Below are 72,089 nucleotides of genomic sequence, written 5' to 3'. Positions count from 1 at the left end.
TGAAGGTAAACAAACACGGACTGCTTCAGGATTTGGGGAGTCATGAATGGTACTGAACATTATGGAATCATTGGCAAACATTTCCATTTCTGACCTTATGATGGAGAGCTGTCATTCATGAAACAGCTGAAGATGACTGGGCCAGAGGACCTCCTACCATGAAATATTGGGTCTGAGATCCATGGTAGGGGGATTAAGGGTTATGTGGGTCATGCAGGTAGGAAGAGCTGAGACTAAAGATAGATCCGCCATGATCTTAATGAATAGTGGAGCAGGTTCGATGGGCCAAATGGCCCACTCCTGCTTCTATTACAATGAATTTAAAAAACACTACGATTGACCTCTAACAACCTTTGTACTTGGTATGACTTCAACCACTACAGAGTTTTCCTTTCCATTCACATTAACTCTAATCTTGTTGGGCTCTTTCGTTGGTGAATACTGTGTACATTTCTGGTCGCCCTTCTATAGGACGGAATTTGTTAAACTCGAAAGGGTGTAGAAACGAATTACACTGATGTCACCGGGTCTGGAGAGTTTGAGTTTTAGGGAGAGGCTGATGGGCTAGGACTTTTGTCCCTGGAGACTGGAAGGCTGAAGGGTGACCTTATAGAGGTTTATAAAATATGAAGAGCATGAATCGGGTGAATAGCCTAGATCTTTTTCCTCAAGTGGGAGAGTCCAAAACTAGATGGCATAGGTTCAAGGTGAGAGAGGAAAGATTTAAAAAGGACCTGAGGGGTAACTTTTGTATGCAGAAGGCAGTACGTGGATGGAACAAGTTGCTTGAGGAGGTGGTGGAGCCTGGTATAATTACAACATTTAATAGGCATCTCAATGGATATATGAATAGGAAGGGATATGGGCCAAATGCTGGCAAATAGGACTAGTCCAGATTGGGATGTCCGGTCAAGTTGGGCTGACAGGTCTGTTTCTGTGCTGGTGACTCAATGAGAGACTTGGTTGAGTGTGAAAATAATTGCCACCTCACTTCTGGAATTCAGCAGACTTTTCCAACAAGTGACAATGATTGCATGGTCACCATTAATTAATAAGACAAGCTTTGATTCCAGCTTCACACCATAGCCTCCAGACCAGAGTTCTCATCCAGTGACATCAATGCGGTCACTACCTCCTCTCATAAATCCCTTTAGTTACCCATTTCTCCTTCTGAACCCAATGAAAATGAAGTTTTCCTTCTATTTTGATAGAAATAATAATTTTTGTGGTGTTTACCAAACGTTTGTTCACACAGCAATCACAATTCAGCGTGGACCACATCCTCAGCCCGAAGGACACTGATGTATGTTCTAGCTGTCATCTGTTCTTTGTCTATCTTTGTCCAAGAAATTGTTGAACCCTCTTTACAATTCATTCAGGAAGATGGAGTGTTGCTGCGATGTGTAAAGAAGTGATTAATCAAAGGAATTTCTAACTGTGATTACTGGGATCCCTATTGTACAGAGGCACAGAAAACCAAAGCACCTTCGATTTCCTCATTATATTCGGAAACTAAGACTGTGCAAATTGCTTCACTCGCCGCCAAACAGCAAATGAATTCATTAGCTTGTTTGACTCGCATTAGGCTATGCACAGACCTCAGTTGGTGCACCTGCTCTCTTTGAGAGATAATAAGGTATTTATAATGCCCTGGTGAGCCACCTGCTCACCTACTCTATTTATGAAACATCTCATCCTTGGATTGAAGAGGTTGTTAAGAAAATTACGACACAGATCAACAACAGGTAGATCACTTCAACAGTCCACTTGGTCACGATGGGCAAAATAAGTTATGTTGATAAATTTTCACAATAAGAAATAAGATTGATCTCAATAATTATTGAGTTCTTAACAAGATTGACATCATCAATGTAAACACGCGTTATATATTGACTCACTCCCCGTGCTGCTCCCTCAGCCTCCCTCACTCCTCGTTGCTCCCTCAATTTGTCATGTTGTATAAGGTAATACTTCTGATAGGGTTAAAATTGGAAACTGAACTTACTTCCACTCAAAGTGATGATATCAAATAGTTATGGATAGAGAATTTGGAAAAAGAAAACACAAGGTCTCAATGAGGATAAACGTGTCACCTTTGTCTCCTGACAAGCTTGATATTAATCTCCAAATAACGTGACTTATAGCTCATTGCTATCATAGTAAAAAAGCTACATCTCTTTAAAGCAAGCGGTTCTTCTTGTTAGGGATCCATAATACCACAAGAAATAGGAACAGGAGAAGGCCATTCAATAGGATCATGGCCGATCCAACATTCCTGCTGTTTCCCCGTAATCCTTCATTCTCTGACTGATCAAGAATCTATCTGTCTCAACCTTAATAATATTCTAGGACTCTCCCCCCACACCTCTCTGTAGCAAGGTGTTCCAAAGACTCACAACCCTCTAAGAGAATTTTTTTTTTCCTCATCTCAGCCTTCAATTGACCTATCTTGACTCTGAGACTATGCTCTCTGGTCCTAGACTCTCCCACAAGGGGAAACATTGAACCTTTAAGAATCCTACATGTTTCAATAAGATCACCTCTCATTCTTCTAAACTCCAGTGAATGGAGACCCAGACTATTTAGTCTTTGCTCATTAGACAATCCCTCTGTCATGGGGATTATACTAGTGAAACTGCTTTGAACTGCTTCCAATGAAATGATCTTCTTCCTTAAATAAGGGGACCAAATCTGCTCACAGTACTCCAAATGCAGAAGGGGTTAGAAACTGGCAGCCCCATATTAATAAGGGATCAAGCATAGAAGTGAAATCATTTTTCTACATATGTCACAAAAATCTTATTGGATAGAGCTCTTCTGAAATTGCTATTGTACATTCCACTGTGTTTAATGTGTGATATAAATACAAGTTGTTGGTGTGGGATGCAAGCTGGTTTCCATAGGAACACTTCATGTCTGATGGAACTAAGCAGTGTCAAAGGAAATGTCATTCATGATAAGAGCAATTAGGGAAGCTAGGGGTATGGGTGAGTGTTGGATAGAGGCTGTGTGGGAACTCTGAGAAAACAGAGACCCTGCTGGTTGCCCTTTGGGGATAACAGCACCGTGCATTAAAGTGGCAGGGGACAGAGTCGATGCCAGGAACTTCAAGTCTTCAAACTGAGCACCGGGAAGCTCACAAACATTGATGGGGAGATGTAGACAAAGAAAACAAATGAAAGGCTTACATCGATACAGCAACTTTCATGAATTTCAGGACATCCTGAAGTGCTTTACAGCAAATGAAACATATTTGGAAGTTGAGTCACCTTTGTAATGTAGGAACTGCAACAGCGATCTATGCACAAATTATAATGACTAGATAATCTGTACTTTTCACTAAGCCACTTGGGAGAACTCTCTTACCCTTCTTTGAAACCGTGTGAATATTTACATCTATCTGTTCCAAAATAAGGCACATACAACAGCTCCACACTAATTAAGCAGCAGTTAAGCCCACAACCTGCTGACTCAAGGCTTCTACAAGCTGGGCCACAATGGACATTATAAACTTAGGAAAGCAATGAAAGAGTTTTCTGGCTCTGAAACAGCTTGGGAATGCTCCATTTACTATCTGTTCGAGTTGAGCAGGGAATGGACTGTGAGGAACTGAGACCACAACAGCTTGTGGTCTTATTTGATCCTTCAAAAATCTAATTTTTTTTTCCTCAAAGCGTAGAAGGCATCCGCACATCTGTATTCGCACATTGGTACTGCAGGAGCTGTAATTCTGGGATCAATATTTCTCCCCCCACCCAGCTTGGGCAATCTGAGGCACTGTTAGCACAGTGTTGGCTCCAATTGGCTAACACAGCAGAGGTAGGTGTTTCCTGGTGTGTGCGATTGCCATACCACAAGGAGCATTTGACCACCGACCGAGTCCGATTGTGCTCAAATTGCTGTGAAGAATGTGCACTAATGGCAATGGCTTACATTGTAAGTGATGGTATTACCCCCTCACAATGGCTTGTATAATCCAAATCATGAGACAGACACAGTGATGCAGCAAAGCACAGACAGAGCTGACCGTCATATTTAACTTCCCTGCCTAAAAGCTCCTTTTTAAAAAAATTTTGCTTTTGAATCAAAGTCTCCTGGGCTGCACTTTCTGTGGTGAGTCAGCTGTCAGCACTTTGCCTTGAAAGGCAATTTCACAATGAAGAGAAGCTGTTTCTTAAACAGCAATGAATCCTCAGTCTAAAATTAGCTCCCCATCTGTCTCTTCCACACCGATGACACAAAGTGAAGCATCATAAACCAACAATGACAATAATTGGTGAATGATGATGTTGTGCCACTGCTGCAGTTTCTTGCTTTCGGGCCCCTTAGGTGATTGATTCACATGGCAAAATAAAACCACAGACGGTACACCCAGTAAATCTTGTCACAAAAACACAAGGGCAAAGGTAATTGCTCGCTTTACAATAGCCAGCAGCTTCAACAGGTCAGGTCCTCAAATCTTCTAGCCATCAGGAGGCCATTCAGCTCTCTGCTAACTCTTTGCAAGCGTCCTCATAATTCCCCGTCCCTCTCAGCTCTTACTCTCTTGGTCTCACCCGCCTCTCATGATGCATTGCGCTGTGGTAAAGCGCCAAACAGATTCATCATCTTAAGATGCAGAACGTACTGACAGAGAGAGAGCTGGCAATTTTGGACACCAGTGCCTCTTTATACAAAATATGAGCGCTTCCTATTTAGTGAGTTGATGAATTGCCCAAACCATTGCCTCTGCACCTGGAAAACAATAAGTACTGATCTGATGTGCAAAGAGGAAGCAATTACCACTCAGATGAATGGAAAAACAGGAGGGTTTTGTCAAAATGATTAGTGCTGCACAAAACTGGTCAGATGGAAGACCTCTCTCCCCTCCCATTCAACACACTCTAATTTCACTGTGCAAGGAATATACAGAGAGTAGAAATGAAAATGCATCATTTACAATTCTGTCATTATGATTAATGCCACAGTGCGTTCCTTGTTGCAGGTTTCTTCAGACTTGATTCCCCCTCCTTCAGCCTGCAAAACAACATGACCACTGGAAATTGAAAGTGCACACTGCCAATGGTGGAGCAGTTGAAACCTCACAACCTGACATTGATGCCTGGCTGCATGGAAATGGGAGATTAGTCACAAGAACTGTGTGACCTTCCTGCAGATTCAGTCAGAAGGAACAGCCAGTTGAGGACAGTCAGTGTATCAATGGCCTGCTCCTCACCTCTTGGACAAGCTTGGAACCTGTTACTAGGCCATCCATTCATACCCAAAGGATGCCTAGTTATTGAGCTGTGAGGGACATCACAACCAGGCTCGCAATAATCAGCTCGATGCTTGATAAGTTAAGGAGTCATAATCAGAAGCAGCACATTTTATGCATTCCTCCCTCTGTAACTCAGGGTTGCTGAGACTAATCATCAGGTATGAAAACCGAGCTGACAGCAACAAATCCATTCTTAGAGCACCTTGAGCAGCAGAAAAATATTCCAAAGTCTTTCCAAATGAACCAATGATTGAGACACCGGGAGGGGTGTGGAAAGCTTGGCCAGGGAACTGGATATACAGGAAGGCTTTAGAGGAGAAGAGGGTGGAAAGGCAATGTGTTGAAACGGGGAATAGCAGACTGTGGTGTGGAAATACTAGAGGCATGGTCATCAATGGAAGTCTGAAGAGTAAGTGTGGAAAGGCAATTTATGGCAGGTAAGATTCTGATGATAGCTATTTGAAATGTTTGCCCATAATGGCAATGCTCATCTTGTATTCCCATTTTCATCCAGCTTCCATTATGGTTTTGCCGCGTGTAGAGATGAGGAATGTTAGTGTGGTGAAGAAAACACAGCTTTCCAGACAGCATCAAAGACTCCCAAGTTTAAAGGAGATTTGAAGCCATTAGCCTAAGCTGGATGTGAAAACAAGTCCCGGGTTGAAAGATGTTAGCCCCATGTCCCAAATTGTGCCGTCCACTATCCCAATGCCTTCCACACTAAACCTACATCAGACTTGAAGACAAGTAGCTGCACCTCATTAAGCAACCAGCTTACAATTGAACCACAATTCCCAAATGTCTATAAGAGCCTAGCTGTCTGCCGCTGATGCTTTTACCCAAAACTGTCCCCAGAGACATGCTGATCAGTGGAACACTCTCCCAGAGACTGTAACAGGAAATTTTAATGCATTAAAAGCCATTACTCAGATGACAGATCTTTCTGCCTAAATGTTGTTTTAATATCCTATCTAGTAACGAGCTGGCATCCTACCAGAACTCCAGCGCATTCAGATTACATTTGACAGTGAGAACTGTAATACAATGAAGCACTGTACAAATCTACAAAAAGGCGGCAGTAATATGTTCTGGTCTATTGGTGTTCAATAGCGAAATTATAAAATGTATATACAGTCTGTCATATAAAGCATATTACTGACTCCCATTTGCATTTTCCTATTTACATAACCTATGAGAAAGTGTTGTTTTTTATCACCACTGGCAAATGTGAAACACTTTGTTGTGTGCAACAGAGCCCTAGGAGTACAAAGGAGTATTTTTGAAATATGCACCATTAATCTACAGATATGCTATTGATAGCAATGGACCTTGGTAGTCTTACTTTGGATGCACTCACTGAAGGCCCACAGGCTGAGACACTTTACGGAGGATGTGTCAGTGAATGAGAAGAGACCAAAGAGAGAGCTGAGGTGCACCAGGCTGTTTAGGGCTGCTGGGTGACTTGTGGACCTACTCATCATGGATTTTGGACAGACCTGAGAGAGAAAAAGAGTGGGTGTGTGTTGATACATTTCTTCCGAATTAATCATACACATTTGAAAAGATTGGTGCTGAAAGTAAGGAGAGAAAATCCTAGCAAAATTTGGGCACTGCTTTGAATAAGAGCTGTTACTGTGGCAAATGGCTTCATGCTCACTGCGTTGATTACTGAGCGGATGCATTAAGAAGTTGATACGCCCAATATTTGCAAATGCCATTGGTTAACAGGAATCCACACCACACTACATACACACTTTGAGATACTTGATCAGACAGTGTGAAATATCAGTTAGCATGCCATCATTTAAAGCAGAATTCAAGTTATACAGCGAGTTGTACATTACCTCCTAGCCAAGGGCACTTTGTCATGGTCGAGTATGTAACAGAGATGTGGAGGGGCAATGGATACATTTGGAAACAAGGATTCAAATGTCAGAGACAAGACAATGCTGGACAAAGATGTAACATCAGTCGGTGTGGGACATGGATGAATAGATAGGGCAAATTCAGATCTGGGAGGCAAAATGGTGCTTGAGTTCCAAGTTTGGGGGCAAACATGGATGATGGCTCAGCAGCCAAGAGAGGATTGGAATAGTCAAGCCTACAGGCAATAAGGGTATGGATGATTCAAATCGCGGTTAGCTTACATTTCAAACACTGAGCCATGCAGTTTCTGCTACCAATGAGCTGCTTCACTTAACTGCATCACTGATGTACAGCAACACTATAATTAGCTTCCCTGTCATAACCAACATAATAAACCACAATTTCCAAGATTAAGGTGGTACAGCTCCTATCTGTGAACAGCTTAACACAGCATGACAAAATCAGACTCCTGCTGTTTAAAGTATTAAATTACAAGCATGCAACTAGCAATATAAATTTTGCAAATTTAAAAGTATAACAGCAAAATGTACCACCTGTAATCCTACATATGTTGGCGATCTGTTCGGTCGGAGCAGTGATGGCCAATTGTTCTCTCCCTAAGTTTAGCATTGACTCTAAAGCTTTTTCTTTCTCTCCCTTAATACATTAATTGCATGAGGAACATTTTTAAGCCAATATTAAACTCAAGGGCTGAATGACCGCCTGTCATTACTTGAATGGAGCAAAGCACCAAAACATATCAGATTTCAATGATTTTCCCTCTGTAAACCTGAGCTCGTCCAGCTGCCTATATCCCAACTTGCATCAAGTTCCATTCCTCTATCATCTCCATGCTCATTGACTTGAGTTGACTCCATCTTAAAGAATCCACAAGTTCTCATTCTTGTTTTCAAATCCTCCCTGGTCCTTCCTTTTCTTACCTCTGATATCTCCTCCAGCTGCACAGCCCTCAGAAATGCCTGGTCTTCTCTGATTCTGACCTCCCGATTTTAAGCTTTCTACCATTGGTGGCTGTATTCTCAGCAGCCTCAGGCTGAAACCATGAAACCCCCTTCTTAATTCTCACAAAATCTCTATCACTTTCTCTTTTCTTTTTGAGATGCTCCTTAAGACCCAACACTGCGACCAAGCATTTGGTCAGGTGACCTAACATCCATCTTCTGTCTCAGAGATGGCTTCATATAATGTTCCTGTGAATCATTGGGGGATTTTATTATGTTAAAGATATCATATAAATTCAAGGTGTGGTTGCTGATCATTCGAATCCAGATTTAATCCCAAAGACCACTCCTCTTGGCTAGGCCCAGATCAAATGTCATCTGCTTCTGCTAATTTTTTTATTAAATGGGTTGGTCCTCTACATTGCACTTCAAAGGTTACCTTGGTGTGTTATCCTTCAGGAAGTGACTGCAGAGCGTGTCATTTCTTTTCCATGGTAACAGAACTGCCAAACATACTCATTTGAATGAACATTTTCTATTGGTGTGCAGTGAAATACATTTTCATTTGTTTGCATTGACAGCCAATGACACCAGTTATGACAAAAAGCATCATGAGCAAAGACAGGCCAGTTGCTCTGTCAAATCCTCCAAGCACTCACAATGGCCAAAGCATCATGGCAGAACATGTTCTCCCACCCGATTTCTCCAGCAGCTTCCACATGTAACCAGGGGACCGTAAAGTACAATCGTGCAATACAAGCAAAGTAAATCAGACTCTTTGTTTCACAGTCTACTTGCGGTAATTTCACATTCTCAATTTCACTATGCAAGTCTCTTAACCATTAGTTTACTAGATATGTACAGTTGAGGACATCCATTAGATTAGTGAACCTATCTAAAAGATATGAGTCTCCTCCACCTTCTTTCTTATCATGTGGGCGGCACGGTGGCACAGTGGTTAGCACTGCTGCCTCACAGCGCCGGAGACCCGGGTTCAATTCCCGCCTCAGGCGACTGACTGTGTGGAGTCTGCGTGGGTTTCCTCCGGGTGCTCCGGTTTCCTCCCACAATCCAAAGATGTGCAGGTCAGGTGAATTGGTCATGCTAAATTGCCCGTAGTGTTAGGTAAGGGGTAAATGTAGGGGTATGGGTGGGTTGCGCTTCGGCGGGTCGGTGTGGACTTGTTGGGCCGAAGGGCCTGTTTCCACACTGTAATCTAATCTAATCTAAAACCACAACATCTAAGCAGTTAAATGTTACCAGTGTTTTGCCACTACCAAGAATTCCATTCCATCGGGCAGTTGTTATGCACCTAATAACGACGTGTGAAAATCAATAGAGGACAGTCCGTACTAGAGTGAAATGAAATGACGATCAGTTGGTGCTTCTTCGACTCTAATCCAAAGTGTCACCACGGGTTGCCCCATCAGTCCAGGGAGCAAGGTCCTCACAGTCTGGGGATTGGATCATAGTCAGTCCTTGAGTCCTATGCAATAAGTCCAGAGTTTTCAGGTAACGCATTCGCGGTGCTGTGGAGACATCAGTCTGGGGGTGTTAGGCCATGCTTAGTCAGGGTTTCCTGCCAAATCAGTCTGGGGATAGAGTTCACAGTCAGTACGGGGCAGGGTTGGTAAGGGAACTAATCAGAGGGCTGTCTGTGGAATTCTGGAGAAAACAGGAAGCTCACGTCTGGCCATGGAATTCATTGGACTAGGTCACTGAGGGAATGATTACAGCTAAAGGGGTCAATACAAGATAGAAGGGTAGGATTTCATAGACCATAGGAGGGGAAGGGGAACTGAGGGAGGGGGAAAGGAGTTTAACAAGTCACAATCACTATGGCGTCTATAGAAAAGAGAGGTGACCAATAAGGGTTAAGAATTCACAAATAATAGAAAAGATGAACAAAAATGAAGAAAGACTGAAAGATCGTTGGGGACACATGGATAGCAACACAAAAGAGAACATGAGGACAGAGGATGATCAATGTTAACCTCAGGAGGGGACCTGCTTCACTATCAAAAAAAAAACGCAGTGTAGACGGAGAGTAAGGATGTCCCAGAGCATCAGCACTGAATTGTGTTGTCTGGTGTAATAGGACACACACTCAAGACTAAGTGGTCATCCCATTCTTGTGTTCATCGAGAATACAGTAGCCTGAAAGTTTATGCAGCACCTCACTTCAAGAAGCAAGTTGTGCAGCATCTTCCCCAAAACAGAGTGATATCGGAAGGAAATACAACATAGGCACATAGTATCAGGAATAGTTCATTCAGCCCCTCAAGCCTGTTCCACCATTCAATGAGATCATGGCTGATCTGTGGGGTAACTCTATATATCTGCCTTTTGCCCATATCCCTTAATACCTTCGCTTAACAAAAGTTTATTTATTTCAGATCTAAAATTAACAACTGATCCAACATCCACTGCCACTTGTGGAAGAGAGATCCAAACATCTATCCCTTATTGAATGTAGAAATGTTTCCTAACATCTTCCCTCAGCGGTCAGGCCCTCATCCTCAGACTATCCCCCCTCAGTCTAGAATTCCCAAACAATGGAAATAGCTTATCCTTATCTGCCTTGTCTTTTCCTGATAATATTTTGAAGATTTTGATCAGATCACCCTTTAACTTTCTAAATGCTAGAGAAATAAAACATAATTTGTGCAGTCTTTCCTTCCAACCAAATCCCTGAAGTCCAGGTGGGTCACTCTTGTAAAATCACGTTATACTCCCTCCAAGGCCAACACATCCTTTTGTAAGGTGTGGTGCCCAGATCGGCTGCCCATGTTTCCAGCAGCGCTTTATAGCATGGTAGAGCAATGCTTCATCAAGTATAAGAAGGATAGAGAGAACCTAATTGAAGCCCATTTCCAGGAAGAATGAGTTCGGGTTGGACATCCTTTGATTGGGTGATGTTCTATTGGTTATATGGCACACAGCTCCTGATGAATACAAATGAGTACAAATAGAATGGATCATTTTTGCACTCCTTGATAGACGAATATTTCCTTACTCATATGATTGTATGCCTGGCAACTCTGAGCAATCCCATTTTCAAGCATTTATATCTGACAGGTCTTACACACCACTCGGGAATAGGCAGCAGTCAGCAAGACAGGATGCAAATATCATATGGTTCTAAAGTTAGGTGGTGTTAGAACTACAGACAGCTGCATGATACCCGGGTATTGTGCAGCAAAGTCTTTCATGATAGACAACAGTTGACAGCAAGCCTGAGGCCCTTACCTTTGAACTTTCCATCATTGGTTTTGTTCAATGTTTCAGTGTTTACTGAATTGCCCTGAGATATTTTAGTATCCTGTAGATTAGTATTTAACCTGACGTTGTGCTGTTTCTATCAGCAGGTCAATGTGCTATGAAGGAGTGGACATGAATACACTTCCCAGTATTGAACGGCAGTGCACACCTAATACTGACTGATAGATAGAATGAAGCTTTACCTGCAAAGATGTGTGGAATCATCATCGATCTTCACACTTACAGTGTGGGCAGGTGAGGTCCTAGCACAAGCCTTGCATGTTGCTTTTAGCCCGTGTTATCAACATTGAAATGCAACATTGCCACTGTAATCATCAAGCTCACAGTTCAAGGATCCGTAACACCTAAAGTTTTCTGTTGTCAAGGAGTCAGTCACCTGAGAGAGATTAATGATGTTGGGCATTTATAACTTCTTTCATCCTTGGGATGTCGGGAGAGGCTGCTTGTCTCTCACATAGGTTGTGACTTCACCAGGGGTCTGACAGCGACAAAGACATCGGAGCAGACACTTTCAGACTATAAGTAAAGATACGCTGACAAAAGTACCAGGTTTCTTACAATGATGTTTCTGTAACCTGTGGCACTTTTGTGCCATTAATAAGCTGTTTCTTTCAGCCCCACTGCATCTAAGTACAGTTATTTAGTGTGCTCATGGTGGTGAATAGCCTGCCCATGGAAGCAGCCAGACATATGCATGCCAAAGCCAGCATGGTACTGACAGGAGTTGGTGGACTCCTCCATTCTTCAACACAGTTTACTAGTTGTCTCGAGTGAACCTGTCTGCATTGCTCTGCCTGTCTGTGCCTTTCTCCCAAAGTCATTAATGGCTGAAAACATGGAGTCATCTCTCCCTTGGGGCTGACCAGGCACCCGGTTGATGACAGCCCTCTGATTGGCTATTATTTCCATGACCGGCTGTGGAGACATCTCGGTGATATGGTCATCGGGCTGTGCTCCTGAGGATAATCAAATTCCGAACCGAGTGTGGTGAGAGTCTCTGACCAGTTGGGAGGGAGCAGGTGAGAGCCTTGCTAGTGAGGGTTCAGTGATTGCTTCCTCAAAGCTGGAGGTGGAGTTGAGGACTCTGGGGATGACCTCCTTCCTGCACCCGAGATCCCATGAGTGTCAGCAAAACAGAAAAGAGAGAATTGGCTTTTTAAGAGGATCAAGGCAGGCTCAGAATGGGTTAGTGCTTATGGGAATGGGAGAGCAGAACAGCACAATGGCACTCATTGGGTTTGTTGTCCATGGAGGTGTCTGCATCCCCACATGAGCAGTCACAGTCTTCTCCAGCCAAACCCAACATCTATTCCTCACATGCCATGACAGGTCTTATGTTTGGTACCCTACCACTGGTCTTCACAATTTCAGACAATATTTTCCTGAAATGTGACGAAAGGATGGATTAAAAATGTTGGAACTGGAGAGGGGATGCATTAGTGGTGATGCAGAGGAGGTGCCCCCAGTGAGTGAGTAAAATATCCAGAGGGCAGGTTGTGTTAGTAGTTTGTGAGGATGAGGCCAGCGACAGCCATTGATTCAGGGATTCATGAAGTTGTTACCCATAAGTCTGTATAAGTGGCATGCGCCATGACACCTGTGGGTGTGATGAAGCAGAAAGGAAGATGGTGGCCCTTGTCCTTGAGGAGTACAGAGCATCGCTAAGCTCCTTCCTGCAGCGTGTTGGGCATATATCTTGCTCCAGGACAGCTAAGTCTGGTGATGTGACAGACCCTCTTCCCTATCACCTATCCACCAGCACCTGCAGCTGGTTGCCGGTGACACCGATGTGTTAATTTGTCTTTCTGGCCTAGTTCCTTGGCGATAACGGTGCAGGGCCACGGTGTGAAGGCCGGTGCCTGGCTTACAGCATCTGAAGTAGAACAGTAGGATTTTATAAATGGCGCATTGTCGTGAATGGTACACATTCTTGGCAGTGGCTAGCACCTCCACCTCCGCGTGTGGCAGGATTTCATGAGGCAGGTGCCAAAGAGTCCAAGTGCGTGATGAAGGAGGTGAAGACTGTGGGAGAAAAATTGACATGCGCCAGTGTGGATCGGACAAAACACTTGCCAAGAGGTGGCAAAGCTCAGCCGTTGTCTGTATACCTGCGTGTTGTGTCAGGGCGAGACAGAAGTTTCCTGTATAACAAATATCCCCCCCTTTTTGGGACGAACATATATTCACACCTCAATTGGAACTGCCATCAACAGGAATGTCCTTCAGTTTGAATCACAGCAATCAAAGACAAACATTAAAGACTGCAAGTATAGCATCTGTTTAAGAAGACAAACAGCCTTCATATATTCACCCTGAGGCTGCCTATGAGCCAACAATCTGATTGAAATGCAAAGAACATAGATACTTTGGAACAAAGCCATTTTAAAGTCTTGGAAAGAAAGCAGCAACCTGAAGGTAAGAAATTCTACTGCAGGTAAGCCCATCATTTACTAAAAAATCCCTTTCAACGCAGAAAGTGATAGGACTGACTAATGTCCAATTGGGCGGGAAACACACAGTTTGGTGATCCAGTGCCTCTTATTAGGCTGATGTTTGCAGCTAATGATGTGGAGGTTTTCTGAGAGGTGTGAGATTACCTTTTTTACGTGCAATTAGGTCTGTGAAGCCTCCCGTGTGATGTTAAAGCCTTGGAAACTCTGATTAAGGAGCTGAAGCAATGGTTGGTGCCCTTTCTATAACAAAATTAAAAATCACACAACAACAGGTTACAGTCCAACAGGTTGGTTTGGAAGCACTAGCTTTTGGAGCACTGCTCCTTCATCAGGTGGTTGTGGAGCAGAGTTATAAGATACCTGCTGCACAATCACCTGATGAAGGACCAGCGCTCTGAAAGCTAGTGCTTCCAAATAAACCTGTTGGACTATAACCTGGTGTTATGTGATTTTTAACTTTGTCCACCCCAGTCACCTTTCTACAACAAGACAGGGTAGAGACAAAGATAAAATCAAAATACCGCAGGTGCTAGAAATCAAAATGAAATCAAAAAGCGCTGGAGAAACTCAGCAGGTTTGCTTGGAAAGAAAAGCAGAGCGATAATTTCAAATCCGGTACGAATCTTCCTGGGAATGTTGGAATGGATAGAGACATGACTTCTCGTGAGGCACCAGTCTGGAATAACTGGGTACAATCTTAAAAATTATCACAACGCAGGAGAGAAATGGGAAATTGCATTTTCACATCATCACATTTTGAGGATCTAACTCTGAAAACGGACAAGGGAGATCCAGTGGATGTAGTGTACCTGGACTTTCAGAAAGCCTTTGATAAAGTCCCATATAGGAGGTTAGTGAGCAAAATTAGGGCACATGATATTAGGGGCAAAATACTGACATGGATTGAAAATTGGTTGGCTGACAGGAAACAAAGAATAGTGATAAACGGCTCCCTTTTGGAATGGCAGGCGGTGACCAGTGGTGTGCCGCAGGGATCGGTGCTCGGACCGCAGCTTTTTACAATGTACATTAATGATATAGATGAAGGTATTAAATATTAGCAAATTTGCTGATGACACAAAGCTGGGTGGCAGGGTGAAATGTGAGGAGGTTGATAGGAGAATACAGGGTGACCTGGACAGGCTAGGTGTGTGGACGGATGTATGGCAGGTGCAGTTTAATATGGATAAATGTGTGGTTATCCACTTTGGTGGCAAGAACAGGAAGGCAGATTACTACCTAAATGGAGTCAAGTTAGGTAAAGGGGCAGTACAACGAGATCTAAGTGTTCTTGTACATCAGTCAATGGAAACAAGCATGCAGGTACAGCAGGTAGTGAAGAAAGCTAATAGCATGCTGGCCTTCATAACAAGAGGGATTGAGTATAGAAGCAAAGAGGTCCTTCTGCAGCTGTAGAGGGCCCTGGTGAGACCACACCTGGAATATTGTGCACAGTTTTGGTCTCCAAATTTGAGGAAAGACATTCTGGCTATTGAGGGAGCGCAGCGTAGGTTCACGAGGTCAATTCCCGAATGGCAGGACTATCTTACGCTGAAAGATTGGAGCGACTGGGCTTGTATACGCTTGAGTTTAGAAGACTGAGAGGGGATCTGATTGAGACGTATAAGATTATTAAAGGATTGGACACTCTGGAGGCAGGGAACATGTTTCCGCTGATGGGTGGGTCCCGAACCAGAGGACACAGTCTAAAAATAAAGGGTAGGCCATTTAGAACAGAGTTGAGGAGAAACTTCTTCACCCAGAGAGTGGTGGGTGTATGGAATGCTCTGCCCCAGAAGGCCAAGACACTGGATATTTTCAAGAAAGAGTTGGATAGAGCTCTTAAGGATAGTGGAATCAAGGGTTATGGGGATAAGGCAGGAACAGGATACTGATTGAGGATGGTCAGCCATGATCATATTGAATGGTGGTGCTGGCTCGAAGGGCAGAATGGCCTACTCCTGCCCCTATTGTCTATTGTCTATAGAATCTGGAATTCGTTTCTTCCAGAAGGAATTTTCCAAGCTCAATTGGAGCTTTGTCACATGATTGAATTGAATTGAATTTATTGTCATGTGTACCGAGGCGCAGTGAAGAGCTTTGTCTTGCGAGCAATGGTGGTTCAGTGGTTAGCACTGCTGCCTCATAGCGCCAGGGTCCCAGGTTCAATTCCAGCCTTGGGCGATTGTCTGTGTGGAGTTTGCACATTCTCCTCGTGTCTGCGTGGGTTTCCTCCGGGTACTCCGGTTTCCTCCCACAATCCAAAGATGTGCAGGTCAGGTGAATTGGCCATACTAAATTGTCCATAGTTGCTTGGTGCGATAGTCGGAGAGGGAGGTTACTCTTTGGAGGGTCGGTGTGGACTTGTTGGGCCGAAGGGCCTATTTCCACACTGTAGGGAATCTAATCAATACAGGCAGATCACAGAGTTAATTGCATAGATAAGTAAATAATAGGTAAACAGCGGCAAAAACAAAAACACAGGTACAGGCGAAGGTTAAGAGTTTGTGAGTCCATTCAGTATTCTAACAACAGTAGAGTAGAAACTGTTTCGAAACAGGCTGGTGCATGTGTTCAGGCTTCTGTACCTTCTCCCTGATGGTAGAGGTTGTAGAAAAATATTGCCAGAGTGGGATTGATCATTGAGAATGCTGGCGGCCTTTCCTTGACAGTGGGCTTGGAAGACAGATTCTATAGATGGGAGGTTGGTCTATAGATAGTCATATGAACACCCCCACCACCACCTCCCCACCCCCTACCCCCTAGGGACACACAGTCATGCCCTCACAATAAAACCATGTTCCCCTCCCTTGGGATATCACATCTTTATTCCCTTGTCACCACAAACAGTGTCCGTCATGATGTAAGCACAGAAACGGGGCCTGACTGCCTGGGCAGTAGCCAGCTTGTTGCAGTTTGGAGACAGGCCTTTCTGGGTGTTCAGCCCCCAAGGAGTGCTGACTGCTAGCACCACAAACAGTAGCAGCCTTCTACCAACCCTGCTGAAACCACCAGGTGAGCACTCCAGCAGTTTTACATCATATTTACAACACACTAACAGGTCAGTCAATTCCATTGACCAATATCATTGTTTACAGTTTGCACTCACTCGCCACAGGAGAAAGTGAGGACTGCAGATGCTGGCGATCAGAGTCGAGAGTGTGGCACTGGAAAAGCACAGCAGGTCAGACAGCTTCCGAGGAGCAGGAGAACCGATATTTTAGGCATAAGCTCTTCATCACACAATTACTATAACGTTCTGTTCCTTTAAGACCATAAGACATAAGAGTGGAAGTAAGGCCATTCGGCCCAATGAATCCACTCCGCCATTCAATCATGGCTGATGGGCATTTCAATGCCACTTCCCGCGCTCTCCCCATGGCCCTTAATTCCTTGCGAAATCAAGAATTTATCAGTTTCTGCCTTGAAGGCATTTAACATCCCGGCCTCCACTACGCACTGTGGCAATGAATTCCACAGGCCCACCACTCTCTGGCTGAAGAACTGTCTCCACATTTCTGTTCTAAATTGATCCCCTCTAATTCTAAGGCTAGGCCCACGTGTCCTAGTGTCCATGCCTAACAGAAACAAATTCCCAGTGTCCACTCTTTGTAAGCCATGCATTATCTTGTAAGTTTCTATTAAATCTCCCCTCAACCTTCGAAACTCTAATGAGTACAATCCCAGGATCTTCAGCCGTTCATCATATGTTAGGCCTACTATGTATTTAAACTTTCCTGAGAATGTATTTACGCTATCCATCCTATTCATCGCAAAATGACATTATAATGCATTGTGGAGTAAAACGGTACAACTTTCCCATTCCCAGAGTCCAGGCGAGGAGATGGGTTGTGTTCAGGGTAAAGGCAAGTAACAACATTGGAATATCAGCTTTTCCAGCTTTCGTTGGTGTACAATGCCTTTTTTTTAAATCCACTAATAGATGCATGGAAAGGGAAGTACTTCCTTTTCAGAAATGAGGAGTCCCCCTACCAGGGTGTTTCAGGTGGGACCAGGCCGGTGGAAGTCAAGATGGGTAGGTGAGGAGGGGAGGGTGTTTGAGAGGACACGGCAAGTGTCTCAATATTGAAACCAGCAGTGTGGATCAAAAAGATCTCACCAGTTTTAATTTTAGTTTTTAAAAAACTGATGCTGTTGAAAGATTTCCACACTACTGAAATCACAAAGTTGAAAAATAGGCTGCCAGGATATTTTAATAGAACTTTCACACTCGTCATATAGTATTACATAGTCTGTGTGAAGGTGTGAGTCCTTGTACGCAGTAAATTTGGTAAAATTCCAAGTCAAAATTAATCATCTCTGAATGGATAATTGCTTACATGGACGCCTCATTAGGCCATTTCCATAACCTGTGTTTCCTGAAAGTTCTTAATATGCATAATTTATTCTATCTTTACCCAAGCCCATCTACCAACAAAACAGGGTATATGAGCTGTCACAGTGAGAGCTGGGAAAGAAGCCGCAGGGATGTAAAATACGAAACCAGTTTGATGTGGATTCATTATGTCCCTTTTCCAACACTTCCCCTTGGGCCATCCTTTGGTCAATCCACTCTTCACAACCACTTGAATCAATGCAATGGTACCCATTCAAATCTGAAACAAGGAGCGGAATTAATCATTGAATGCAGTGCTTCTGTGTCAGGAGCTGATGGATGCTAAAGGATGGCAGGGGAAAGATAAAAACAGTTGGATTAAAAAGCGATAACTGTTTGATGCTGGCAGATGAACAGCGGTCTGCCAATCACTTTCCCATTTCCTTCATTGCAACTCAAGCGGCATCCCATTGGAGCTCAGATTAGCCTCCAGGCAGTCTCAGCAGGAACTCCTTCTCTTTGAAAAGATTTGATGAAGAAGATCCATTTCATCTTGTCTGACAGTGAAAGAATGTGTGCCTTTGTGCAAACAGACGACTAAATAAAAACCACGGGATGTCTGTTCTATTAATAATGAGGCCTATGCAAATAAAGGAAACCAGTGGATGCGCCAGTGCCTATCCCAGGGTAACATGACATTGACATTTGAGACTTGGTTTCATACATTGGTCCCACTACTGATTATAACCTAGTGACTCCTAATGGACTTCAAATATAATGGACTCTTGTGGCACAATGGTAGTGTTCATCCATCTGAACCAAGAGGTGAGAGCCAAGTCTACATGTTTCAGAAGTGTGTATTGGTATCTCTTAACAGGTTGATTAAAAATATCTGAATAGGAACAGGATTCAGCTGCTTGGTGGGTCCTTCGACAAAGATAAAAATTACCTGATGACAAACTAAAGATTAAGAATGAAGCTCTTTTGCAACTGTGCTTTATTTAAACATTTAATCACTTTCAAGAAAGCGAGAATGTTTGCAATCGTGTAGCATCTTTCAAGATTTCAGACTATCTTGAAGAATCTCATCGACAATTAGGCACTTCTGACTGTTGAACCATAGAGAAATGGCAGATAATACAACTTCACAAACAGCAAACTGATAGATGATTGGATAATCTGTTTTAAATGCCATTAGTTGGGGGTTAGATCTGGGCTTTTGAACTCATCTACTCTCCTCTCCCCGGGTACCATGGTCTCTTTTATATTTATCTGAGAAAGCTTAAATTTAATGCAACATCCGATAGGCAGCCATCTGACTGTGCCGCACTCTTTCGGTAATACACTGACGAGGCTGCTTACGTTTTGTGCTGGAGTGGAACCTGTGCTCACAATCTTTTTAAAGGCCTGAAAAATATCAATGAGCAACAGCTAATACCATACACATGTGGACCATATACCTATAATGTGAGTCCAGCAGTTCCAATTAATACTTTGGTACCTGTTATGCATAACTATAATCATTGCGCAGGTATAGCAATATCTGTTTAATTTATACTTACATAGAGCAGTGTGTGGTTGTACACAATGAACTCCCTGTGAGTACAGAAAGTAAATGGGTTTTGTTTGTCCCTGTGACTACTGCTGCATGATCATTGGCAGCTGAATGAAAATAGCAATTCAGTGCATATTTCTATAATACTCAGCAACACATCACTTTGCACAAAGTTTAGCCCTGATGTACAAGGAGAAATGGAGCTCATAGAATCTGCTGCACTCTGCACACATCCTGCTGACAATGAAGGAGATTGAACCTTAAAAGCACAAAGACAGCTTCCAAATCAAAACAAATTCATGTGGCAACGCAGCTCAATTTATCAAGCACACACACAGCAACCTAAGCTCATCTCCCATCTCACTGTCATTGATCTAGATTCTATCCTGAAAAGCATAACACAGTATTGTGGATGAGGTCAGTGAGCCATACCTTGAATAAGACAAGTGCTTGGAGCATGGGCCATTGTATCAACTATTTAATCTCCCCCATTTATTCCACAAACTCTGACAGCTGATGTGTCCATTTCTTTAACCGATTCTTTTAAATATGGCATTAAATTGCATCCAAACCATTGGACAATTGGCTTGACAAATGCAGACAACAGCATTATATTTCTCTTTGATAGCTTTCACAAATCAAAGAAAATGAATCGAATGGTTGAGTTATCCCAAGTTCCACATTATGGTGATGTAACAGTACTGAGACAGACAGATAAGGTTATCTGTGAGCAGATACTGATTCACAACCAGCCATATCCTCAATCTGATGAGAAGATTATACGGTAGATAGCAAGAATTGCATTTCATTGAAGCAGGAGTAATAGAGGTCAATGAGCAAATCAAAATAGAATTTACAGTATTTACAACTGAATAGAATTGACAGTGTCTATAAATATCAGAAGTGACATTGTCTACAATTGTCGACAACTTGCATTAAGAACAGCCCTGGAGAATTCACATTGTATACAGTTCACTGCAATGTTATGGATAGGTATGATTCTGTTCTGCTCGACCAGGTGCAAATGCTGAACATCCATTAGTTCTCATTAAATGGACATCCTCATATACTTAAGTAACAGTCAACTTCATTCAGAGATGACCCTCGACCTTTGGCTCCCAAATTTCTCATATGTCCACTGTAGAAATCAATATGTTGGTTCCCCAAGTCCTTCATTTTTCATTTACTGCATCCTAGTTTCGGGAAGGGGGTAGGTGGGAACAAAGTAACGAGAATTTTGTCACCGTTGCTTTTTTCTCGTTTAAACATCAAAAATGCCAATCAATGGTTAGCACCGTTATCTCACAGTGCCAGGGACCCGGGTTCAATTCCAGCCCGGGGCAACTGTCTGTGTGGGGTTTGCATTCTCCCCATGTCTGCGGATTTCCTTCAGGTTTCCTGGTTTCCCCCCACAGTTCACAGATGTGCAGGTTAGGTGGATTTGGCCATGCTACATTGTCCATATTGTCTAGAGATGTGTAGGTTAAGTGGATTAGCCATGGGAAATGCAAGGTTAAAAATGTAGGATAGTGGGACGGGTCTGGGTGGGATGCTGTTTGGAGGGGCAGTGCAGACTCAGTGGACTAAATGGCCAGTTTCCACACCATAGGGATTCCATGATTCTATGACAGTTTGGTTCTGTGCTAAATTTAGGACCGTGGCCAGTATTGATTTCATCACTGACAGTTTACCAATACTTTAGGTTGTCCCTTCCCAGATCTGTCACTTAATCCTTATAACGTGTATAAAATGAGCGGCCAGAGGAAGTGGTGGAGGCTGGTACAATTGCAACATTTAAAAGACATCTGAATGGGTATATGAATAGGAAGAGTTTGGAGGGATATGAGCCACGTGCTGGCAATGGGACTAGATTTGGTTGGGATATCTGGTCAGCATGGACGGGTTGGACCAAAGGGTCTGTTTCCATGCTGTACATCTCTATGACTCTATGACTCTACTTGGAGATCCACAGTCTGGATATCAATGACTCAATATATACTTGGCTGTGTCCCAAAACAACTTTTTTAATGAACTTAAATCCTGTAGCATATAACTGCATTTCATTGTAAAGATACTAATGCAAATATCTGATAATGTATACTCACAGTCCAGGTTTCTCATTTCTTGAGCAAAAGACAGGATTACGGTCATCCTCTTTTGTAGCTCCTGTTGATAGCTGACCAGGCCACAGGTCTCCTGCACTTTGTATTTTGTACCCTTTTGTCAGACCAATGCACTATCTTCACAGAAGTATGGTGTTTTTAGCATCAAGTTATTCTGGTCTCCTCCAATTCCTGAGATGATGAGTCCTTGAGATCATTGCAAAAGCGAACATCCTAAGTACAGCATTCAAACCATCATGGGTTGGTTCCTTTGTTCCAGAGTTATGGGTGAGTAGGTGCAGTGGGATTCATTTTAGCAGACATCTTTGGGTGAGTTCGCTCTCTCCTGATCATCACCTATCCACAGATCTAACCTCTTCCCACCAGCCCTCATTCTACCTCGCAACCATTTTGTGTTTGACTAAAAGTACATCGTTGGATCTCGAATACTACAAGCAGCGTGACTTCAACAGAGGAAGCAAGTACAATAAATCATTTCAAGATTGTGAATCAACGAGATAAGCTCAAAAATATCAATTTCAAAATATCAACATCTGTCAAAACAAATGTCAGGCAAGTTCCATTGTGACAATTCCATTGCAATCTTGCTTAACTCTATCTTGCAAAAGTCAATGGATAAGTTACAGATGTTACCACGTACACTGGTGCAAAAGTCGCATTTTTTAGGCTATTTTTAAAAGTTCAATTTATAGGGTCGACTATTACATGGGCACTAGTTATGAGGGGCTGAAATTCATGCAGCAGTTTGAAATACCATATTATTAGCAGAGGTCGATTTGATCACAAAGAAGAAAAACACAATGAATTACGGTAAAAGTAATTACCAGATAAAAGCAAGAAAAAGAAGAATGAATTACTGGTAGTAAATATTATTTATACATACTGGTACAAAAATTTAACATGTCAAAGAATCCTTGAAATCCTGCAAAATCACACTGTTCAACATTGTCAAGGCCTGGTATAATGGCACACTTAAAATGAAACATTTATTAAATTCTGAATGTGTAAGCATCTTGAACTTTCCGCCAAATTCTTCCATTTCCCTCCCATTTGCTCTCATATGTAATGAACCTCAGCAACATTAACAAATTTGTCAAAGAATTAAAGATATATCTCATATAGCTAATATATCTCATTTTTATTCAGATATAATGGCACAATTAAAGTGATTAACTTTTTAATGATATTAACCTTTAGATATATAGTGAACAAAGTGCGATACGTACTGATAGACCTAGTACCAGTCTGAATGAATGAAGGAATCAAAACGCGCTGTAGTAAACCCATTGGGCTAAGTAGAGTTATGAGTGAATGAACAGAGATGCAGTACAGTAAACAAACAGTGATAAGTAGAGATACCGGTTATGAATGAATGAATGTGATTCCTTTTTAGAGGGTTAATGTGAGCATGAAGTTTCCTTTGTAAGAGGTTTACAATGTGATATAGTAGGGTCAACTTTTACATGAGATATATGGAAAATACAAGAGCTTTTGGCCAAAAATAAGGGGTCAACTTTTACATGAGTTTTACACCAGTTTATATGGTATTTTCTTCATTTACACTCTCTGTTGTGCATCAACCATGTTTAGCAGGATTGTTAACACTCCTATGCCCACAGTTCCAAAGATCTGAAATAGATTTCAACCCCTTGAAAGTATTATTCATGTCAAAGTTGACCCTCTACTTTTTATTTTAAAATGTGCCCTCAAAACACAACTTTTATATGCTCACTGTGTGTTAGCACCTCCTAGAGCAGAACAAGATTGACTGGTGTTAACACAGAGACCTATTGTCAATGTTTTTTTAGCCTGTTGAGCACCAGAATGAAGGCATGCATCCAGAACCATGTTACCTTAATGATAACTACCTCAAAGAGAGAGGACAGAGGCAGTGGGGCGGGCCAGGGGAATGCTATCAGTAGTCAAGATTAAAATGGTGCTGGAAAAGCACAGCAGGTCAGGCAGCATCCGAGGAGCAGGAAAATCGATGTTTTGGGCAAAAGCCCTTCATCAGGAATCAGAATGCTATAGGTACCTCAGCTATTTCAATCTGCTCAGTACTTAGTTGTGTTGGGAGGTGGTAGCCTAGTGCTATTATCATTGAACTGTTAATCCAGAGGCCCAGATAATGTCTGGGGACCCAGGGGGTTTGAATCCTGCTATAGCAGATGGTGGAATTTGAATTCAATCAAAAGAAATTTGGAATTAAGTCTCTAATGGTGACTATGAATCCACCATCAATTGTCAGCAAAAACACATCTGGTTCACTAATGCCTTTTGGGGAAGGAAACTTCCATTCTTACCTAGTCTGGCCTACATGTGACTCCAGACCCACAGCAATATGGGTGACTCTTAACTGCCCTCTGGGCAATTAGGGATGGGCAATAAACGCTGGCTGAGCCAGTGATTCCCTCATCCCATGAATCGATAAAAAAAGCGCTTAGTCATATTGGAGGGAGAGGACAAAGGTATGTGGGTGAAAAGAGCCAGAAACTGAGGCCACAGCAGCAACCGCTATATTCATATTTACATATAGCATTGCAAAGGACTTCATAAGTACATAAACTGACATAAACAGACTCTAAAGCAAATAAGAAAACATTAGGACAGTTGACCATATAGGTTTAAAGCAGCCTATTAGAGAAAGAGAGTGATGTCATTGGAGTCAAGGGAGGCTTGCACAAGATAACGAGTCACAATGTGTGAGACAGTAAGTGCGGAAGGTGGAGACTGAAAGTGGAAACATTATTTCAGGGAGGTCAATCTGAGGAACAAGTGCCCTAGGAACATGGAGCACATAGATAGCACTGATTTACCAAATGCAATTTAAATAGTTTTATTTCAGATAATAATATTTTGAGAAACAGCACAGGAATAATTTAAACCGTGATCTAGAGTAAGGCAGGAAGTTTGGGAGGATCAATTAACCTTGGAGCTATGGTTCCTAAAGTTGTTCACCACTGGTGTTTTCCTGGATCTCATGCAAACTAGATGAGATGAAAAAAAATGCTGTAATTAATGACAAACTTTACTATTATGGTATCATGCAATTGCTAAGATGTTTGCAAGCAAACTGAATGGACTGAATTCTTTATTTAATGGCAATTCCTATTTTCCGATTGCACGTGGCCAGCAGGAACTCCACCAACATGGAGGCTGGTGCAGTACCATTTCATTTCTTTGTTCCGGACCTATCTTTGTGTTTGATTAGCCTTCAACAATCAATCATTCCTCTGCCCTGTTTTATTTTTGTAAGAAAGCCATTAGTTTCCAAAGTGAGACAATTTAACCTGATGTGTTAACATCCTTTACTGAATGGGACAGAGAGGATGTGATGTGAGAGTTTAAATCAGAGGTTACATTGTGTGTACACCTTCTATCACCTGCAGGCCTGGCTTCTCCAATACTCTCTGGGCCAAACTCCCACCTATGGTTTTCTAAGTTTGAAGTCATTAAAAAACTCTGCCTACTGTATAATAACTTACATTGGTAGCCTTCTGTTGAGTGAAGTCTTTGTGTTGGCTGTTGTAGTTCGAGTAAACAACATTTGCACCCATCTACGTGATCTCTCAATCCCCACAATGTGAATAAACCACCCTTCATCACATTCAACTATAATTAATGGAGAATTCAGGAGTCCGTTGCTTCATAAGTATTCACTGTGAATTACTCATTTTGTGACCCCACAATGCATCCTATACAAATCAGCTTCGTGAGATTGAAGCAAGTAATTGAGAAAAGTGGAAATGAAAATGATAATGAGGATTGCATAACACAATTTTATTCAGAGATAACACTTTCAATTATAGCGTGAGAGTGTGAAACAGAGATTGAAAAGTTTGAAACAATGGAAGTCCACAGAAACCTGAGGGTCCAGATGCATAGATCATTAAAATGTCATGAATAGGAAGTTAACCAGAAAGGCTAATGGAATGCGGGCATTTACATATGTGGGAGACAATAGTCAAGGGATTGAAATCATGTTTCAGCTAAACAAGCCGTACTTGGACCAGACCTAGATTATTGTCAGCAATTCACTTTAGGAGGGATGGAGAGACCTTGAAGGGATTGCAGCATAGATCTGTCATTATAACACCGAGATTGTAAGGGAAGGAACCTTATAGGGGCCTAACGGCATGGGCTCTGGTGAAACAATTGTCTCAGAGTTGTTATCTAAGGTTATTTAAGAAGATTATCTAAGATTACAAAGAGATCTTGATCAATTGAGTCAATGGGCTGAAAAGTAGAAAATGAAGTTGAATTTGGATAAATGTATTTTGGTAAAACATACAAAGGTAAAATTTATACAATTAAAAGCAGGGCCTTGGACAGAGGACGACAGATACCTAAGGATTCAGGTGCATAATTCTTTGACATTTGTATCACATATAGATAAGGTGATTAAGGATGCATTTAGCATGTTTGCCTTCGTTGCTCAGACCTTTGAATATAGAAGTTGGGAGGTCATGTTGAGGTTGTGCATAACATTGGTGAGGCCTCTTCTGAAGAATTGTGTGTAATTCTTGTCGCCCTGTTATAGGAAGAACGTTTTTAAGCTGGAGAGGGTTCAGAGATATTTGCCAGGATGAGGCTGGGAATGGAAGGCTTGAGTTATAAAGAAAGGCTGGATGGACTGGCACCTTTTTTCACTGGAGCATAGGAGGAGGAGAAGTGACCTTATTGAAGTTTATTAAATTATGACGGGTATAGATAAGATGAATGGCAGGTGTCTTTTTCCTAGGGTGGGGGATTTCAAGACAAGGGTCATATTTTTAAGGTGAGAGGAGACGGATTTAAATAAGTCATGGGGACAATTTTTTTACACAGAGCGTGGTTTGTGTGTGGAATGATCTTCAAGAGGGAGTGGTGGATGTCAGTACAGTTACAACATTTAGAAGATGTTTAGATAAGTAGATTAATAAGAAATATTTGGAGGGATATGGGCCAAGCTCAGGCAGGTAGGACTAGTTTACTTTGGGTTTATGATCGGCATGGACAGGTTGGACCGAACGGTCTGTTTCGTGCGGTATAACACTATGAGAAGCCCAGTGAAGCCTAACTCAACATCAGCAGTACCTAGCTGTATTTTCCAAATAATTTCCTGGCATTGAAATGAGATTGTCATTAGGCAGCATCAAGATGCCTAGTAGTGTGGATTGTTGCTTGTGAACGGACTCATGGACACAGAATCTAGCCTCATTAATATGCAGTGTTATATCCTACCATCTGCCATGAGGAAACTAGTTGTCAACAATTTCCAACATGAAAGGAACAGCAGGTTCCTGGTGATTCACCTGGGTACTAGTTTTGGATACCAATCAGTCCTCTAGTGAGTCAAGTGGACGGACAGTCAAGGGGGCTAGGTACCATCTGTTGGGGGATGGGGAGAGTTTGTGCACAGTTCAGAGATTTGGTCATGGCTAGTCTTTCATTTGTATTGGTCACAGTTAGGTGATACATCCCACTACAATCAGTCTAGTAGGGCTCTGGGGAGTGTTGTCGAGCAGAGAGACCTAGAGGTCAGGTACACAGTACTTTGAAACTGTAATAGGAAGACAGGGTGGTTAAGAAGGCATTTAGCACACTTGTCTTCATTGCTTAGACCATTGAGCATAGGAGTTGAGATTGTACAAAATGTTGGTGAGGCCATTTTTGGAGTACTGTGTGCAGTTCTGGTCAAGTGACTCTGTCAGATCTTGTTCTAATGTTTGTTTTGGTTATTCCCATTTGCAAAGCCTTCTCATTTGATGCCTAAACTTTAGCTGCAGCTCTACTACAAGGGACGGGCAATAAATGCTGACCCAGCCAGTGGTTCCTTCATTTCACGAAAGAATAAAGACAATGCCCAGAGGCAGTGTCATTCTGATGGGCAAAAGTGCAGGATCCACTTCTGTTAAACAGGAGAACTTTAAAGCAGCAAAGGCACGAATCATACACTTGCGAAATGCAACTAAACCTATTTTGCATTCGTATCACTGTGCATATAAAATGCAAATGTGAACATGTTTTGGGGTATAAATGCTGTCATATGTGGTTGCAATGACTACCCGCAAGCATCCTCTACGAGTGACTGCGAAAGCAATAGCCACTGTGAACCTCAACGCTATTGGCTGCCACAATTGCATCAAGGCACGGATTGTGCCATCAGTTCAAGATCACACCAACTCATTTTATTCCCCTGATAGTCCGGTCAGTGCTGCAGCCTGGGCAGTAGGACTCCTCAACATTTGAGGACCCCCCCCCCTCCAAAAGGTGCATGGTACCATTGACTGCCCCCATGTGGCACTGAGAGGGCTGTATCACAACGCTACAGAATTAATAATAGGAAGGGCTTCAATTCCATTAATGTCCAGGTAATCTGTAATCACAGTAACAGTGTAACTGGTGCACCTTATAAAGCTGGTTACTGGGATAGGGGCAAGGGCTACCCTTGTATCATTCATAGAATCCCTACAGTGTGGAAACAGGCCCTTCAGCCCATTAAGTCTACACCCACCCTCTGAAGAGTAACTTATCCAGACCCATTCCCTTATCCTGTTGTCCTAGATTTACCCCTAACTAATGCACCTAAACTCCACATCCCTGAAAACTATGGGACTTAACCTGCACATCTTCAGACTGTGGGAGGAAACTGGAGCATCTAGAGGAAACCTACGCAGACACTGGGAGAATATGTAAACTCCACACAGACTGTCACCCGAGGCTGGAATCGAACCCCGGTCCCTGGCGCTGTGAGGTAGCAGAGCTAACCACTGAAATACTGTGCCACTTACTGCAACCATGGCTAATGACATCATCAGGCAATAGGTGAGGAGCATAGATACAATACTCGCCATGGTTTGATCATGATCTTGGTGGAACAGGCGATGGAGCTGCTGAAGAAATGGTTGTGCTGCTCAGAGCAGCCCTGGGACGGGGGAGGGGATTCTCCTCAGTGTTGTCCAGACAGAGTGTGCTGCATCATTCTGGCATTATGTGCTCTGCATAACTAGAGCAGGCAACAAGGCTGTGTGCTGGACACTGAGGAGACAGGAGCAGGATGAGAAGGAGGACAAGTGCAATGAGCTGGGTCTGATTGACCCCCCCCCCTCCCATTTTAATAGACGTGAAATGGGTGCTGCAGACCATCATGGACTGTAAAATAACCCTTGTTCACTACCAGGATTGCAGTGGTGAAAGGCAGCCTGTTTACATTTTGTTTGTGTTGGTCTTTTTGCTGGTTGGAAGTAAAAGCTCAGGTCTGGACTTGCCAGTCCACCACCGGACGACGATAAGGCGCTGGTCTGCAGTGACCACAGGGGACAGGGTGGTAGTAGAAAGTGAGGACTGCAGGTGCTGGAGATCAGAGTTGAAGAGTGTGGTGCTGGAAAAGCACAGATGGTCAGGCAGTATCCGAGGAGCAGGAAAGTCAGCGTTTTGGGCATAGGCATTTCATCAGGGTAGTAGTGACTTACACAAGGTAGTGGGATGGGCTGTGGCTAATGACAGTGAGGTCTGCATCCTGGTGGTTAGACATGCACTAGGCCAAGACTGTGGCACTGTATGTGCCAGGACATGTCAGCCAAGTGTACCAAGATCAGTGCAGGATTGCCGGGCAGTTACGGTGCTGGTGAAAATCAATTCCTGAGTGCCAACATTTGTCCAGTGTTTAAAGAGAGCACAGGCACCAGAGATGCCAGTGTATTTCAGGACATCCAATTAGTGGCAACTTCTTCCAGATGCAACGAGTGTACTCGGAAGGCCAAAGGGCCTGTTCCTGTGCTGTATTGTTAGCATTGGACAAGTCAGTCAGACTAAGGTCAGGGTTGGGAGAGAATGAGGCAGATTTAGGATGAATCAGAGAGAAATTTCCTTGGGCCTCAAGGTGAGAAAACCTCTGTTAAACTCAACAAAATTGACTCTTAGCCAAAATATTGTACAATTCAACAGCTCGCAGTTAATTTCAAATTTGGATTATGCAAAACTCGTATTGTCTTTCCAAGCATTTACAAGATCAAGAAGTGAATTGATTAAAGATTTAAAGATATTGAGGGAAATATATAGAACAGAAAGAAGCAGCTTATTCAAATTGAATGGACAGTCTCTGAATAGGGAAATAGTCTAAAACTTGAACCACATTTTTAGGAATGAGATTCGGAAAAATGTTTTGGCAAAACGTGTGGCAGACATTTGGGATTCTCAAAATCACAGGTGAAAGTTTGTCATTTGTTAATTTGAAATCTGAGGTTTGAATGGATTTTTGATAACCAAATGTATTAAAGGTGTGGGGAACTGTAAGTCTTTGGAATTGTGGAATTCATTGCCTTAGAGCGCAGTGGAGGCCGGGACGTTGGGTGTCTTCAAGGCAGAGATTGATAAATTCTTGACCTTGAAGGAATTAAGGGATACGGGGAGAGTGTGGGTAAATGGAATTGAAATGCCCATCAGCCGTGATTAAATGGCGGAGTGGACTCAATGGGCCGAATAGTCTTGCTTCCACTCCTATGTCTTATGGTCTTATGGTCTTATGGATGTTAGTGGCAAAGGTGATAAATAGCCTAATCTAATGCTTCCATTTTTCTCTGTTGCTTTATTGTGGCATGAAATGATTATTTCATAGTAATCATCTGCCGAGTTACTCATCTGCCAAGTGAGCCCAGGTCTAGTTGTATTTAAGGCTCTCTTCCACATGATAACCTTGCATTTTATGAAAACCAGACACAAAACTGAACCTGGTTTCATAGTGTCACTGGTCTCAGTACTACCAGAATCAAATAGGATAAAGATGGTTAGGGGAGGGATATAACCTCCTGCCCTGTCATGCATGACCTGTGCCAATTGGAATGTTGGCATGATGTGATATTGTGGTGCACAGTGGAAGGAGATAGAGTGGGTAGAGGGTGATATCAGTTGGCATCAAATATTGATTTGTTCTCCCACCATGCCATCGGACCGTGTAGGTCCTGATGATGCCCTCTGTTTCCCTTTCAGCGCGACATGTGTCACCCACTCATAAAAGCGAGTTGCTTTTCATCTTGTTAATGCTGCCCCAGGCAAGTGTTGGTTGTCTGTGACATATTTGGTAAACGAGCTCTACACAACAGTTGCCTCAGTCAGAAAAGAAGCTCTGATGGATTCTGAAGTCCTTGCTGCCAGAAAGCTTTCTTCCAATCGTGAGAGGATCGCAGGATTGTTACGTGCAGAAGTAGGCCATTCAGCCCATTACGCCTGCATCGTCTCATTAACTCAGTACCATTACCTTGTGCTAGTTTCAATGGATGTGGTCTTCTTGGGCTGCAGCAGGTAATAGAGATGGAGCAGAGGGAGTAGAGGCAGCTGAGTGGAGAAGGTGGAGGCCTAACAACAGCCAGAAGCCCTATACCTACCTACTGTCTAGAGAGAAGCCTTCACATTATTCCATCTTAAGTAGGAACAAATTAGCCTCTGAAGAAGCAGTTACAGAGTTGTGTCACCTTCTTCCAGCAGACAGCAGCAGACAGTGTTGTGAATGGACATGTCATTGCTCTCAGTTTCCAGCCTCAGGATGCTTTCCAACTGGGAACTGGTCATTCTTCTCTGTCCACTGAATAGGACCGCATCTGAGATGTCACCAAAGCCCCTGAGTACTGGGAGAGGAACTGCATTGTCCTCTCTTGAAGCACAGGGAAACAAGACAAACAATAATGTGGCTTTACCAGGGTGACAGCTATCCCAAGGCTACAAAGAGCTAATAGTGAGCTCACAGTAAACAGCTGTATGGACATTAGAGATTTCAATCCTTTAACATGCAGTTGGCTGTAACCATGCCCAGGTTGTGATGCTGGTGAGTTCCTGCTGACCTGTAAGTCGCATAATACTCTCATCCTGCCATGCCATCTCCGAGTCACCATTATAAACCAAAGGCAGCAAGGACTACCCCAGAGGGGAGACAACGGTATAATCAATGAACTATTAATCCAGAAACTCAGCTAATGTCCTGGGGACCTGGTATCAAATCCTGCCATGGCAGATGGTGGAATTTCAATTCAATAATAAAATCTTGAATTAAGAGTCTAATGATGACCATGAATTCATTGTCAAATGTCGGGAAAATCCACCGGGTTCACTAATGTCCTGTAGGAGAGGAAACTGCAATCCTAATCTGGACTGGTCTACATGTGACTCCAGACTCACAGCAATGTGTTTGACTCTTAACATCCCTCTGGGCAATTAGGGATGAGCAATAAATGCTGGTCTAGCCAGTGATGCCCTCATCCTGTGAATGAATATATAACACAGGCACAGGACAAAGACACTCCCTCATTGAGAGCCTTAGCGTGACAGAATCCATCATGATACATACCATGATCATCCTCAAGCTGGTGCAGTTTCCTGAAGCACACAGGGAGGAACCTTCTGATGCATTGACATATTTTGTGGAGGTCTGCTGTGTCTGGCAATGACAGGGTTGTCAGCCTTGCCACCAGGCCTTTGAGAAAAAGGACCTGGAGGAGAAGTAGCAAGGAGAGGATTTGGTTTTGTACCACAAGGAAGTGGTATAGCAATAATCACTCCATACTTGCAACGTTTAGTTGCATCAATAAATAAGCAAATGTAGCATGTCTTAAGTCCATAGGCGACAGGAACAGAAGTAGGCTATTTGGCCCTTTGTGCTTGCTCCATCATTCATTAGGATCATGGCTGATCGATCTGACATTCCTCATGTACACTTTCAGGTGTTTTCCCTGTAACCCATAGTTCCCCTACAAATCAATAGTCTACCCCACACATTCAAGGCAATCCAAGGTACTCTTCCTTGTTAAATAATGCAAAATACTCCAAGCGCAAACATTTAAGCCAGGCTTCTGTGACTGATTAATGTCACTTAGACATGGCTCTTTAGCCTGAAAATGATGTCAGTATTCGTTTCATATCCACAACTCAGGTTCTCACATTACTCTCCTTTCATCTAATCATTTCATCTTTCCACTTCAGGGATTCTTTATCATACTTTGTTTTGTTTAGTCAAACTGCACAATCCACTTTCAGTTGTTTATGATTACTCTGACACCCTGTTCCTATAATAAATATATAACCGGAGAGCCCTGAATGAAACTTTTTACTAAGTCATAAAGCAGACCACACAATCTCTGCACCAAGCATTAAAAAAACAAGATATAATGCTCCAAAACAAAAGTTAGCAGCTAATACATAGTACCCGATGTCCATAGAGAAAAGATATATTCTTGAATGTTGACAACCAACAATATACTTTTATGCGGTTAGTGGGGAAAGTTCTCCACAGTGGCCTAGTCATTGCCTATGGGGTTTAACCAAGTTATGATTACTGCTTATTGAAAACAGCCTCAACAATTCTTTACACAAAAATAATCCTTTTTCCTGTGATAAAATAACTTCACAAAGTAAAAATAAAAGAATGTATCTTCCAACTCTGAGCCTTTTTTTGTGCTAATTTATTAAATATGGGAGCAGGACTTAATGATTTTGTTTCTCAGTGATGGTTGTCTATTTCATCCATGTTATGTAGCACTTCACCTAACGAAGGGGCCACACTCTGAAAGATTGTGACTCCAAATAAACCTGTTGGACTATAATCTGGTGTCATCTGACTTCTGACCTTTTCCACCCTAGTCTAATACCGGCACTTCCACATCATGTTGACGGAATCGCTTTCACTCCCAATCTTTCCTCAATCCCTTCCTTTTCTCAAACAGCAGAGGGACATTGGGCCTGTTGTTCTGTGTTCCCTCTTTGAAAGGTCTGTCCAGTTTCGTCCTGCATCCTAAGTTTTCTGTTGTGTAACTCTACACATTAAAACTCTTGTCTATGGAGTCTGCTTTCACCACTGTTTTAGGTTTTAATACCACTGTGGTGAGTATGCTTAGAGTTTTCTCGACTGAACATATTAATATGACTCCTGAACAGTTATTTGACATATGTCCCAGTTTCTAGTATATTTTCAGGCACATGTCACTGGACTGTTAATCCAGAGATGTCCAGAGGTAATGTCTGGGGACCTGGGTTTGAATCCCATCATAGTAGATAGTGACACTTGAATTCAATAAAAGAAATTATCTGGATTTAAGGGACTAATGATGACCGTGAATCTATTGTTGATTGTACAATCCATTGTACAATTACAACAAGTTCCACTTCATCTGAATGTCTAAGATGGACCATGTCTTCAGGGACACCGTGTACAAAGCTCTGGGTAAGGGTGGGGAGTAGGAGGTGAGTCCCCCAATATGGTCCTCATCCTGATAGCTACCTCTCCCCAGTGTTACAAAGGATGTGACTGGCCTTGTTTCATGGAACACTCCAAGTAGTTGCACCCTTCTGTATCACCTGTCCTTCATGAAGAGCCACAAAGAGATCAGTTTGGGGTCCAGTTACTTATCAGTCAGGGCTATCTATTACAATCTATCCAGGGGGTGAGCCACTGTCAGTAATGGAAGTCCATCCTCTAAAAGCCAATTGCGGATGATCATGGGCTATTGCTGCAGTATAGAAGCTGAGGACCTCAGTTGTAGGGATTGGAGGTAGCATGTTGCTATGTCGAGAGGATACAAAATGCGGGGCATCTCAAAACAGGGGTCCCCAGTTTAGGAACATCTGACTTACAACAGCTCGTACTTACGACCACAGTCCCCTAGAGGGGTGCAATTTAAAAGACTCGACATTCAGCCATTTTCTATATAAACAAAATGTGCTTTGTATTGTCCCGCATTATGTTCCAAATTGACTTGCTACTGAACTCCAGTACGAACACAATCGCAACCTGGAGTACATTAGACGATACAGCATGGAAGAAAAGGTGCAATACCAATTGTGGAGGAAGTCATTGACACTCAGAAACATCCTGGCTTTGAGGAGGACACAGTGCTCTGTTATATCTAGCACGTTGACGATTGCCTGGAGCTGAGCGTGTAAAGTGGCAAGACAAACAGTTGTTCAATGGCTTGGATAGAAATGTTGGAAAGTCCAAAACCCTCAATGGGATTACCGAGAAGGCCTGGAAGAAGGGATTGCTGCTGAGTATGCCCCAAGGATGAGAGGCTGAGCCTGAGACTGGTAGCATAAAGCATGTCCACAATGTCCTTCCATTGACGCCAACAGTTGCCCAATGGAGTAGAGAATTGTTGCCACAATGACTGGAATGGGTGAGGTATGAGATCTTGTCTCCAAGAGAGGGGGCTGCACTTCAAAAAGGCGTGGACTCTTCAGAAGGCAGTAGCATTGCTCAGAAATCCATGATGACACCAATGCGGCATGAAGCAGGGGGATTAACCCACTGTGTGAAATTCAAATCCTTGCCCCATGGACTCCCATTACGCAACATCAGGAATCAATACCAGTAATAACTGTCATGCATAAGTAATGTATTACTGCCTGCAAAAATTGACTCTCATTGTCAAAGGTGCAATCACCTTTTGCCACTGTGAGGAAGAGGAAATCTAACCTTTTTTTTCTGGCCTGTCATCTTCAGTTGGGCAAAGCCATTCAAACATGACTCAGTCTCCCACTCCAGAACGATTGTCCTTTGGTTCAGACTGTCCATTAGAGAAAAATTACAATCTGTATTAGTTACATTGGGTGTTTCCACATGAATCAAAGTAAAATCAATTGCTGTCACTTGTTAACCATTCATCTTAGTACACGTCCAGTTATTAATGTGAACAAGGGCATAGATCAGAGTGTGATCGAAGCCTATAAGTTATCTCTCTTCTATTCCCCATACATTCACAAAGCTTTCCACATCTGAGTAACTTGTCAAATGTGTTTCTCTATGGATTTTACTGATCGTATATTTTGATCTAACCCATGGTCAAGCAGCATTATGCAGCAATAGTGCTGCCAGATTTTTTCACTATTGAGTCACCAACATTGATCATTTGGAATGTAATAACACAGGAATCCCAAGAGGAAAGGAACATTGTTTATTGTTGAACACCAAAACAGAGCCATTACTCGCTGTGTAGTCTCAGCTGAGGACAGACAATTCTGCAGATGCAATGCTGGACATGCTCTATTTGGAAAGCAGCAACATTAGCCAGTTTGAGGATTAAACCAATGCACATTATAAGCAATGGTATCCTAACCATCTGAGCTAAATGCCCAGGTCTGCTTTCTTTTATGGATATACCTGGAAGTGTTGCTGCACACAACCATTTTGATGGACCCATTTTGAATTAGTCCCTGGGTCTGCTTTATTTTCGTTTCTTTGTTTTGAGCTTGATTTTTTTTTTAAATTAACATATTTTTATAACTGACCTGTTCAGAGATGTTATTGTAAGTGAGACTTGAACCTAGGCCTCCCAAGCTAGGGGCAAGGACTCTATCTCTGCACCACAAGAGGGCCCCTTCTAGGTCTGCTTTTTTTTCAAAAGTATTATTTTTAACAGCGCCCACTGAATTATTTTTCTTTCTTTTTTCTATATTTTGCCATAGTTTAAGAGGGCCCAGCAGGTACTGTTTATACTTTCCCCGAATCTCCAGTGCATGTGTGCAATTTATTTTTCAATGTACCATGACACAATACATATATACTTTATTATTCATTATTTTCACCACCAGGAAAACACTCATGTGGCTAATGAAACAGTAACAAGCAAAGCCTGAGCTGTCATCTAAAAAGTGAGGGGAAGAGTAGGGAGAGAAGAGGGGACTAAATCAAAATGGAGTTGAAGGGGGAAAAATAAAGCACTCCATCCCCCCTGGTGCTCCCCTCTCCCTAAAGGTGTCGAGAGCATCGGTGGACACTGCATGCTCCCTCTCCAAGGACACATGAGCCCTAACATAACCCCGGAGGAGAGGCAGGCAGTCGGCAGGGATGACCACCTCCAAGGCCTGCTGACTGGGCCTATGTATCACCACGGGCCTGGCCCAGGAGCAGACCCATGATAAGGTCCTCCAATCTACCCACACCCCTCAACACCAGCTCCTGAAGATGGTTTGAACTACAACCAAAGGCGCAGCAGCAAATTTTTCAAATAACTGAAAAAGAAGTGCAAATGCCCACAATCAACACATACATGGTCCATGGGCTTCACAGCGCTGCAAAATAAACAATTGGGCTGGGAGTCCATGAGCTCCCATAATCTGTGGTTACAGGGGATCTTTGGGTGCCATATACCCAACACTAGGTCCCTGAGGGAAAGAGGAAGGGCTCAATATAAAGAGCCCTCACTGGGATCCCTCTCACTGGGTCTGCTTTATAAAGGATTCAGGTGACGAGTTCCAACTGAGCAGGTCACTACCCTGTTACTGAGGGAACACATACTCAACAAGCTCCACAAGGTGATGCTCCATGAGCCTTTGAAGAAATTATCACAGGAGAAATATACACTGACCATTTGGAGAAACTAAACAGACCTGTTCGCACATTCACTATGGGATTATTCACAGAGTAGGCAACAAGCTGCACAAAAGCAAGCAGCTGCAGATGCTGAAAATCTGAAATAAAAACAGAGAAAGCTAAAAATACTCAGCATGTTTGCCAGTGAGAAGGAGCAGCAAGGAACAGTGAGAGAATTGGAAAACAACTTTAGAACAGACCTACTGAATATGGAAGGCCTCATAATTTATTTGAGCTGAAAACAAGCAAACTTAAATACACATAATGTAAAACGGTAGCCGACAAAAGTCAGGAAAAATTAAAAATTCAAAAGAACCAGGAATCAATAACCAATGTTTCCAGGAAACGTTATAAATAGCACAGCCAGAAAAAAAATATTAAAAATTTGTGTTGTGCTTGGTGTTCAACACTGTGGAAGGAAACCATTCATTTTCCCTTTGTTATACTGTGAATCTGTATTGCTGTGGGATTTGGTAAAGTAGTGTTACTTCTGCAATCATAATTACTTATGCAAGGTAAATGAACTCACACCAGTGTATAATTGTTTCAGCCAAGGGCTGAGTCAACAAGAATGAAAACTATGTGAAGGAAATACATAATTGTTTTTGTATTAGCTAAAATGTGCATGCAAGAATGAAATGTGCCTGCGAACAATGGTAGATGCTACAGACAAATAGAGAAGGTGCTGTGAGGGGAGGGGGTTAAGCTAGATATGCCTGTACAAACAGTAGTTATAAGCATCTATTTCCCGCTTCTGCAAAAACAAGAACAAATCACAATCAAGAAGTCATGAGGTCATAAGGTCATAACAAGTAAGGGAAACGGATGGTAGTGAAGGAGGATATACCTAACAATGGACCACAGAGGGAGGTGGTCAAATTGCCTTGTGAGGCCAGAAATAAGCATTTTGTCACAGACAGGGCCGTATAAGGCAAGTGATAAACAAGAGTAATGGGCGCCGGTCTTAGAGAAGTGGGAGATGTAAACAGGGGAGGAGCAATGGGATGAGGGAAGGGAAACAAATTACATAAATATTGTGTACGAGTTTAATACAGTGTGTGTGTGTGTGTGTGACTGCCTTTGTACACAGTAGACATCACGCCCCTCTTGCAAGAGCAAAATAAATGACACTACTGATTCAGATCTTGTCTCGGACTGAAGTTATTGAAGTGAGCTTCGTTTCTCACATTGCCTACTGAGATTTATTGAAAAAGGCAGGAAACCTCAGCAGGCAATACAGACTCACAGTATTACAAAGAAACAAATTTCAAAACGTTTGATAATAGTAAATTACTACAAATCAGCCAATGATACAATGTCAGACTCACTGTAGAATCTAATACATTAACATAAATGCTAAAAAGTCTGGCAAATATTTGAAATGCCGCAATGTTTCTGTAGTATAATCTAGTAAGCTCTAATGTCATTCAATTTAAAACAATATTTGTGAATACAAGAAGACACACTTGAAGTACATCAGATTTAAAACAAGGTTGAAATGATACAGATTTAAAATACCATTGTAGTAGTACAATTAATGAGTTCATTGAGAATAAATATAAAAATAGATTTACTATTTACTTCCAAATAGATTTAAGGTCAGAGATGAACTATACAGAATACAAGATCGAACTTCAAGGAGTAAGATACAACATTGCTTTAAATGCAAACACTAAGGCTGAAGCTGACCAAGTGAATAGAATATTATATTCAATGGGTCTGATCAGAGATAGTGTTATTAACAAGCAAAACATCAAAAACAGTAAAGACACTTTTGAAGATATCATAAAACCTTTGATAGTTAATTCAATTTAAGAGTGAATAACCATATGAAAAGAGCTTAACCGAAGAGCTTAAATTCAGTGACAATCTGTAGACAACCTAATTAATTACTTCTAAAGAGGAAAATATAAAGCTTCGAAATCATATTTTATGAGAGACAAACTGTTGTAATTCTTGAACTTGGGCAGTTTTTTTTTAATAGTCCAAGTAAGTTTTATCATTGTAGAAAGCTATTCAAATCATACGGAAGCAGAAACCAAAAAAACTCATGGAAAAATTGTGGTCAAGAAGATCAACACTATTTCAAGAAAACAACAGAGTCTATGCACATTCGAAGGTGTGGACTAGTTCAAACTGCAAACAAGCCAAACATTTGATGCAAAAACCAGTTTCTAAGCCGTGGGTCAATAAGACCTCACAGATACAGGCAGTGACCAGCCTATCACGAAAGGAATGCTACAATTGAAAAACTATAGGTCACTTCCAAAGGATATGCAGAAGTAACACCCAGTTTCAGAACAGTGGGAGTACTTGAGATCACATGTTAAAAAGATCACATGTTAGAATACTAACCACCATTTTAAAATTTGCCTGCATTTGCTGGGTAACCTCAATTAGAGAAGATACCCAAGGCATCCTAGGAAAACTAACTAATCCTGATAAGCTAGGAGAGACAAAATTTGTTCATATCAATGCGCATCTCTTTGCTTTTATACTTGACCGTCTTCTCAGACCAGTTAAAATGGTTGAAATAGCATCCTATAGTGGTAAGACTATTTGGTGCAAGCATAATCATTCTCAGAAGCACAGGAATGCTACAAGTTACACGATAAAGAAAACACATAAAAAGGTTGACAATTTCTGTTGGATTTGCAATCAGCCAATTTCACTTTTGAGGCGGTATGCATGCCTTGGCCTCAACTTCATTGGAAGAGCTTGAGGAGATAGGCAACCTCCGAATGACTTGTCCAGAAGCAAACAACTGTTCAAACACTGGACCATGAACAAACTGTTATTGACCACCCAGTCAAGAGACAACTCCAATAGAAGAATCCCAGAGTTCCCCAGACTCATGGCAGAACTCAAACAGACAACATAATCTAATGAGATCACTTGTGTTGGTATTAGAGAGTTGTTTAATATTGTCAACATAAAAGATCAACTTCACGAGATTGGTGGTAAAATTCAATCTCTGCCTTCTAAAATAGACCAGTAACTTCCAGTGACAGAAATAGTGCTGGATGAGCAGTGACTTTTCAGGAACATGACTGGGAGTCTGAAAAAGTCTACTTCAACCAACAAATAGGGCAGCACAGTGGCTTATTGATTAGCACTGTTGCCTCATAGCACCAGGAACCCGGCTTCGAATCCAGCCTCGGTTGACTGTATGTGTGGAGTTTGCACATTCTCCCCGTGTCTGTGTGGGTTTCCTCCAGATGTTCCAGTTTCCTCCCACAATCCAAAGATGTGCAGGCTCGGTGGATTGGCCATGCTAAATTGCCCATAGTGTTAGGTGCATTAGTCAGAGGGAAATGGGTCTGGGTAGGTTACTCTTCAGAGGGTCAGTGTCAACTTGATGGGCCAAATGGCCTGTTTCCACATTATAAATAATCTAAACAATCATAAAAGGCAACTAAAGATGTGCAATCTGATGCAAAACTCAAGGGTGACATGCTGCATATGATTTCATGGGAGCCAAACCAATATCCACAGGCCCAGACATGATTAGGAAGAAGACATTGCCTGATCTAATCATCTTGGTAAAGTATAAAAGAGACTATCTCTTCCAATTGGAAAACAATTGTCTGATCGAGCAATTTGTGATAATGTAAGAAAAAAAGAACTGAGATCAACAATACAGCTATTTACTACAAAGGAAATTTTGAAGTTTAAGGCTTTTCTAATCAAGATCATAAAATAAAAATAATGTCTACAAAGAACCACAACAATATGCAAAAGATACTGGAGGAGATAAAAGACTTTGCAGTGGAGAAATGATCCACAGATCAGTCCTCAAACAAGAGATCTTCCATTCTTTCAACTCCGAAGAGTGTACATTCTGAAAAAGACATTAAATGTTCATTTCACCGTCATTTGTGACATTAGAAATTTAGAGCAAAATGTAATGTAGTTATATACATGATTTTATAATGTGTTAACTATGGAGTCAAATGCTTGGGAGAAGATGTCATAAAAGGCAATAGCTCTGAAGGAGTTAATTTTCATATTACTTTAGCTCCGCCCATTCTATCAATGTCACATGCAGCCTGTGAGTAAAGGCTGGGTGTTCTATTCTAACTTTCAGAGGGAGCAGAGTATTTCTACCAGGTCTATAAGTTTGTAGTAATTATGCCTGACCAAATGTCATGGCATTAATTGCGATTATGCAATAAAACTTCTTGGGTAAAAACCATGCCTCTTGTAGTTTTACTTGTGGACTGTAGTAAGAAAATAATTGTTCTAAAGCCAAGGATTTGTTGCATGTTTCAGGGAAGTAAGTTATATGACACTCATTGTGAACTTATGATTTGGAGATGCCGGTGTTGGACTGGGGTGTACAAAGTTAAAAAATCACACAACACCAGGTTATAGTCCAACAGGTGAAATTGGAAGCACTAGCTTTTGGAGTTCTGCTGCTTCATCGGGTGGTTGACAATGCTCCGAAAGCTAGTGCTTCCAATTAAACCTGTTGGACAAAACCTGGTGTTGTGTGATTTTTAACTTTATGAACTTAGTTTGCATAGCTGTTGATTCCAGTGTAGTTGATGTGTAGTTTGCAGATGAGCAGGAGCTAAGGGGTTGTGTACAGATGGTGCCTTGCTTGGTAATTGCTCATAATTGTTTACCTGCCATTAGAGTCTAATTACTTTTATTCAATTGTAATTTTCGTTAAGCACAGAAATCTGGTCTGTATTTATGTCAACACGGGTCTCAATTCTGAAATTCTGTGTACTTTCTACAATCTTTAACTTTTGTGGCATTTCTGAGAATAGCAGGTCTTGATTTCCAACTCACGAGCCCAGTGAAGTGTGACAGTTTTCTGACAACAGTACCTCTTCTGTAGAGACTCTTCAGGAACACTGTATATCCTCCAGAATGTGACCAGTACCACAAGCATCCATCAGCTATCCTGTAGATGGCCTGTCCACCAACAGCAGGATGCTCCACAGATATCCTACGTTGCATCTTTGGAGTGTGCCAATTTACATCTACAGGCATTTGTACTTCGGATAACTGACACTAGTGCCTGAGAGTTCAAGCACAACATGCAGATAAACTGCTGAAAATGGGATTAAATAGCTAACTCACTCCATCACAGTATAAAATAAGTGGATACACATTGTTAAGTCCTGGGTTAATTTAGATAAATGCGAAGTGCTGCATTTTGAGAAAGCAAATCCTAGCAGGACTTATACACTTTATGGTAATGTCCGAGTGAGTGTTGCTGAACAAAGAGACCTTGGAGTGCAGGTTCATAGCTTCTTGAAAGTGGAGTCGCAGGTGGAGGGGATAGTGAAGAAGGCGTTTTGTATGCTTTCCTTTATTGGTCAGAGTACTGAGTACAGGAGTTGGGAGGTCATGCTGCAGTTGTACAGGACATCAGTTTGGCCACTGTTGGAATATTGCGTGCAATTCTCGGCTCCTGCCTGCTGGAAAGATGTTGTGAAACTTGAAAGGGTTCAGAAAATATTTACAAGGATGTTGGCAGGGTTGGAGGATTTGAGCTATAAGGAGATGGAAGTGGTGGAGGCTGGTACAATTGCAACATTTAAAAGTCATTTGAATGGGTATATGAAAGGAAGGGTTTGGAGGGATATGGGCCGGGTGCTGGCAGGTAGGACTAGATTGGGTTGGGGTATCTGGTCGGCATGGACTGAAGGGTCTGTTTCCATGCTGTACATCTCTATGACTCTATGACTGTGCTAGTGTGAGAAAACTGTCCAAGATTGTGCAAGAGTAAAGAATTCTTTGGGATTCAGGAGTCCGATTAATCACAGACCAGCGTTCCTTTCTGTTTCATCACAGTTCTGTTATAGAGTCATAGACTCATATGGCTGGGAAACAGACTCTTCGTTACAACCAGTCCACGCCAAACATAATCCCAAACTAAACTAGCCCCACCTGCCTGCTCCTGGCCCATATAGCTCCAAACATTCCCTATTTATGTACTTTCCTAAGTGTCTTTTAAATATTGTAACTGTGTCCACATCCACCACTTCCTCAGGAAGTTCACACCACACATGAACTACCTTGTGTATAGTGAAATATGGGCTGGATTTTTACTTAGCAAACCAGTGTGGGACAGAGGTTTGGAAAAGCAGTGTAGACCCCCTCCCCCCACGCAGTGAAACTTTCACCAACCAGAAACCAGTCACAAATGAATGGATAGACCGTGGGTGATAGGATCAATTCAATCCAAACTGGACAACGGGGTCAGCACTGAAGGAAGGAAAGATCCATCAGATAAGAATATGATCCATCAGGTGTGAGAAATAAATAGGCCCTTGGTAGAGGGGTTGAGGGGGAACCAGTCCCAAGGGAAGGAAGAAAGGGCGGCACGGTGACTCAGTGGTTAACACTGCTGCCTCACAACACCATGGTCCCAGGTTCGATTCCAGTCTTGGTGGAGTTTGCACATTCTCCCCGTGTCTGTGTGGGTTTCCTCCGGGTGCTCTGGTTTCCTCCCACAGTCCAAATATGTGCAGGTCAGGTGAATTGGCCATGCTAAATTGTCCGTAGTGTTAGGTGAATTAGTCAGAGGGAAATGAGTCTGGGTAGGCTACTCTTTGGAGGGCCGGTGTGGACTTGTTGGGCCAAAGGGTCTGTTTCCACACTGTAGGGAATCTAATCTAATCTAATCTAAGAAGGTGGAGGAAGGATAGGATAAGATTGGGAGGGATGGTTGACATTGCGCCATCCTCAAGCAGTTAGAAATCGCAAGGTCCTTCCGGGTTGAGGTTTGTGGGGAGTGAGGTGGGATTATAAGATACTTCAGTTGGGGGTGGCAGGAACAGGGATGAGAAGAGATATGCTGGCAGAGAAAGGAGGGAGTGGTTGAGATCTGGGTTTTGCTCAGAGTCCTTGTGTGTAGGGAATGGGATGGGGGAGAGGGGAAACCTGGCGCAGAGATCAGAGGGCCACTATGGAGGTGGGATAGGAAAAGAGAGCAGAGGTTGGAGGGGTTTCAGAAATTCAGAGATAGGTGGAATTGAAAACCTGTGGAGCTGATCGAAAACCTGACGCAGAAATTTGTTCTGAGGTCTCAGAATGGGATCAGCCGCATTGCCATGAGGATTGGTATTCTAATGCCCTTGCCCCATGAGTACCTATTGGAGGCCAGGTAATAAAGGGGTTCCTGATATTGGGGATTGCACTGGTAGCCATGCTGGATCCAACAAGTCAGTTAAAGGCACTTAGACCCGGATCCCAGCAAACCTCACTTGACTGGGACAATGGGTTTTCAGAAGCTCAGGAAAGAGATGTCCATAAATAAAGTGAAAAAGGCTGAATGGCAATGAGATTTGCATCTTTCTGGTTAATATCACAATCCGTCATGATGGAGTGGGTTCATTTGCCTTCTTACATTCCCAACCCAATTAAAGCTGGAGCTTGGAAGATCTAACTTTTAAGAGATTGAATCCTCGCATGAACGAAGGCTGCCTTTTCCTTTGGTTATGACTCACCCCATAATGTCAGAAACTCCGACATTGGAACAAAATATTCACAACAAAGGACAATCATTTTTGAACTAGTGTTGGTTGGAATGCACAAGATACTTGCCATTTTTACTTAAGTCATTACAGTCACTACAATTCAGAATAAAATTCATTGTGAGTGAAGTGTTAGAGGTATTGTCTGAATAATTTCTTGCAACATTACATTGCATCTTTAAGCCCTGAATAGAGTACACAGAAATTGGGTCAAGATTTTGACTTTCTTTATTCTGTTGGGATAACATTGTGAATTCATTACATATTGGCCCTAGTGGGGATGAAGCTTGAATATTTGAGTGGGATCCCACAATCCGCGTACAATTCAACAACTCAAAATGGAAACATGCTGTTCGCACAAACTGAATTTTCCTGTACTTCTATCTGATTGCTTTATCTCTGGTTTATTCTAAGATGGTAATTTATTTTTTAACAATGCATCTATTGTGAAGTTATCTCCTCAGTTCCCTTCCCAAATTTGTTTGTTACCAACACACATTGTCAAAATGTGAACAATCTCAACTGAGAGACTTCTCCTTGCCCAGTCAATGCTACATGTATCAGCTTACTAAATGTTGGCTTGAATTACTTTTAAGCATTCTCACCTCTGTCGTAATGAATTCAAACCAACTAAGGTCTGAGCACGTAATCTAGGCTGACCTAATGTACTGTGGGCGGAGTGCACAATTGTCAAAGCTGCTCCCTTTTAGCTGAAACATTGAACAAAGATGCCTACTTTGGTGAATATATATTTGAAAAAGTGCAGACTGTTCTAAAAGATTGTATAGCCTTGACCTCTTTCCTTTGGAGCAGAGAAGGTTGAGGGGTGACCTAATGAGGTCTTTCAAAATTATAAACAATTCGATAGGTAGATGCTGAAAAAATATCTCTGCTGGAGCAGTTTGGAAACCAACGAGTAACAAGACGAAAATGATGACTAATAAATCCAATACAGGAGAAAATTCCTTTCCCCAGAAAGTGACACAAATGTGGAACTTGCCACCATAGGAAGTGTTCAGGAAAATAGCATAGATGCATTGAAGGAAAACTGGTCAAATACATCCAAGAGTCAGGTTTGCAATATTAGGCTGATGGGTTTGAATGCAGTAGAGTGTGAAGAAACTGTCATCATGATTAGAACAGCACTGGAAAAGCACAGCAGGTCATGCAGCATCTGAGGAGCAGGAAAATCAACATTTTGGGCAGGAGTCCTTCCTGATGCATGACCTGGTGTGCTTTTCCGATACCACTCTAATCTCCAACATCTGCAGTCCTCACTTTCACCCTATCTTAACATAGAAGAACCTATGTTAGTTATAAACCTTGGCAGTGTCCTGATGGACTCAATGGCGTGGTTGAGAGTCATATATCCAATATAATGTCTATGCAATTTCCTTGGTTTGCTAGCTAACATTTATCAGTTAAGCAAGATGTAAGGCATTTATCCTTTTCCAAGTAACAATCCATGTATTGAATACTTCTGGTAAGATCTTTTGGAGTGTAAGCCATAGATATTTCGGAACAGAAGTTTTGGAAGAACTAAGCAGTTCTGGCAGCATCTGTGGAGATAAAGCAGAGCTAACGTTTTGACTCCAGTTTTGAAGAACCCAAAATGTTAATTCTGCTTTCATTCCACAGATGCTGCCAGACCTCTTGAGTTTCTCCAGCAATGTCGGTTTTTATTTCTGATTTCCAACATCTGCATTTCATTGGTTATTTGATAAATATTTGGATATTGTTGGTATCAATGACATGCCAGATATTTATTGCCCATTCTTAATTCCCTAAGGCATTAAGAGTCAAGTACATACAGTGGAGCATGTGTCATATGCAAACTGAAGAAGAAATTATGGTAGGTTCCCCTTCACAAGGGACATTAGCAAACCTATTAACAATTGAATACTGCTTTAGAATATTCTATTGTTCTTTTCTAGCTGGTTCCAGGTCTCAAATAATCAGACATTACTGAATTTAACATATCACAGGGAGATTTGAACTCACAAGCTCCATGTTGTCCAGTACTGTAATCATTAGACTTCCATTGAAATAACAGCAGGGGCAGAATTAGGGAGGATTTGGTTACATGAGTTGATTTCCTATATTGTCCTAGCAATGATTCTTAGGTTTTGAAGTTGGGTGCATATTTCAACCATCTATAGATGGTCTGGAATGTTATAGTTTTCTTTAAATGAGTGCAATCTATTATGTGTCATATTTAACATATTTGTGTCCTTGGGAATGTGGGGCAGCAGGGTTGCCTTAAAGTATTGAAGGTCCATTGAATTATGCAAACTAGTCATTGATAAAATGGACTCAATTCTGAACCATAAATGCTTTGGAGTCAGCGCAATTATACAGTAATTATACAATGCTGTGAATGTCCCTCCATCCCCTCCAGTGTTCTGTGAATTGTTCGGTCCACGGGCTTTTTTCTGGTTGGGATTAAAGTTTTCCGAGATGACATTTCAGCTCAACCATGAGTCCCACCAGTTCCTACATATTTCCTGCAAATGCCCATGACCTGAATGCCGGAGGTGGGGGTGGGGGAGGGGGGGTTCATTTCCAGTTGTTTCACCCCATCAAGGGAAAAGGACCTGCACCTCCCCACCCTAAACCAAGACTCCTGCGAAACTAGATGAGGGGAGTATCGAAGTCTCCCTGGTGATTCCTGTAAAGGTCAATGTCCTGGAAGAGCTCACTGAGCAGCACAGTGAGCTCCCCAAGGAATAGTCAGGCACTTTCAGGCGAAAACAGACCCACCCAACCCAGCTTTCTACAGCACATCTTTGTACAGCCAGTTTCCAACTCTTTCACTTCATTGGCAACTTCTGTAGAGAGGGCTTAAATGGTAGAGAGTGTGAATATGAATATTAAAATCTGTCTGCTACTCTCATTGATGTGAGTGTTCAATTCTAATTTCAAACAAGCCCGACAGAGTAATATATTAGATTCAGTGCAATCACAATCTGAAAGGCAAGCTTAATGAATCTGTTTTGTGACATTCTCATTTCTTTTCAATATTATGCATTGATATTCTTTATATATAGATCACTGTGCGTGCAGCTGGCTTGCCAGGTTAACACCTGATTGATGTCTGCTTAATAGATTGGAAAATGAAAGTTGGGCTTTGATGTACTTCGTGCCAGTTTGTGTAAAATTGTTATATCGAGTACAGAGAGGTATATCCAATGATGCACATGCAACACACCAGAGCTAGAATAACACTGGAATAGAGTGAGATTGTGTTGTTTTTGGGAGTCGGTTTAAATCGAGTCTGAACAGAATCCCTGAAAACCTCTTTCTAGCTCTCAGGGCCTGACATAGAGGCTGTTTGTAACCATCTCAGTTTTGTGGAATGTGAGTTTTTCCTTTTGCCCATGTATTGCAAATTCAATTATTATTATTATGTCTCGCACTTAGCACAATTTTCTCATTCCATGATTCTCTGGACCCTCCCCATTACACTTTCCACATGGATTTTCAGAGTGACAGCTCCAGTGTGGACCTTTTGGACCTCACAATTCTACTATACCAGCAAGTGACTAGCTACCGCAATTTGCAATACATGCCAACCTACACAATTCTCCTTAAATCTCTTCATCTCTCTTTCCTTGATTAACATGCTCCTTAGAATTTCTCTCCTTTGGTCAACTGGACCAAATATTCTGTTTGATAACGTTTCCCTGAATCACCTTGGTATCTTCAAGGGTGCTACATGAATACAAGTTGATTTTGTTCTCGGTGTTGATGACACTAGCCAATCCCTCAACCCTGTCACTTTAAATATGAAGGAGAAAGTGAGGTCTGCAGATGCTGGAGATCAGAGCTGAAAATGTGTTGCTGGAAAAGCGCAGCAGGTCAGGCAGCATCCAGGGAACAGGAGAATCGACGTTTCGGGCATAAGCCCTTCTTCAGGACTTTAAATATGAAGGCCAGTGAGATCAATGCTCACATTTCCCCACGTTAGCAAGAGGGGTACTTGTGGTGCAGTGGTAGTTTCCCTTCCTCTATGTCAGGAGGCCTGGCTTCAAGTTCTACCTGCCCGAGAGGTGTGCCAGAACATATCTGAATCAGGTTAATTTTAAAATATCTACAACGCTGTGAGTGTCTCTCTATCCCCTCCAGTGTTCTGTGAATTGTTTGGTCCATGGGCTTTTTTCTGGTTGGGATTAAATATCATGACGTTTGGGAATAAAATCTAACTGGCCCAATTCTTGGTTCTAATGAAGGGGTTGGGTGTGGTGCGCACTGTAATTTCTGGGAGAGATTGTCTGATTTAGATCATACCCTCACCAACCTGTATCATTCTATCTCCATGGGCTCCTGGATAGGATTTAATTGTACCTTGAACCGATTTATAGACTGTGGGGGACACATTGTGTAGATGAGGGGGCATAGTTTCAGTTCAAACTCTGGCAAGAAAATGTGCCCAAGTCATTTTGTACCTGAGGCCATAAATATTATCAAGGAGAAAGTGAGGTCTGCAGATGCTGGAGATCAAAGTTGAAACTTTATTGCTGGAACAGCACAGCAGGTCAGGCAGCATCCAGGGAACAGGAGATTCGACGTTTCGGGCACAGGCCCTTCTTCATAAATATTATCAGCCAAACCCTTGCTCCAACACAACACGCCTTCCCAGTCCTGGCCCTTATTTCTGGAAAGGAGATTGACAGAGAGTAAATGATTTCTTTAAGGTTTTAATGTCAGCCACTGGTACCAGACAAGTGACAGGATCAACCGCTGATAACGTCCCACAGAAGGGAAGAGTGAGTTTAGGTGGCCAGATGTATAAACTCTCCCTCAGTGGGATGTGGCACAGTGTAAACAGGAATAACATATTAAAAACAGGCAGCTTACTCTTGTATACCTCTTCTGGTCGTGACCTGCTCTCTCTCACTGACTAGCCAGGAACCCAAGTGAGAATTATCATTGGGGCATGATGATATCAAGGGGGCTTGACTGACAGGCTTCAAGTTGTGTTCAGACTAGGCACTGTGCAACCTTCTGGGCTCAATATTGAGTTCAACACTTTTAAATTGTGAACCCATTCCTTCCCTTTCTTTTAGGCTTGCTTGTTACGTTTCTCTGTCAGCCTTTCTCTCCCCTCCCCTGACCCCAGTGGGACTGTGGGTTCTTTCTAGTCTGACAGTCAGACACATTACTGTTCTGCCATTCTCACATTCTGATTAATTAATTTGAACTATCAACATCCCTCAGCTCTACAACTGCACAAACCCCCCAACTGTTGCATAAATGCTGCCCCCTCCACACTTTACTTCAGCTCTGAAGAAGAGTCATCTAGACGCAAAATGTTAGCTTGCTCTCCCTGCATGGATGCTGCCTGACCCTCTGTGATCCTCAGCATTTTTTGTTTTCATTAAAAAAAAAGCCTCATCCCTTGTTTCAGGTAAGGTCCTTAAACCTGCTCAGGCAATCACTTCCAGGTAGTTCCAGGACAAAGAGACAACCAGGACAATACCTGCTGGGCAGGGACAGTTGAAAATTCCATCATAGTATCCATTGCAGTGACCTGCCCTACTTAATTATTCCTTAATTGTCTTATTGTTTGGGTGAAATACCATCATTAATTGGAACTGCTCAATAGACCTGGCAGTAAAAATAAATTAACAGAGAAAAAAATAGACCTGGCAGTATTAACTAATATCAGGCTGTAAGAATGTTGGCCTCAGACCTCCAATGATTGGCATATTCTAAATAGGTGGGGCTCTTGTGGAGTGGTGGTAGTGTCCCTATCTCTGAGCCAGGAGGCACAGGTGCGAGTCCTAACTGTTCCAGAGTTGTACTGTAACATTGCTGAGCAATTTGACTACAAATAGCAGGAATTATATCAACACATATCAGATATTCAGTGTGTAAGGACCCAATGCCAACATGTAGACTTGGGACTAAAGTACCAATGGAACATGACTGTAACCCATCCCTTGCATGTCAGAAAGATCAGATAGATTTCATTTGAGATAAATCATGGGATTAGGTCATTTTGAAGCCAACTGTGGTTATTATGTTCATGTGAAGACTGTTTTGCTGTGGGATACTGGAAGGCGCTGTGAAGGACAAGAGAACATACAAGTGGCCATCTGCTTCACACTCTGAAACAGAGTTTAAACACAGGAGAAACAAACCGGAAGAGATGATCCATTTCTGGAAGACTGATGTTTGTATCTTGAATTGATCAACATGGGATCAATCCTCTTTCTATCACCCCCTTCCAACTGGGGACAACCTAAATCTTCAATGCTGTCAGTTTAACAAATACTCGCTGAGCGTAAATACAAAACACAAACTCATACTTCATCCTTGAATTGTCACCTTTAAATAACCTACCCGATATTCTCAGAACGTATTGCAGATGCTAAACACCTGGTGGGCCAGATGCTGCGGTGTATTTTTTCCACCTATTGCAAATGTCATTCTGATGATCAGTAATAGGGAAGCTATAATTGATGGTAGAAGTGACAGAATCTGCAGTCTGATTATCCCACAGAGCTGTACTGCCAAAAAGCACAATTTAGCGCCACCCAATGAGAGCAGAATTAATTTTGCCTAACTGCAATTCTCAGATCCAGTGCTGCTTTGATTGAAACTGGGATTTGTATCCTTGCTGTTCTTTTTAACCATTCACAGGTAGTCAGTCTCAGTACAGATTTCCCATGTGTTGGTTGCAGTGAAAACCCTCAAACCCACTGGATGGCAATTTTTTTTTTTTACAAAAAAAGCTGGTAGTCACAAAAACAGAACGATTTAAATGACAACTGAGAGCCAGCTTGAAAGTGGACCAATCACAAATTTATAGCAAAATTCTGTGTGTTAGGATTGAGCCCTCCGCTACCACCTGATGAAGGAGCGAAGCTCCGAAAGCTGGTGTGCTTCCAATTAAACCTGATGGACTATAACCTGGTGTTGTGTGATTTTTAACTTGGTTCCAAAGTGAAAGTGAAGGTTTCGCTGAGGGATGAGGCCTGGCCTAATTGAATAGAACAACATGCTCAAGGGATGGAATGCCCTCCTTCACTTCCTATGAGTTCCAACATTGAGGGCATAAGGGCCTATACTGCGCTGCATTGTTCTATATTCTATGAGTATGCAGTGGGAGTAGATCTGATAACTGAAACTGTAGACTCAACCAATTCAGTTGTTTCTTGTTTAACCATCGTTTCAGCAGCAGGGATGTGTTCTGATGATCACAAAATATCCAGTGACATTTATGACAACTCAGATACTGAAGCAGTCCATGTCCATTTGCAACAAGATGTGGTCAAATGTCAGACCTGGACTAATAATTAACAAGTTAGCATTCACACCACAGAAGTGCCAGGCAATGGAATTCCTGTACACAAAATGCAGGACGAATCCCTCCACCCCATCAGTCCTCTCTCGATCATTAGTAAAATTTTGAAAGGTGTCATCAATGGTACTATCAAGCAGCACTCTTTCTCTATCATATGGTCAGAAGTGGAGCTGTGTACCAATGATCGCACAATGTTCAGCATCATTTGCAACTCCTCAGATATTGAAACAGTCTGTTTCCAAATGTAGCAAGAACTGGACAATATCCAGGTTTGAGCTGACAAATGTCAAGTAACGTTCATGCCACGCAAGTGTCAGTAATGACCATCTCCAATAAGAGAAGCTAATCATTGGCCCTTGACATTCAATGATATTATAACAGTGGAATCCATCACTATCAACATCTTGGGTGTTAGTATTATCTAGAAATTAAATTGGATTAGCCATATAAATACTATGGCAACAAGAACAGGTCAGAGACTAGGAATACTGCAGAGAATAATTCACTTCCTGACTCCCTAAGCCTGTCTATTATCTATGATGTGGAAGGCAGGACAATGATGGAATGCTACCCATTTGCCTGCATGAGTGAAGAACAAACAACACTCAAGAACCTTCGCACTATCCAGGACAAAGGAGCCCACTTGATTAGCATCACATCCACAAGCATCCACTCCCTCCACCAACAACGCTCAGTAGCAGCAGTGTGTACTATCTACAAGATGCACTGCAGAAATTCACCAAAGATCCTTAGGCAGCACTTTCCAAACCCACAATCATTTCCATCTAAAAGGTCAAGGGCAGCACCACCAACTGCAAGTTCTCCTCCAAGCCACTCATCATCCTGACTCAGAAAAATATTGCTGCTCCTTCAGTTTTGCTGGGGTAGAATTCTGCCATTCCTTCCTTAAGGCCATTGTGGTTCAACCAATTGTATATGATGGACCAGGTAGCTGCTATCTAGCAAATGCTCTAAGTTGGGGCTGTAAATTCAGGCAGAGTTTCTCTGAGGATTACTTTGACTTGTACTGTGAACATTTTTCAGTTCTATTCGACACAGATGATGTTGTCAGAATCAAACATCCTACAGAATGATGTTGAGAATACTATTCTGAGGAGAGACAAGTTTGGGATCACCATCGCAAGTTCATGAATGAGAGCTGTTGACCCAGAGGTCTAGAAATTGCCAGAAGGGGACTGAGTCACATATACAGTGGCTCCCCCTAGAGCCTCAGTTGGCATTGCTTCCAAGATGTATCTTTTTGATGGTGATGTCCAGTGGTCCTTGTGAACCCAGTTTGCCCTGAAAGCGATTGGCTCAATTTTGCACCTCACTTTTCTCACCTCAACCTACACCAACTCAAAGCTGCACAGACTTCCTGTCACCATGGTAACAGTGGCTAATGCTTCCATGTTTATCACCCACCAATGTCAATGATGGACTTAAGATGCGGCATTATCTGCCTGTTGGATTCATTCAGTAGAGGTCAAAGTTAAACACCAAGCAAAAAGTTATCATTTGAAAGCCATTGTCACCCAGAAGCTTAAATGTCTGAAATGATTGTCGACATTTTCAGGATGCTGCCTATTTCAGTCATTATCATAGTAGCTGACATTTAAAGTCAAAAACAAATTCTCAAATGCAAAATGAAATTCTGAGAACACAAACATGGGAAATAGGAGCTGAAATAGGCCATTCAGCCCCTCTAGCCTGTTTCACCTTTCAATTAGATCACGGATGATCTTCCACCTCAACACCATTTTCTCACACTTTCCTCATATTCACTGATATCTTTAATGTCTCGCCAGAGGAGGGGAGGCAATAGCCTAGTGGTATTATCGCTGGACTCTCAACCCAGAGACCCAGGCAATATTCTGGGGTAACCGTATTCAAATCCTGCCATGGCAGATGGTTGGAATTTGAATTCAATAAGTATATCTGGAATCAAGAGTCTGTGATGATCAGGAATCCATTGTCGATTGCTAGAAAAAAAAAACCCATCTGGTTCATTTATTGTCCTTTAGAGAAGGAAACTGCCATCCTTACCTGGCCTGGCCTACACATGACTCCAGACCCACAGCCATGTAGTTGACTCTTAACTGCCCTCTAGAATGGGCAATAAATGCTGGTTATCCAGTGATGCCCTCATCCCATGAATGAGTTTTAAAAAAAGCCGGTGATTGGGATGGATGGTTACTGTTTTGGATGATAATACATTCTTTCATGGCAGTGCTGCCTTACCAGGCCACTCAAGAGACTGATATGACTCTTGCACAGATTCAGTCAGCCACATTAATGCTTGTTGAATCTCCTCACGCAGGGTCATAGCTTAATTCAACTGAAAGAGGGACCTTTGACTGAGATACGGAAAATCCATAACAGCCCAACTGATACTTCACATCGGTGTGATTGTAGGCCCAAGGAGGATTGTGGAATGCAGCTAGGGAAATCACAGACTTCACAGAGGCAGTTAGAAAGGTTGGTGGGGAGGAGATTGGAAGGATCGGTGGGGGTACAGACCAGAAGAGTTTGGAGATTCAGTCATGGTAGGGAAGGTGAAGAGAATGGAGCCATAGAGTCATAGAGATGAACAGCATGGAAACAGACCATTCAGTCCAACTCATCCATGCCAACCAGATATCCTAACCTTATCTAGTCTCATTTGCCAGCACTTGGCCCATATCCCTCTAAACCCTTCCTATTCATATACCCATCCAAGTGCCTTTTAAATATTGTAATTGTATCAGCCTCCACCTTTGGCAGCTCATTCCATACATGCACCACCCTCTGTGTGAAGAGGTTGCTCCTTGGGTCCCTTTTCAATTTTTCCCCCCAAACCCTAAACCTATGCCCTCTAGTTCTGTATTCCCCCCACCCCAGGAAAAAGACCTTGTCTATTTACCCTATCCATGCCCCTCATGATTTTATAAACCTCTATAAGGTCACCCCTCAGCCTCCGACACTCCAGGGGATACAGCCCCAGCCTATTCAGACTTTCCCCATAGCTCAAACCCTTCAATCCTGCCAATATCCCTGTAAATCTTTTCAGAACCCTTTCAAATTTCACAATATCATAACAATGGTCTAACAAGTTAACTGGAAAAACACTTAGCTCCTCAATCCCACAGTTGCTGCCTCCTTCTAACAGGTTTAAGGACCACTCTTTTGGTTGGACTGTAGTCTAAGAAATGGGGGAACGATACTGCTTTAGACCCAACTCTAAACCCAATATTCCCATCCAATTCCAGTCATGCCTCCCCTGTCACACCACCCCCATTCCTGATTTGTTATCCTGAAACCCCCAACCCCACCACATCCAACTCCCTCATTCCTGGACTCCAGACCTACTCACCCACAATTTCCCTCATTAGCCCTTCACCTGCTCTGGACCTACTGCCCCACTTCAGACCCAATCTGCCTTCAACCCACTCCCTTTCCCAGGGCTTGACATTGCCATCCTGTCTAACCCACACTAAACACTGCAACACACACCTGGTCCTCCTTCCTACGTGGCACCCTGTCACCCTATTCACCTGGCACCTTGTCACCTTGCTGCTTACCCATTTGGCATCGCACTCCTTAGCAACCCTCTCTCTACCCTTGTACACTTGGTATTCTATTCATTAGGCACCCTACTTCCTATTCACTTGCACATTATACCACCTGAGACCCTATCCCCAGCACCCTGGCACCATACCCAACTGGTATTCTACACTTGGCACCTTATTCTTTGACATCCTATCCCCTACTCACTTGACATCTTGCCCAAATGGTACCCTACCTCCTATGTATTCTGCCTACCTGCCATCCTATCTACCTCATACCCAAACCCCTACCCACTCTGCCCTTTATACCTTGGCATCCTACCGCCCCACCACATACTTAATTGTCCCCCTAATCTGCCAGCAGCCTTACCTCACACTTCTGGTATGTACTTATTGCTTGCCGGCAAGTGTCAAAGCGACTGTCTGTGATTCTGGACTTTTGAAAATATCAGAACACAGTGGCTGATGGCTGTGAAAAGGCAGCATGCTTTGCCTTCCCGAGGAGAAAACTGTCAGAACGAAGACACAGCTCCACGTTTCTGAAGCCGCCCTGACCAGAAATGCGGAGCACTCTCCTTGCGTAACAATGAAAGGGGAGGAGAAGTCATTTGCACGGGTTTGCCACTGTTTGGAAAATCCAGCCCATTCTTTTAACCAGAATTAGACAGCGAAGCGATAGACAACAATTCAGCAGTTTAGTTAAATTATTGATGACTCCAGGATTGGAGGGGCTTGATTGCCAGTGCACTACCCCAGTGAGCCATGACACTGTATTATTCTTCTCAAGGCTGAGACAGCTCAACTGGTTAGAGCTAAGCTTAAAATTGTAGTTAAGCATGAGACATGCAGCCTTATAACAATATACAAGTCATCAATAGATAGCCTCTAGGAATGAACTAGTTACCAAGCAGAGTGGTGCTGGAAAAGCCCACCAGGTCAGGCAGCATCCAAGGAGCAGGAAAATCGATGTTTCGGGCAAAATCCCTTCATCAGCCCGAAACGTCGATTTTCCTGCTCCTCGGATGCTGCCTGACCTGCTGTGCTTTTCCAGCACCACTCTGATCTAAACTCTGGTTTCCAGCATCTGCAGTCCTCACTTTTGCCTAATTACCAAGCATCTAATGTCCTCATCAGTTCGCCCAATTAACCCTCCTTTATGAAAATAACAGAAGGAGGTGGCAGATTAAGATTTTATTTTAACATTTCCACATGCCACTCCAATGAATTCCTTCTCCCCAGTTAGACTTGTCAAAATCATCGAGCCAAACATCTCTGATTGGCCTTAACTATAATTGCTCTCAATGCCATTGCTGTCTAAAGATTGTAATGGTGTGTCCCAGACTCTCCAAAACAATGATAAACAGTAAAAGTCCCCTTTGGCCAGACCAATGTGTGAACAGTTGTGGGGAGGCGAATAGATCATGCATCTCTCTATCCAAAAAGTATTTAATCGCCATGGGAGTAGTGACAAACCAGAGGGAAAAGAAACAGACTAATTTGGGGGGGAACAAAATATAGTAAATTATTTTCTATCCATGCAATAGAAACTGGTCTGATTGATAATGCTGGAACTGATCATTCTCATCTTTACATATTGACATTCTGGTAGCGACATCAAATGTTAAGTCTGTCTATTGTGCATTCATGTTTGTGAAAGGGTTCAGCATCGCCCAAGCCTGGTTTGTACAAACTGCCCAGGAGGTGGAAATAAGCAGGTACTAATCTGCAGTGACAGCTAAGAAGCTGGATGCATAGTGGTTGAAATGGCATGAAATATGAGTTTCATTCCTGTGGATATGGGCTCATTATCTGGTGTGAAAGAAATTGCGAACCTCCCATCTCATTTCTTTCCTTCATTGAAAATGCCTCTCCTGTTGGCACTTGTTTTATTGGTGCATTTCTATATTTATAACGTCATTAAGAAGGTTATTTATTCCTAGGTGATGGCACATTTTATAACATTCCTGATTGATTATACTGATGCCACTCTGCAATGATTTGCACTCGTGATGCTGCCCTGAGTCAGGAATCCTGACAGCCATCTTTGAGCTGCGCAATGGCACAAGCTGTAGCATTTCTTGGATCAGGAGTCTCAGTAAAGGAAGTTTCCCAGCCCATTGAGCTTTCTCTGTTCTGTTCCACTTACCATCCCTGTGCAGATCTGCAAATGTCCAACTGTTCATTGGGGCTTATAAGGCGCTTTCAGACAGTTTGAATAAATAGGTTTAAGTTGAGGGAAATGGATGATAGAAATGTACCTTTTCTTTGGAATTCATGCCTATTGTTGCATTTTCACTGTTTCCTGTGGCCTTGTTGCTAGTGATGGCAGGTACACTGAACTGCAGAGAATTTAGTGCCATTCAAATGGATACCAAAGATTCTGTGGTATGACTGTAGAATGGGGAATGTAGACTATAAAGAGACCCCATTTATCCAGCCCTCAAAATCATCCTCTTCATGCCCCTCTCAGCCATGACATAGATGTTAGCTTGCTCTCTCTCTGTAGATGCTGTCTGACACACTGTGATCTCCAGCATTTGATGTCTTCAGTACAGATGCCAGCGTCTGCAGTCATTAGTTCCTCTGGCATGGATGTTGCCGGGAAAGGAGGGTGCCATCAGGGAAGGCTGGATAGGCGGGAACTTTTCTCACTGGAGCATAGGAGGCTGAGGGGTGACCTTACAGGAGTTTAGAAAAACATGAGGGTATAGATAATCTGAATGGCAAGTGTCTTTTCCCAAGATTTCAAGACAAGGGGATATGTTTTGAAATTGAAGGGGAGAAAGATTTTTAAAGAAAAGACATGAGGGGCAATTTTTTTACACATTGTGTGGCCCGTGTGTGGAATGAAGTGGTAGATGTGGGTACAGTTACAATGTTCGAAAAACATTTAGATAAATACATGAATAAGTTTGGAAGGATATGGGACAAATGCAGGCAGGTGGGACTAGTTTGGGAACATGGTTGGCATGGGCTGGTTGGACTGAAGTGTCCACTTCCATGTTGTATGACTCTATATTATACTTGTATCAATAGTCAGTTTTTCATGCTACAAGTGTCTTACCTTCCAGTACCTTGGAACTGGGAGCAAGGAGTCATGCAGGTCGTACTTAATGTTTCGTAAATATACACAGCGAGATCCCTGCTGCATCAGACATTGATGAAGTTTCAAATGGTAACCATTACTTGAATAAAGTAAGAGATTATCAAGGACGTTTAGTGATAGGCAACAAATACCGGCCAAACCAGTGAAGCCCATTTCCCCTAAATGAATAAAACAAAACTTTGTTGAGCATTGAATTCTTTTCACGTTTGCTAGTTGCTAAAGATGGATTTTTCTTTAACTTTCGGCTTATAAGGTGGGATCGATTTTTGAAGGGATTTTGTAAGGATTTTCTTATGCATTCTCCTGTAAAAGAAAGGTAAAGCAAACAATACCAAAGCACAGAAACTAAAGCACAGAAAGTAAAAACGTGATTACAGCTGCTGTTAGGTCAAAGATAAAATTGAGAATCATGCAGAAGGTGGAAGGTTTAAAGAGAAAGTAAAAATGCACTGGATAGGCAAAGAGGAAGATTGCAAAGAGACTGGTGACCAACGTGAAGGGGGATCTTAATGTTTCCTGAGTATATAACGAGTACAATGGTCAAATAAAAAGGATAGAGCAATCTAGGAACCAAAAAAGAATTCACTTATAAAGGCAGAGGCTCTGTTAAGTTATTAAATGAATACTTTGCATCTGTCTCTGACAAGGAAGAAAATGCGACCCAGGCTATGGTGAAAAATGAGGATGTTGAAACACGAGATTAGATTAGATTAGATTCCCGACAGTGCGGAAACAGGCCCTTTGGCCCAACAAGTCCACACCGACCCTCTGAAGAGTAAACCACCCAGACCCATTCCCCCACTCATGCACCTATCACCTTGGGCAATTTAGCATGGCCAGTTCACCTGAATTGCACATCTTTGGACTGTGGGAGGAAACCGGAGCACCCGGAGGAAACCCACACAGACACAGGGAGAATGTGCAAACTCCACACAGACAGTTGCCCGAGGCTGGAATTGAACCTGGGTCCCTGGTGCTGCAAGGCAGCAGTGCTAGCCACTGAGCCACTGTATTTATGAAATTGGCAAGAGGAGATATTAAATAAACTGTCAGTATTTAAAGTTGATAAGGCACTGGAACCAAATTAGATGCATCCACTAAGGGAAATGAGATTGGAAACTGTGGAGGCACTGTCCATAATTGTTTAGTCTTACTTTTAGATTAGATTCCCTACAGTGTGGAAACAGGCCCTTCAGCCCAACCAGTCCACACCGACCCTCCAAAGAGTAACCCACCCAGACCCATTTCCCTCTGTCTAATGCACCTAATACTATGGGCAATCACCTGACCTGCACATCTTTGGACTGTGGGAGGAAACCGGAGCACCCGGAGGAAACCCACGCAGACACGGGGAGAATGTGCAAACTCCACACAGACAGTCACCCGAGGCTGGAATCAAAGCTGGGACGCTGGTGCTGTGAGGCAGCAGTGCTAACCACTGTGCCATCTTGCCGCCCAGCTAAGTTCAAAGGTACGGAAAATGCCACACATTACACTTATGTTTTAAAAAGATCATGCTAGGACAAAGTTAAAATCACCTGAGCGAATACAAAGAGGTAGCAGAAAGCATGGAACACTATGCAGGTATGTAAAGTTGAGGTTAAAATCAGATCAGTCATGACCTTAATGAATTTGTGTTCGGATGCTATCCTTGTTAATAAAACAAATCGAAACTATTCTTAAAATAATAATACTTCAAACATTACGTAATCAGCTTAAAATCTCGAGGACATCAGTGAGCATCAAAGAGGCTGAAGGCCGAGAACCCTAGGCTTGATAAATGAAATGGGGAAGATAGAAGCAATTGTTTTTTGCTGATCTTACAGGGATTGGTTCATTTAGAGCACTCTCCAATGCTAAAACACAAGCAATCAGGATGGTAGACTCCTGGCTTTGGAAGCAATGACGTGTGTTTTTGTTTGTCCCCATCCCTGCAGCAAATCCTACTTTCCAGCCACCTTGGTTATCGTTGTCATTGGATAAAGATCTTCCTCCTCCAGGACCATGTGGTAGTCTGGAGCACTGGCAACTCCACTTCAAATGATCCCATGGACAGTCTCACTGGGGAATGTCAAGGGGCTATGACCAAAAAGCAGGAGAAGGTCATCTCAAAGAACAGGGTCAACAGAGGACACAATATCTTCTGGAAAGGGAAGTCAGAAGAGCTTTGACATAAAAAAGTACCATTTTAGTGTAAAATAAAGGAACATCTCATGGTCATTTTGCTCACATTAACCTAGACACTGTCATCAGTCCATACGCCCGCCCCTAGAAACAACAGATGATGCCAAAGAGGAATTCTACTCCAACACTGATCAGTTGTTGTTTCGTGTTACAAAGGAAGGAAAGTTGGTTTTAAGAGAGTTAAGAGAGTCATAAACCTTTGGAAAAGTGAAATTAGCAGGAAATTCATGGAGAAAGCAATTGACAATGAAAGCAATTGACTCCTTCAACTGAAATGCCAAGTGCACACCTCGTTGTAAAATTATCTGATCGGAGGGACAATTGCAAGGTCTCATGGCAGCACTCATCAAGGACAGAGAAGCAGTTAGAAGGAACAGCCCGAGGATCACCTCAGCCAAGGCTCAGTCCATGCTGTGAACGCTCTGGACCATACTCCACCTCGTGGCCCTACCTCAGCACAATGTCAACTGACTGAGAGGGTGAAAAGGCCATTTGATAGCTGGAAACCAACAAAGCTTCTGGCGCAGACAGAATCCCTACTGAAATACAAACATTCAGTGGTAAATTACTCTTGGCTGGTGTACATCACCTCATCTCCCTCAACTGGAAGGAGATAGAATGCCAAGAGATCTTTCACACTCCTTCAAGGTGACAATCTTCAATTGCGTTAATGACAGGGGGTTTTCTCTGCTGTCGGCCAAATTCATTGGAAGCATCTTCCTCAATTATCTCCACTCAGCATCTGAAGTGATCCTGCTGGAGGTACAATGTGGACTCCATCCATCAAAAGTCACAGTGAACATAATCTGCACAACAAGCCAATTCCAGCAAAAGTGCAGAGGGCAGCTGTAACCTCTAAACATTCTCTGTTTATTGACCTCATAAAGGGCCTTGATTCTGTAAACCAGCTGGGAATATGTACCATCCTGCACAACTGGGGAAATTCATCGCTGTCCTCTATCTGCTGCACCACGGCGTACAAGCCATGAATCTCACCAACATTTCTAACTGGAGTGGAGCTTCACTAGAGGGTGAGTGGGAAACTGTTTAATCTGCATCACGTCCAGTCCTGAACCAAGACCAGCCCAGCCTCTGTCACCAAGTTTCAGTATGCAGACAACGCTTGCGCAGAAACACAGAGGCTGAACCCTAATAAGTCATTGATGCATGGCTGAAAGCATATGAAAGAAGAAACTGGGACACAAGACCATAAGATGTAGAAACAGAAGAAGGCTATTCAGTCTATCAGGGCTACTCTGTCATTCAATGAGATCATAGCTAATTTGGTCATACATCCTCTACAACTCTATCTACCACTATCTATGACTATCAAAATTCATGGTGAACTTTTGGACAATGTGGAACAATTCCCATACCTTGGGATCTTCCTCTCCATGAAGACAGACATCGATGATGAAACTCAAAAACTCCTCCACTGTGCCAGCACAGCCTTTGGCTGTTTGAGGAATAGTGTGCTTGATATCAAAGAGCTCAAGCCTAACCCTAAGCTCATGATCTGCAGGGTAGCAGTATTGTCTGCCCCTCTATATGTGTTGGAGAAATGGCCAGTGAACAGCAGAAACCTCCAAACCTTTGAGAAATATTACTAGCGATGCCTCTGCGAAATCCTGCAAATATACTGGCAGTATAGGTGCTCCAATATCAGAGCCCTCTCTCAGGTGAGCATGCTATTGAAGACAGTTTATGGGCAATCAGCTATGCCCAACACAAAACTTCCAAGACAAGCTCTTTATTCTGAATTCCACCATGACAAGCAGCTACCAGGAAGACAGAGGAAATACTTCAAACATGTCTTCAAAGTGTCCCTTCAAATATGTATTATTTGCCAGGAGAAACTCTAGCCCAAGACCAGCTAAACTGGAGAAACAGCAGCTGCAAAGATTTTTTTCCTGGCAACAGGCCCACACTGAGGTCAAGTGCAAACAGTGTGAGGATGCAAGGACACAAAAATCCCATTCTCCCACAAGGTGACACCATCTGCCCAGTATTGGACTATTTAGTCTTAACAAAATAACAAAGACTTAACAAAGACTTCATGTTGCAGCTATACAGGACATAGATTAGGCCACGATTGAAATATTGTGTCCAGTTCTGGTCTCCCACCTACAGGAAAGATGTTGTGAAAGTTGAAAGGGCTCAGAAAGGATTTACAAGGATATTGCCAGTGTTGGAGGATTTGAGCTATTGGGAGAGGCTGAATAAGTTGGGGCTGTTTATCCTGGAGTGTCCGAGGCTGAGAGGTGACCTTATAGAGGTTTATAAAATCATGAAGGGCATGGATATGGAAATGGGCAAGGTTTTTCCCCTGGGGTAGGGGAGTCCGGAACTAAAGGGCAAAGATTTAGGGTGAAAGGGGAAAAATTTAAAAGGGATCTCAGGAGCAACATTTTCATGCAGAGGGTGGTGAATGCATGGAATGAACTGCCAGAGGAAGTGGTGGAGGCTGGTACAATTACAACATTTAAAAGTCATCTGGATGGGTATATGAATAGGAAGGGTTTGGAGGGATATGTGCCGATTGCTGGCAGGTGGGACTAGATTGGGTTGGGATATCTGGTCTGCATGGACGAGTTGGACTGAAGGATCTGTTTCCATGCTATATATCTCTATGACTCTAAAGACCCAGATCAATGAAATGGAATCTTTGATCTGAGGGACTGCTTAGGATGAAGAAGAGAGGACTTAACCAGCATGTAATAGAGGCACCAGATTCGGTTTGAGGCTCATTGTAGCATCAGCTGAATTCTGGTCAGGTCCAACAAGCAAGCAGACAGCCTGAGGTTTAAGAATGTTTTACACAATGCTTCACATATTTACACCTGAGTTCTGTGAAACAAAAGCAGTGCCCTGTCCAATATTCCAAATAGATCTGTCGGGTAAAAGATGCATTATTATTCCCAACGCCTAGAGAAGTGAAAATTAAAAAAAACTGGAGATGGAGATGAATAGAGTGAAGTTATTCCTGAAAGAGCTTTTGCATTGCTTTAATCCCTCTGAGTGTAAAGGATTGTCACACATATTTGGACTGAGGTGTAAATGAATCTGAGACTCACCTTGTCCAACATGGAGACTCCATGAAAAGCTACAACCATTCTTGCAGTTTAGCTCATATACCATCTAAGATTCCACTGTCCTTTAGTTTCTCGACTTTTCCTCTTTCCTTTGCACTTTCTACCCTGCATTCAGAGATGCCGCAGTGAATGAGCTCATCAGGAAGCTCTCGTTTGTGCCTGCAACTCCTGGCTCTGACAATGGAGAGAATAAGCTGCTGCTCTCACTGATGTGAAAACTTCAGGATAATTAATTGGGAAAAATTAGAAATCAGGATCATTGTGGCCACAGAAAGCCAGCTGTTGCTGCTCAGAGGCACCATGGATCGGTCTTATTAATCGCTCTCAATGGCAGGTGGCTGAATAGTTTAGGTGGCACAAGCCACCTCCTTTCCATTTGACAGTGGTCCCTTGAATTTATAGCACAGAAGGCTTGCATTTGTTGCATTTGACAGGATTAATTTGTGCATAAAGAGAGGTGTAGTGCCTGAATAAATCCTTAACCCTGCTGAATCAATGAGAGATTAATTTTGTCGCCAGATGAAAGTTCTGCTCGTAATTTAAAAGGAAGGATTTATATCCGAAGATGTATTTTAAATGTAAAACTCCAGGAGCATGAACAGGCTTTCCCACAGCGCCAGTACAGTTTGGTGTGCACTTTCACTCCCCCCCCCTCCAAAGTGCCTGAGCACTTGCTCCTGTTCCTCTCAATACATCCCTATGAAAGCTGACCAGCTGTGGAAATAATATTGCAATAAGATGCTTCGCTGGTGAACCAGTGGGTAGCTGTGGAAGGTAATGAACCACAGGCTGTATGCCAGATAAGCTGATGTTAAAGTCCCAGACAAAGGAGGGGAAAATATTGCAACTTTTATTTATTTCCATATTACTTAATGACTATGCAGCTATTCTATACGTCAATTATCTGCTGAAATGCTTCGTCCACTCAATGAAGCCCTATTATCCTGTAGGTTACACGTATAATCATTGTAATATGTGCACTATTTAAACATGTCCGTATACTGATGTAATTAACTGCTGTTTAATTTCCACTTCTCACCCGACCAAATGTATATGCACAGATTTCTAATGTGAGTTACCATCCTTCTTACAGGAGCCTATTCACTGAGTATTGTTAGACTGTCAGAACTAGAGAGGTCTCTGGTTAGAACTTTAGCTGATATAACATCCTGAAATGTTTCATGCAAGTTTTACCTGATAAAATTTGTCACCAAGCCATGCCAAAAGGTATTCAGGCTGGCTTCAAGCTTGCTGCTGGAGGCTTTAAACATTGTTTTAAGGTAGGAGAGACAGGTACATTAGTAGGAAAGGAATCTCAATGCTTGAAGGCAGGGTCATCAATGATGGAGTGATGAAAATCAGGAGATACACAACTGGCCAGAATTGGTACTGAGAACCACATGAAGAGTAGCAATTGCAGCTGCGTTTGAGATTAGCTGATTCAGCTCAAACTGGGAATTGAACTCAGTCCATTTTTCACCCATCTGACTCAGTACCACGTTGGGAGCTGATCTGAACATTTTCTATTTCCACTTTTAACGTCATCGTTTTTCAACTGGAGGGTGCCATCTGAAGATGCTGCTGATAAGGACAGAGCTCAATGTCATTACCTTACCTACTGTACAGCCTCACGAACATTATCTTTTAGTGTGTTATTCTGCAAACTCATAGTATTATCGTTGACTTACCGAGCGAATGGGAAATGTGATTAATTGCCTGTGCAAAGCAATAAAAAATGAATGATGACCCAGGTGAGAGATGCTCCAATACTTATGATTGTGCAGCAACTGAAGTATCTGCTTCAGGGACTTTACCAGCACAGCCTTACTGATTCATATAGTTTGTTCTTGAAACTGTTATTGCCATCATATCCTGTCCTTTTTATTACTGTACTTTTTCTTATCAAGGTCATAAAACTCCCACAGTAACAGATTGAGAATCCCTGTTTGAATCGGTTTCCTGTGTGTGGTCTGTCAAAACTCCACATGAACAGCCATCATGAACCCCTTTAATTTTCATCCCAACTCCTCAGAATCGAGTGACCAATACTGTATAAAAGGGATGGAGGAAAATGAAAAATCTGGCTGCTGGTGTCCCTCGTGGTTGGCACAACATCGTGGGCTGAAGGGCCTGTTCTGTGCTGTACTGTTCTATGTTCTATGTTCTATGTTCTAATCCCCAGAGTCCCAGGTTTGATTCTGCGTCTGCGTGGAGTTGTACATTCTCCAATAGTCTGCGGGGGTTCCAGCTTCCACCTGCAGTCCAAAGATGTGTAGGTGAGGTGGACCGGCCGTGCTAAACAGTCCATAGTGTCCAGGGATGTGCAGTGGATTAGCTGTGGGAAATATGACATTGTTGCTGTGTTGCCATAGTCTGACCGGACAATAAGACTGCTTTCTCAATAGAAAGAGATGACTGGCGATGATTTAACTTGAGGGTCACCATACCTCAGGTGAGGCGAGATTTTGAGAAGGAGAGTCCTCATGGTAAGCTAAGTTGGTGATGGGAATTGAACCTACACTGTGTGGCACCACACTGCTTCATAAACCAACTGTCCAGCCAACTGAGCTAAACCTACCCTTCACTGTGGAATTATGAGGATAGGGTTGGGGCTAGATCTGGGTGGGATACACTTCAGAGGATTTGTGCAGACTTGAGGGGCTGAATAGCCTCCTTCTGCATGTAGGGATACTGTGATTTTTTTTTTATGTGTTTGTGTGGGAAATTGTGTATATCTAAGCATTTGAGTGTGAGGTTTAATGCTGAGTTTATGTGATAATGTAAGCTTTGAGGAGAGATGGTCTCCTAGTGGTTTTATCATTGGACTGTTAATCCAGAGACCCAGGTAATGCTCTGGAGACTTGGGTCCAAATGCTGCCACTACAGATGGTAGAATGTGAATTCAATAAAAATCTGAAATTAAGAGTCTAATGATGGCCATAAATCCATTGTCTATTGTCAGAAAAACTCATCTGGTTCACTGATATCCTTTAGGAAAGGAAACTGTCATCCTGACCTGACCTGGCTCACCGTGTGACTCTTGATCAATACGTTTGACTCTGAACTGCCCTTTGGGATGGGCAGCAAATATTGATGATGCTGATGATGCCCTCCATCGCATGAACCAATATACACCAACTTATATACACTCTGTGTATAAAAGAGTTTGTTATGTGTTGAGGTGTGTTATGGTTTGCTGTGTGTTTAAATATGAATTTAAGTTGATTAAACATGTGCTTAAACATGTATGTTTAGATAAGGATCGGTCTCCAAGTGCACATTTAGCATTGGGTTCATCAATAGTCTAACTCAACAATATTCTACTTAAATCATCCTGCTGTCACTCCATGGTTTACTGCAGACACATGTTAACATAAGATTACCTATATGCTGAAAATATCTTTCACATCAACAGTCACATGTTACTAAGATCTGAGAAGAGAGAAATGGAAGCATGATATGGTCATCAATGTTGATTTTAAATAAGATTTACTGGACCTCCTGACAGTAGTTGGACAGTAATCACGCTCGCTCACAGACAATGAATAGACCGCAAAGCAGCATACTCACATTTGAGACACTCTCGTCTAAGAAAGCAGCCTCTAAAGTGAGGGTAAAAAAATAGGATTGAGGCAGGTTGTATACACCAAGGAAGTGCAAGAGTTCTCATTACTATAATACCCCAGTGACCGTTGCCCTCATTCTATTCCCTGCATCGAATCCTAGTTTGCAAATGACATTGGATGAGCACTCTGCAAGATGCACTGAAACACTAGTAATCTCACTACCACCATGCCCTTTGGAGCTTCCAACTGTTTGGTGCCAACCTGTGCCAGCTTAACCACAATTGTGAGCCTACAAGTTAAATTGACCCCTCCACAAACGCTTTTCATAGAACAGCCCTTTGAAAACTAAAAATTGGACAGCCATGAAGCTTTAGAATTCAAAAGCTTGAAAGGGTGAATTTTGTTTTAGTGGAGCTGTTCATATGAACGTGGGTGACAAGGCTATTGGGATAGGGTGGGGGTTTGAGGGCTAGGGGTAGTTTTCACAGACTGCAGTCATGATTCAGATATTTAAAAGCGATGTTGGATATCAATCTCCTTTAATTGCACATCTCAAATACTATTTCAGAAGATGGACATTTGCTGATATGTTTTGACACATCAACCTGCACTCACGGACTTAACTCATTGAGTGCCGCACTGAGCACTTCCCCACACAGATCAAAGAAGATGACCTTAAATTATAATTGATGTACACTGTGCAATGCCTGCAGAACTGGGATTAGTTAGGGAAGATCTGAAAGGTGGCGCTCGAGGTTTAATTCATCAATGTACCTGTGTTACTCCATTTCCTGGTACAGTGCAGGTGTAAGCCAGCGTTAAAATTTAATCAGTTTGCAGATTCTCACTCCTTTACAGCCATCAGAAATCATTACCGCTAGGAATCAAACCACATTTCAGTCTTCTGTTAACTTTGACAGACTAACTGAACAGTGTGACTGTTTCATACTCTGCTGCACATAAAAGTGAGGTGTCTGTCAATGGACTTTAATGGTCTAAGTTGCACTTAAATCAACAGCGGTCAGAATATTGTTTCATTTTAAACAGGGAAAAGACAGCCAGTATAACAATGTGTCAGAGATTTTTAAATGATACTGCTGGTTAGCATCCTCTTCATGCATCTCTGGGGGTCAAAGGCTAAAACACCTTGTTCCTGTGGCTTATCTTCCACTGAGTCAGTCCCCAGTAGCTTCATCTCTTGACTGACAGATTCATATGACTGAAGGAGTTGAATGACAGAGCAGAATGATATGTGACCCATGAGGTGAGAGCATCACCGTGTGCAGGATTCAAGGATCAAAGTGGGTCAAACTAGCTTTTGCATAAACGTGGACAGGAAATTAGGACACAGCTGAGACAACACAGTCGCAAACTTGAAGTTGTTCAACATTATTAATGGAAGAGCCTGGGGTATGATCCTTTTTATTGGCAACATTGAGAACCCACTGATTTTGATGTGGTTTATTATTGTCACATGTACCTAAGTACAGTGAAAAGTTTTGTTTTGTGTGCAGTAAGCTGACAGGTCAAATGAAGAGTTCAGAGGACACCCCTTCGCACAGAGTGGGGAGAATGTGGAACTCACAGCAAAGTGAAGCAGACGAAGCAGACAGCATGAGGGGAGGCATGATGCAAACAGGATGGAGAAAGCAATGGAGGGATAGTCAGGCAGAGAGACAAAAGAGAGGGAGCAGGTTTATATGGAATAGACAGTAGGGGGTGACTGCAGGGATCAGTCCAGCTGAATGAACAAAAATTAATGCCACCCCTCACTTGAAGGCAAGGATCAGGAGGAAGGGTATGTGCTAGATAATCTGTCGCCTTCCAATTAAGTCCTAATTGGAAAAGCTCGTGGACGGTCTTCACACCCAAATTATAATTGAGGCACTTGGGTCAGCACATAATGCCCACTTAGATGCCTTTTCATGGCACTATTGGCAATAATCAGGAATGACCATGGGGACTTAGCATATGGGGAGTCTGAAAACTGGTGTGTTTGGTATAGAATCCTGAGGAACTCCTTTCCCAAAGGCTCTCAGTGCCTGATCGAAGGAGCTGGCATCAGGAAGGTGACAGAATGGGTGGGGAAGAAGCTGAATATCACCACAGCCCTTCCTTCCAACTCTGCTCTCCCATGAAGCCGACAACTACTCACCTCCATGACCACACTCGGCTGGGTTCTGGGTCCCTGAGGGATATGCACACTGCTGTGGGTGCAGTGTTGGCAGACATCACCACTCCTGGGAATGACTGGCAATGGTGGGCTGCTGGCCTCTGATTGTCTGGGAACATTCAGAGGGCAAAATTTTCACAGAGGAGGCTGACTGTTGGCCAATTATTATGGCTGATCTCCTCAGTGGCTGTGGATTAATGGTTCAATCTGGAGAGACTCAAATTAAGTGCTGTCCAAGTGGTAGATTTTATGTAATCCAAGATTCTACTTTTATACATTTTTGGTTGTGAGATTTTATTAGGCAATATATCCTTGCATTAGGAGGATATGACTGAAATATGGTGTGGCTTAACATCTTTATCGCATCAAAGAGAGGAACTCAATTTTGTCTGAAGCTCTTGAGATTGTTTTCTTTATTTCTACACAGCATTGACTGGCCATATTGGGTTTGAGGGCGAGCTGACCGATTTCATTCTCACACAACCCAGGCATTTCCATGGTAAACTGATGTTACAACTGATGAAAAATGTCTACAGGGATTAGCATTTTCTACACAAGAGTAACATCTGAAAAGGAGATGGTTGTTAAACAACTGTGTTATTGACATGACAGGCATTCTGATTAGTTAGTATTGCAGCCAAACGTGAGCATTGAAAACATTATTTTGTTTCCAAATCAGCATCAGAGCATCATCATACACCCATGTATAGTGCTCCACAAGTCGAGTGGCTATTGTATACTCAACATCACCAACTTCATAAATAGGAATTTGCAAAGTAATTAAACCACTGTGAGACTGAAAAATTTTAGATGTGAACCCCATCTACAGTTTTCTAATCAATACTTTTGTCTTGATTCATGTTTAATTTTTTTTTGGGATACACAAGCTGGCTGAATTGCTTCAGCCGATCATATTCACCCTCTGTAAACATGATGGCATCAAAACTCTGCCCATCTTTTCACTCACACCAAGCCCTCTCAACTTACACAGTTGATGTGTTTCATGATTTTCTGTGGGCTGGTCCATAATTACTGGATTCTTGTTGAGTCAGATATCTTGAAGATTATTTATATCACTAACAATTATTCTGGCTGTGATAATCATAGACTTACACGCAGTGTCTGGATTCTTTATTTATTGATGTTGCTATGCATTACATATTGAGAGAGATTGACTGAAGGCGAGGCAGGTTCATTTACTGGAACATCACATGACATTGTGTGATAGTCTTAAATATCTGTATGGTGTGAAGCCAGTGCCACAATGCAACACCTCTTACCACCTTTCCTTTTTAAAGAACAGGAACCCTTTTCCTATAATCTGTACAAGGATAATAGATTGTCACAGTTAATAATTTATGGAATTGTCATGGAGTTGAAGGCATGTACTGTACCTTTAAGAGAGAGTGAATGTTGTTCTGCACTGAGATCTTACAAAAGCAGTCTCAGAGCGTACTGGAAAATTGAAAATATGTAATATTTGCTTATGAAATAGATATCTGAGTTTATTGATGTTTTGACAACAATTCAAATTTAACCAATTGGTTTAAATTACGCCCAAAGATAATAAAACCCAATTGAATTTGAATTTATTGTTTTGCCAGCATTGCAACATTGAATCAGCGAGACAATCTGATGTTAGGGATATCAAAAAGGAAAGCATTTTGAAAATCGGACAGAGGAACTGACATCAAGACAGACCCAAGACATTAGGAAACACTCTCTATCAAAGGTACCTTGTCATATGAAAAAAGACGATCCATGGAGATCGTCAGCTGGAAGAAGACAGACACCGAAGATGACAGCAGCTGTGTGGTTTTGAAATTAAGTTGATGTAATTTTAATAAGTGTTTTATTGGAGCAGTATATTTTTGTAGAGTTGGAGGCAGGTAATAAGCAGTTAAGTGAAAGCGGAGCTTAGAGTTGTGAAAAGTTGTTTAATGTTCAACTTTAGATTAGATTACTTACAGTGTGGAAACAGGCCCTTCGGCCCAACAAGTCCACACTGCCCCGCCGAAGCGCAACCCACCCATACCCCTAACACTACGGGCAATTTAGCATGGCCAATTCACCTGACCTGCACATCTTTGGACTGTGGGAGGAAACCGGAGCACCCGGAGGAAACCCACGCAGACATGGGGAGAACGTGCAAACTCCACACAGTCAGTCGCCTGAGGCGGGAATTGAACCCGGGTCTCTGGTGCTGTGAGGCAGCAGTGCTAACCATTGTGCCACTGTGCCACCTTTAGAGGTAAAAAATAAACTGATGTTATTTTCTTCAAATTGTGGAATATGGGGAGTTTTTTTGTCACTCATATTTTAACAGATTATGAGGCGAGGTGAGCTCTGGGCATTTGGTTTAATTAACAGAAGGGTTTACTGTCATGTCATAACAGAATGCAACATAATCAGATCTGGTCCTTTTATAGTTATCACAACTTGGCAGTATAGCT

This window comes from Chiloscyllium plagiosum, chromosome 11 (genome assembly GCF_004010195.1).
Source record: "Chiloscyllium plagiosum isolate BGI_BamShark_2017 chromosome 11, ASM401019v2, whole genome shotgun sequence".
NCBI classification, from domain to species: domain Eukaryota; kingdom Metazoa; phylum Chordata; class Chondrichthyes; order Orectolobiformes; family Hemiscylliidae; genus Chiloscyllium; species Chiloscyllium plagiosum.
The sequence above is the reverse complement of the archived record's forward strand: the minus strand, read 5'-3'. Positions refer to the sequence as shown.